The sequence below is a fragment of the Eulemur rufifrons genome, chromosome 16 (assembly GCF_041146395.1).
Source record: "Eulemur rufifrons isolate Redbay chromosome 16, OSU_ERuf_1, whole genome shotgun sequence".
In the NCBI taxonomy this organism is placed as follows: Eukaryota; Metazoa; Chordata; class Mammalia; order Primates; family Lemuridae; genus Eulemur; species Eulemur rufifrons.
The window spans coordinates 65,622,709-65,694,797 of NC_090998.1; the positions used below are offsets into that span (position 1 = coordinate 65,622,709).

General features: G+C 34.1%; 1 protein-coding gene across 1 annotated transcript; it reads right to left on the minus strand.

Annotated features, from left to right (window-relative positions):
- Positions 1–10,329: 10,329 nt before the first annotated feature.
- On the minus strand, positions 10,330–58,231 carry SLC6A15 (solute carrier family 6 member 15). Its single transcript, XM_069490405.1, has 12 exons — positions 57,968–58,231; positions 39,008–39,489; positions 35,549–35,706; positions 35,102–35,228; positions 33,942–34,123; positions 27,396–27,506; positions 22,352–22,593; positions 21,852–22,044; positions 20,124–20,316; positions 17,017–17,176; positions 13,706–13,868; positions 10,330–12,583 (listed from the first exon to the last, which is right to left on the minus strand). Exons 2-12 carry the CDS (start codon positions 39,294–39,296, stop codon positions 12,212–12,214), a joined length of 2,190 nt encoding a protein of 729 aa, XP_069346506.1. The 5' UTR covers positions 39,297–39,489; positions 57,968–58,231; the 3' UTR covers positions 10,330–12,211.
- Positions 58,232–72,089: the final 13,858 nt, after the last annotated feature.

A 72,089-nucleotide genomic window follows, 5' to 3' on the forward strand; every position in this document is an offset into this window, starting at 1 on the left:
AGGGCATGTTGAATGCATAATGGATAAAGATCATTGATTAGTAACTTTTGTGTCCCCAACACCTTATAGTGTTTTTGACACATTTAACTGCTCAGTGAATATTTGTCAATGGAATAAAATTTATCTACCCAGCTAATTATCTAAATTGTCATTAAACCAAGTGGTACTTTCTGAACTATATTATCAAATACATTATTGACTTTAGGTTTACAATTCCCATTGTTTATTTCCCAATAAATGTATGTCAAAATATAACCAAAAAGTGACTAAATGAACTTTGCCATCCTGATAAAAATCTTCTGAATAATCCTGATTAGAGATTCCCAAGTTCCTCACTTTGCTTTTCATTATATTGATATGAGGGATTTTGGAGAACTAAAGGTAAAACATTCACCTTCAACTGACTTGAATAGCAGGTGCAGAATAATAATAAATCATTAATTTGGATACCGAACTTAAAGAGTAACACCAATCCACATGCAGTAGACATTGTTTGCTGATTCTCAGTATCATCTTCTTCCTTCAAAGCCCTCCCAAAAACTGCAGGAGAAACAAGCTAAAAGCCAGATTACCCAGCTGTTGCCAATAAGGCAGTAGGAAACACTCTTGTAAATTTGGGAGGTGGGAGAAAAGGAGAATTCTGTCACAGGTGTGGGCAGGTGTGTGGGCAACAGCAGGAAAGCAATAAATGAAGGGTATTTGGGGAAGCCACAGGGATTCCTTCTGAGAATTATCCACTTCAGTGTTCTATGGTTTGAGGTCATTAGTGGAGGTTTCCTGAGGCTTTCAGGAGTCCTTCTGATAATGACCCACACTGGCACTGCAGGCAGCAGAGGTCACTGGTGACAAACTCCATGCTCTACCTTCATTTCTCAATTTCCTAAAAGTACCTTTTTCTCAGGCCTTGCAATGGTTTGGAAAGCCTCTATTTATCTATCGATATCTCTTTCCTGTATCACATTTATCTATGATTACCTATGCATGACACACCATTCTGTCCATACTTTTTTCTTATAAGTGATATGAATAAGGTGGAGGAATAAGCAAAAAGCAGAAACGATCAATATTTGTTGATTTTTATTTGAAATCAATACGAAAGTTTCCTAGTCCTAGGGATTCTTAGGGATGAGTCAGGTAAACATTTGTCAGAAAATACTGGAAAACAGTATTGTTTTAGGAGTCTAGCAGTCACATCTAAAATTATCTTTAATGCTGCAATATTGTAGTTCTATGAACCATCAGGTAGCAACTAAGGAATGGGCATTTTGAACCATTATGGAATTGTCATTAAATTACCTAAAATATGATAGAATAATAGCAGTAATCATATTGATAGCTAATAATTAACACTTGAAAATGCTTCAAGGTACAGGATGCATAATTTTTTCATAAAAGATTCCCTTTCCCTCTACACTGTGATCACACTAGCTAAACTATCCTCATCTTTTATGGACCTGCCTCACTCCTGCTTCTGTACTTCTCCCCATTCCCACCACCACAAATCCAATTTATATTCAGCGTATGAAGTATAGTTTTGAAAACAAAATTAGGACCACATGAATCACTTATTTTAAAACTTTCAGGGCTTCATTTTCTTTTATGAAAAAATCCAAATCCCTTTGGCCAGGGGAGCCCTGCAAGATAGGGCTTCTGCTTATCTCTCAAGCCTTATCTCATAATACTACACCTTTCCCCTTACTACACTGCATCTGCTCTGCCCTCTGCATCTCCTTCCCTCCTTTGCTTTAGTACCTTGGCATTGGTTGTTCTTTTTCCCTGGTAAATACTTCTTTTGTATTATGTAATAATTTCAAATTTACATAAACATTGCCAGATAGCACTAAGAACTTCCATAGACACTTTTTCCAGATTAGGATACTCTCATTCATAACCAAAGTAAAACAATCACAATCATGGAATTACTGTTAATTAAATAGTCCCTTCGTGATAGGGGCTGGCCATGGCCACCAGGAAGACCAAACATGTGATTAGAGAGTTGGGACTTTCAGCTGCTTGACCTCTGGAAAGAGAGGCTGGAGACTGAGTTCAATCAGGTAGCCAATGATACACTCAATCGATGAAACCCCAATAAAACCTTTGGACTAAAAAAAAAAAATAGTGATTAAATATTATCTAATCCATAAACTCTATTCAGATATTTCAGATCTCACAATATAGTTTAAAGGAATAGAATCCAGTCCAGGACTATATGATACATTTAATTGCCATGTCTCATTAGCCTTTTAGAATCTGAAACTATTCCTCAGGCTCTTCATGTATCTCACGTCTTTCATGACAGGTTTGAAGAGTACAGGCCAGTTACTTTGTAGTATGTTCTATATTGATTTGTGTTCTCCTCATTACATTGTATCAGAAAGTACACGATGGCTAATTGTCACATTACTGGCAGTGTTAACTTCTATCATTTGGTTAAGTTAATGCCAGGTTTCTTCACTGTAGGATTAATTAATATATGTATGTATTAATTCGTAAGTATTTTAAAATATTTTATAGAAATATATTTTGACACTCTGTAAACATCTTGTTCCTCATCACAATTTCACCCATCAATTTTTCCATCCATTTATGATTCATGCATTAATTAATTATTACTATTATGGTTGTCAAATGCTGATTTTCCAATGCCAGCATTCCTTTTACACCCATTAATCGGTATTCTACTCAAGGACAACTTGCCCTCTCTTCCATTTAATATGTAGTTATTTATCTATGTATGTCTGTATAGATTTTGGGTTTCTTTTTTATTCAAAGTTACAATTGTTACTATCATTGTTTATTTTCTTGCTCAAATTCTCCCATATGTCGTCAGTGGAAGCCCATTCAAAGCTGTTGCTGTATCCCTTTAACACATCTCCATCATTCTTTGTGCATTTTCTTACTTCCAGCCCAATAAGTTGTTAGGAGCCAATCCGGTATTTTTCCTGTCCAAGTCCTGGAGTCAGCCACTTCTTCAAGGAACCCTGGTTCCTTAAAGGATATTTATAAACCAAAGTCAGGGTCCTAGTTGTCCTCATTTCAAATGGAGCATCATTATTTATTGGCTGGTCTGCAGAGAGAGTTTAGAAAAATATATGTATATACATACATACCTATATATCTCTATTTCTAACCCACTTATCTATAATTTATTCTTAAAAATAATTATTTCACACAGCTACTTTCAATTCTAGCCTTCCCATTTCCATGTCTGTAACTCTCATTTTTTAACAGTGAGAAACCTGGCTCCCTTGGTTCTCGATTTATTTGCTTATTTCCTTGATCCTCCTATATTGTATGTACCAATCTTCTAACAGTCCTGGCAAAAGCTCAACACCTATGGAGGGGGAAAAGAAGGAAAAGGAAGAAAGAAAGAGGAAACCTCGCCATGTCTTTTAACTAGTTCAATTTCATTCTTGAAGTCTTAGCTCAAATACAACCACCCTTTAAAATCGGCCCTTTTCACACAGTAATACATAGGTCCTAAGTAAAAATATAAGAAAATTGACTACCTAGTTTTTATAATGTTTTATTTTTTTAATGTGTCAAATTTTTGGTGCATTTCTCCAGCAAACTGGTTAAGATCTCAGATTCTTTGAGATGTGATTCTGCCGCTTACTAGCACTGTGAACTTGGGGAACAGATTTTAATCCTCAGGTTTAAAATGGAGGTCATACTATGAAGATAGCTAACCCACAGAAATTGTATGAAGAACAAATGAGATCAGAACAGTGAAGTTCTTGGCATGAGCTTTATCTGGCATGTAGTAAACACTTAGTCAAAAAATGTTTGTTCTTGCTGAAATATATTTTGGGTACTATTGGTACTATTATTGTTGCTGTCAAGTTCTATTCATGTTAATATTAGCATTATCACTCTTCAGATTTATTTTCTGCAAGAATTTATGTATCCCCCAAATCATAATCATACACTGTACAGTTACTATTAAACTATATGAAGATTTTTTCTTGAGAAATGTGATTAACAGCAATGAAAAATATTGCAGATTTTTAAGCATATTTATTCAACTGATGTGAATAAATTTATTTTGTTAGCCTACGTATTAGAAAGAGGTTCTATTTATTTTCAAAGATAATTCATGGAACTTTACACACACTAATAGACACACATATGCATACACAATAATAGAAAAACTGGCTAACTCATCTTTTTAACTACTTATATTTCAATAAAAATGTTTTCAAAATAGCTTACTAATGTCCACAATTGTAATGGAATATCAGTACATTATGTCAATTTTTTTGATACTTACTTTCATTTAAGAAAACATGTTTAATGATTTTTTTATGTATATTTTATTTTTAAGAATCAGTAATGTTGGTCTTTCCGTATTTTATGAAGGTTTTATTTCTACATAGAAATGAAAATACATTTTATTTTTAAATTACATGGTAGTACAGGTATGTAAAATAAAGCTTTAAGGCAAAAAAAAAAAAAAAAATAGCCCAAGATCTTACATAAACATATACCTTCCAAAGCACCAATTGTTACTTGGACAAGCAGAAATGAAAATACTTGAAAACCTATTCATACGGAAATGTGCTACTGCCCTCTTATGGAAGATACGAGAATGACACTCTGGTTTTACTCCGTGTTTTACTCTTGGTTGAGGTGGACATATAAATAAGTTTTAAATAATATGATTAAATTCGTTATTCATTATTCTGTTCACTTATTGTTTTTCTTCTTTGTTAATTTCCTGACTACAAAATATTTTTAAATTTTTTATTTGTATAATTTTCTTTTTTCTTTAAGCCTATCTGTCAATATATAATTTTTACAAATTTCTTTGTCATATAATGTGCCCAATTTAAACCTGTCAGAATTACAGTAGTATGTTTAGTGCAAAATTGAAATATAATAGTTAAGCAATTAAGTTTGAGGGTGGGTAAAAATACTCATTTTAATGTTTAAACTACGATTGGTTAACAGAAAAACTAGGGATAGGTTGAAAATAATAGTTAACACTATTATTAACTTATACTGTATTGTCTAAAAGAGCACAGAAAGGTAAATAAACAATAAAGTGATGGCAAATGGGTGTGCTGTTTTTGCTATTGGAATGAATCTGTCGAGTTTAATCAGAAGGTAGATTTATGTACTTGTCAGGTTAAGATTTGTTTGAATATATATATTTTATTAAGAGTTGGGAAAAAAATAAAAGTGAAACAGTTTTGGATGAGAGAATACTCTCGGTGCTTTATGGATGTGAGGTATTATGACTAAGAGTTGTAAAGTAAAAACATAATAGAGGTGGAGCATGGTGGCTCACACTTGTAATCTTAGCACTTTGGGAGGCCAAAGTGGGAGGTTCATTTGAGGCCAGGAGTTTGAGACCAGCCTGAGCAAGAGTGAGACACTGTCTCTACAAAAAAAAAATAGAAAAAAATTAGCTGGGCATGGTGGCATGCACCTATAGTCCCAGCTGCTTGGGAAGATGAGGCAGGAGGATCGCTTGAGCCCAGGAAGTTGCAGTGAGCTATGATGATGCCACTGCACTCTAGCCTGGGTGACAGAGCAAGACGCTGTCCCCCCCAAAAGAAAAATAAATAGAAAATAAATTCCATATTGTGATATCAAAGTGTATGTTACATAAATAATTAGATTTACCTTTCTGAAGCTAAGTCCTAGAACCAGTTTGCCAGTAGCCTCATCTGGCTAAAGAAATGGAGAGCAGGGTTGGGCACAGTGGTGTGTGCCTGTAGTCCCAGCTACTCGGTAGGCTGTGGCAGAAGGATCACTTAAAGCCAGTGTGAGTTTTAGTATATAGTATGCTAAGATCATGCCTCTGAATAGCCACTGTACTCCAAAGTAGGCAAAATAGTGAGACTATGTCGAGAGAAAGAGGTGGGGAGAGAGAGAGAGAAAGAAAAAGGCAAAAATGAAGAGTAGACATTCTTATTTAGACTCACTGGTTGGTTGGCTAGTTAGTTGGTTATCTATGTCAACATTGCATTACTTCATATAGGAACTCAGAACAAAAGGATTGTTATGATTAAATTCCTAGTAGAAGTGTTTACAAAAAGGCTGAATTCAAATGATTCTGTTCAAAAGTGGTTCAAGAAAGTATAGAGTGAGTAAACTTTTATTTGATTTGTTTAGCAGAGATTGGGACATCCATGTTCCCTTCTTGCTCAGAAAGGCTTTCTTCATTGTTCAGTTCTTTCAGATATTGATTTAACTGATCTCCTATCTTCACATACTGATCCTTTTAATATTGACTCAAATTAAAACAAAGCTTTAGAATAAAGGTGGGAAAAAAGGCATATTTCTGACGAGAGAGAGAGAGTGAGAGAGAGAGAGTATAACAGGCATCTGAAGCTATGAATTCTGTTGACCTTGTCAATAATGTAGATAGAAGCTAGGGATAAGCAGATCAAATGAATGCCACATTGCTACCATGCTTGAAAATTTTAAGGTTTATTCTATATTTTCAGGTGAGGATATGCTGGGGTATCATGTTCTGCTTTTTTTTTTTTTTGCTTTTTACAAGCATTCCTGTAATGAACACTGAAACAATATATTTTTGCAACTAGTATAATGATATTTTCCTGAGAAAATTCTATTTTTAGAAAAATAAATGTCAATCTCTTCTAAAGAGACTTTATCCTCTGTACTATGCAATTGAATGTACTTTGAAAAGGTAATTGATGGAAAAAGAATAGCAGTTAGGATATCATCATTCATCTATGGAGCATGGCTTCTTTTATTTACATGGTACCACACATATTGCACAGGCACCACGTGGCACATTTCTTGCCATTCAAGTAAATCAGGTGTTTTGGATTTTGGTGGTGGTAGTGGTTGTGGTGGTGTGTGCTTTGATCATAGTGCTAAGAATGATTGTGGTGTGTTAAAGCAATAGTCGAATCCAAAGGGCATTGAATTTGGGACAAGATAATGTCTAAGTCCTTTTTTTCTTTTTACTGCCACATGAGAAGCATTCTTAAGACAAAGTTTTAGGTAGAAGTACATGTCATAATAACTAGAAGCTGAGTCAATTTTTGAGTCAGTTTGAGGCAAAATAACATATGGAACATTTCACTTCAGTTCCAAATTATGAAGGGAAAAATTTGCTACACTCAGTAATAGATAGCTTATGGAAAGTGTTATTTTAATATTTCTAATAGTTTCCTAGAGTTTCATGATTTTTCCCATTTTGTCAAAACTTTAAGGCTCAAAACAGTTTACAACTAAATTTATGGGGAAAAAAAATCCATGTAATTGCTATAAATGATATTGATTTTATTCATGCTTAACCAATATAGATATGAATTTATTTGGGGAGTGTTCAGGAAACACAGTGACCACAGAATAAGCTCAAAAATGGAAAAATATTTTAAATTTTGAAGGACTTTTTTTATTATTAATTCCACCTTCTCCTCACCAAAATAACCCCCCCCCCATTATCATGGTTATCATGGTTATAGCACTTTCATTTTCATTCTATTTGATAGAAGACAAATAAGATTTGTCTTAGTTAATTTTGAGTTGCTATAACAAAATACCCAAGACCGGGTACTTTATAAAGAAAAGAAGTTTATTTAGCTTACAGTTCTTCAGGCTGGGAAGTTCAAGAGGTGTGGTAGCGACATTTGCTTAGCTTCTGATGATGGCTTTTGTGATGGTCACAACATAGTGGAAAGTCAAATGGGAAGCAGACATGTACAAAGAGGGACCAAACAGGAGGAGGAACCTCCCTTTCTAACAACCCACTCTTCTGGGCCCTAATCTATTCCCTCAAAACTAATCCAATCTCATAAGAATGAGAGTGAGAACTAATCCAGTCTATGTTGAGTGAGAACTCACTACCTTGAGAACGAACCAGCACCAAACCATTCATGAGGGATCCACTCACCTGACCCAAACACCTCCCACTAGGCCCCACGTCCCTACACTGCCAAACTGGGGATCAAGTTTCAACTTGAGTTTTGATGGGGACAAACCATATCCAAAGGATTATGCAGGATTAATATTTTACTTGTCATTCTTTTCATTTTCTTAGTACCCACAATTCTTAACCAAGAATGCACTTTAGAATAACTCTGAAGTTTATAAAAAATTACTCATTTCCTGCTCCCAAACCCAGAAGGATTCTAATTCAGTAGGTTAGGAAATTTGGCTTTTAAAAGGACACAAGTGATTGAAAGCATAATTATAGTTAAGAAACACTATGACTTGATCTTGAACTTTCTAGGATCACATACTCATTTGAGGATTTGATGAAAAAAGTAACTTCCGCATAAAAAAATGCACATACACATAAACACATAGAAATGCAAATATACTTTCATGAAAATACACCCTAAGACCACTGCATTCCCTCCCTTATTATGACTCTAACAGCCAATATTGAGTACATTTTCTCCCACATTCTTTTATTTCACTCCAGAGCACTGAATTAGCCCTCCTGTCACACTCCATAGCCTCTTTCCATTTAAAGGTGGATAATTCTTGGCTACCTCACATCCAGGTGCAAGATTAGGCCAGAGTTTATAGAAGTAGTGACAAGTAATATAAAGATCAGGAGCCTCAAATTTTAGAGTATAGAGAAGAATACTCCAAATTACTTTTATTGATTAGATACTACATTGCATGGGAAAGGGGAGGTAAGGGATCTCACTGGCAAAAGGGATAAAATGAGGAAAAGATGAATAAAATTTATAGTCTATAATATTAATATATAATGGTGCCTTGGTTTAATACTAAGGTAGAATTTTAGTTAGATGATGAAAAAAAGTGTGAATAAATCAATAAATGCATGACCAGCTGAAGAATTCACTGCATAAAAAGAGGAAAAGGAAGAGAACCCTATTCATTTTGTTTTAACTTCTTTGACATAATTTCCTCATCTGCCAAGTGAAGGCATAAGAAGGGGTTTAAATTCTCTTCAAAATCAAAAATAGGATTCCTGCATTCTTTGCATTATTACTCTGTGAATAGAAAGATGGAGACCTATTTCCTAGTGCAAATACCCAAATTGTAGATTATACCAAAAGGAAGTGAAATGAGCACCTCAAGGAGATATGTGCACTCATAAGTTCATAGCAGCATTATTTACAAAAGCTGAGACATGAAAACAACCTAAGTCACCATCAACAGTTGAATGGATAAAGAAATTTTGATATATATTCACAATGGAGTATGAGTCAGTCTTAAAAAAAAAAAAAAAAGGAGGTAACACCATTTCCAACAGCATGGATAAACTTGTAGGATATTATGCTAAGTAATATAAGCCAGACACAGAAAGAAAAATACTGCATGACTTCACTTACATGTGGAATCTTAAAAAAAAAAAAAAAAAAAAAAAGGTCAAATACATAGAAATAGGAAGAACAAAAAGTTGTCAAGGGCTGGGAGGGGAGGAAATGGGGAGAAGGTAAAAAGGTACAAATTTACAGTTATGTATGATGAATAACCCTGGAGATCTAATGTAAAGCATAAGGACTACAGTTAATAATATTATATCTTATACTGAAAATTTGCTAAGAGAGTAGATTTTAGGCTCACTTACCACACAGAAAAGGAACTATAGAAGATGACGGCTTAATTTCCTTAACTGTAGGAATAATAATGTGTATATCAAAACAGTCTGTTGTACACCATAAATATATACATTTTTTTTTTTTAAAGATCACTCATGGTGAGAGAGAGGGGGGAATAATGCTATTTGACAGTGCATTATTGTGTTACATTAACGGCTGGCAGGTAAAGTATTTGCTAGAAACCTTTTAATATTGGGGTAGCTTATAAGAGAAAATATTGCTTCAACACAAGAATAAACAAATAGTTTTTGTCCTTTGTTCTATTGATATGATGTATCACATTGATTGACTTGCATATGTTGAACCATCCTTGCATCCCTGGGATGAATCCACACAAATCTTGCGTGTTCTCACTCATACATGGGAGCTAAATATTAAAAAAGCAATTGATCTCATAGAGAAAGAGAGTAGAATGATGATTACCAGAGGCTGGGAAGGGTAGCAGGGAGGAAGGATAAAGTGGGGATGGTCAGTGGGTGCAAAAATATAGTTAGATAGGATAAGAAATATTTGAAAACACAACAGAGTTACTATAATCAACAATAAATTTGGGTATACTTTCAAATAACTAAAAGAGTAGAATTGGAATTGTCCTAACACAAAGAAATGATAAACTCCTGAGGTGACGAATACCCTAATTACCCTGATTTGATTAATTCACATTGTGTGCCTGTATCAAAATGTCACATGTATCCTACAAAGATATACAACTATTATATACTCATAATAATTGAAAAGAAAAAAGTAATATTAAAAAATCAAAAATAAAACTTATATTACTTCAACTTCTGAAATAAGGAATCAGATCTATAAATCTTCGTATGAAATACTACCCACAATAAATTATTCATTAAAGTAAGATGCAGAAAATACAGAATGCTGTCATTTATGTACTATATCGTATATGCATATGGCATTTCCAGAAGGATACATAACAAACTGGTAATGGTGGTTGCCTTCAAGGATGGCAATGGGTGACAAAGAGAAATGTTGGGTGGGAAACTTACTTTAACTGAATTGTCATAATTTTTGAGTTTTGTATAATGTGCATATATTATGTATTTTAAAAATTTTTAAAGTTATATAAAACAATATACATGAATATGTAAAACAATTAAAAACTCTAATCACTAGAATTAATACTTAAATGCTATGATTCAGTCTGTTAGAATTTATCTATATCACAGCAAGAATATTTGGACAAAATAAATCAGTGGACATGGTGTATTTTTCTGCTGTGTCCATCATTATTTTAAAAATGTAACTGATTTGGTGGTAGGATAATTATAAATAAAAGACTTTTAACTAGGTAGCACCCAATAGAGTTTCTCTGCTTTATATAATTTCACATATGCAACAATTCCATTTTTTAAACAATTACAATTTTTTTCACCTCAAAGATAATAGTGACCCAGCAAGCAGCCAACATTACACATGGTTTCTTGGGAGACTATAAGTATTTTTTCCAGAATCATGAGACTACGTTAGAGCACCATTTAACCATCATACTCTATGTTTCCTTTGTCTCTAAAGTGGTGGTAGCTCTTTTAATCGCTCTCTTAATCCCATATGGAACGCGATGATTAACGATTATAAAATGACTGAAATGCAAGATAATCCAGTTCAGGTGATACAAGGAAAATCAACGTGAGAAACAAACATCATTTTTAAACTTTGTTTATTTGTAGATTAAAATGTAATGCCATACAATTTTAACAATCACTTAAAAAAGGATTTATATTTGCATAAAACAGAAGCAAAACAGAAGTATATGAAATAAAATGCCATCTTGCTTCAAGTTTTCAAATCAGTACTTAAAAGTACTAATATACATCTATATACATTACAGGTATATTATATAAATATACTATGAGTAATCTTGAAGCCACAATAAATATCAAGTAGGTTTCTAGGCACACGGCATAAGAAAAATGCAGAATCTGCATAATTCTTGAGAGTGCTAAGTGACTCACTCATAGATCATTTTCACACATATATTTTACACAAAATATACAGCCATCACTCACATGATTCTCAGTCACCTGTGAATTTTACCTTTCATCCCAGCATTAGTGCCTTCTTATTCTTTGATACTATTGCTCTATACAGCTATTACATAGGAAAATATTTTGCAGTTTTTTTCAGCTAATTGCCTAAGAAGGTATCAATACTACCAAAATAATTACAGCCTATCTACACAATATATTCATGAAAATGTGCTGAGGCACCAAATTACAGATCTGCTCATTGTAATACTGGAAGTTACCCTGAAGGCAAACTTATAAATTTTAAGGTATACCATTTTTGAATTGCCAATATTATTAAACCCAGAAATTATTAGAAACTGAGGTAATACCTGTTTTAGAAATAGAAATACTTGAAAATACACCAAAAGTACTTTTAAAAATCCTGACAAACATGGACCTCAGTCATTGTAAGCTTCGTCTGTAACCTTTTCTGCAGAAATGTAAACCAAAGAATCCAAAGGAATGCTCTAGTTGAATTGACATATACTGTTAGGATTAGAGATCACAGCCATGGAACACCTGAGATCGCCCTCTGATAAGTGAAGCCTAATGCTTCTCTTAATAGAGCCAATGTTCATTGATGAAAATGAACCAAACAAAACACGCTGGGTTTCTCCCCAGCTACAAATCAGATTCAGGCATATCTGGCATATCTGCCATCAAGTACCCTATTCCATACCGTCCATTAGGAGCAGTATCCAGAGTTGGTGATCCACTCTGTTTTCGATAAATATTTTTACCAAAATTTGGAGATGACATCTCACTCGGTATCTTTCCATGAATGAGGCTTGCATCATCTCCCTCTAAGTTTATAGGCTCTTTCAGGACCCTTCCTCTCTTATAGGTCACAGATGCTAAATTACCAGAACTATCATCTATGAGGTTGCAGCGACGAACAATGAAGACTACTGGGACAGGGAGTATTGCGAGGACCATCAGAGCAATACAGACAACCATTCCCCATGTTGGATAGCTCAGAAATTCTTCAGATGCCTGTTAAAGGCAAAAAAAAAAATAATTATTAATAATCCACTATTCTCTGCACACAAATCAAAAAAAATATTTGTCTCAGGTTTGTAAGCCAAGAGACTTGGCTGGCTTTCTGACTTGCTCTGACCAATAGAAAGCAGTGGAAGTGACATGCACCGACTTCCAAGACTAAGCGTTAAAGGCCTTGCAATTTCTTAGAATGCTGCCCTGAGTCCATGATGCTTGGAAGAAGCCAAGAATGAATGACGACCTAGAGAGAGCGAGCTCAGGTCTCCAAGCTGAATGCAACTGCTTGAGTTAGCCCAGGCAAGACCAAAAGAAGAACTGCTCAGCTCACCCAGAGAGAACCCTAAGAAATAATAAATCAATGTTGCTTTTAGTCATTAAGTTTTGGGGTAGTCTGTTATTAAGCAATAGATTAACTGTTAACTTGCGCCATATCTTTCTAAACTCTGAAAATCTTAATTTTGAAGCACATCCAGCCCCAAGAGATTTGGTAAGAGATAACAGACTAGTTTATGCCTCAGTTGTGACTTTTTTATTATTATATAGAATAATTGATCACAGAGTAAAGGTCAAATGTATCTCTGAAAAATAAGCATTGTGATTTTATAACAGCTAATATATATCTCATGATTATATTAAGTGGCTAATGCAGTTCATGAACAGAAATGAAAATAGTCATTGCTAATATAAAACAGTTAAAATACAACTTTACTTAAATATTTGCTTATTTAAAATTATGTTTACATGGTTAATACATATTTTGATTGTTACATAGTATCTGGGATACAATGTAATAAATTACATATTAACAATATCTCTGGAGTTTAGATTAATATTTTCTAGAGTCAAAGGCCCAGTAATTTATTGGTTCAACAATGTTAAAATGACTAAATCTGCTTTAATAAGGACAAGGTCAGTATTTCCCACGTGTTAAGGAAATTCACAATGTATTTAAAAAGTAATAGATGGTTAGGGTAAAAAACATCTCAGGATCCTTCCATAAAAGCAACACCATTCATTAAGCAACAAAAAATACTGTGAGGAAAACAAAAGACAAATCCTTCTAAAATGGCTTTTTGTATACCCTTTTAAATCTAACTTCTTTATTTTGTATTTTACCTTATCTTCAATCCATGCATTATAGCCAGGAGGACTTAATCCCATATTCACCACACTTGCTATTAGCAATGATAATAGCATTAAAGGAGAAATGTATTTCCACATATAGTAGTAATATCTGCTGGGAGCAAAGCCTAGCATATCTCTTAGGTCTTCCATAAACCTAAAAAAAAAAAAAAAATAGAACGAAAATATTTAATTATTCCTCAAGTTAACATTATTATACCTTAAAAATTTGCATTGGTTCAATAGCTTGACAGAAATTGAGCCATGAATACACTATGATATTTTACACTGAATCAAAAATTCACATTGAAGATGACATAAACTAAGAAAATTTATAAAGTAAAATGAAACCAGTTAAGTACTATAATTTTTATTTAATGAAAACCCTCTTAAGCCAATATTGAAAAGTCTCCTTCTCCTGATAATTTTATATTCTATGAACACATATTTGCAGTACATTAAAAATTCTTTGTCTCATTTTTAGCATAGTAATAGTTTCTTAGTATCATCAAATGTCCATAATCAGTATTTGTATTTTCTGAACTCGCTTTTCTTTTTATAGTATGGTTGTTTCAACTGAAAAAAGGTCCACATATAGTGACTAATTGATATGTCGCTCAAATCTATTTTTAATCTCTAGGTTCCTCCTCCATCTCTTTTTATGCTGCTCCAGAACATTAAAGGGGGGAAAACTAATTAAATGAGAGCATCTTCTATGTGAAAATTCTTACCTGCTTCTAAGATAAAATATGAGCTTTGGAGACCAAAAAATTTAATTTCAGATCATAGTTCTACTATCTTTTAATGAATATTTTAGTCTTTCTGAAGTTCATTTTTGGCATTTTCAAAAAAGATAACTATAATACCTACCTTGAAGGGTTATTGTTAGGATCACAAACAATGAATGCAGAGCATACTCCCTCACATGCAGTAGGAATTCAATAGATAAATTAGTAATATTTTTCCTACTGTTGTTATAATTATTATTATTTAGGAACACTAACTATTAGAAAGAAATATTCTCTAGTATGCCTATCAAAAATGATGAACTGTCTAAATGGAAATTTAAATTATGAATGTATTGATTCACAGATCAGTCCAATAACAATATCAAATTCCATCATGGTGCAGGTTAGGAGCTATGAGTAGCTTGGTAGACTTCAGAGAAACAGCTTTGAAATCAAGGTCCAGATTATAGTTGTTGCTCTACAACTAAAACATGTGTTCTCCTGTACAATAAAGGCCAATTTACCATCTGTAATATATGGGTGACGTTACTTACCACAGAGTTTTTGTTTTTTTAATATAGACTTTAATTTTTCAAGAGCAGTTTTAGGTTCACAGCAAAATTGAACTAAAGGTATGGTGATTTCCTATACAGTTCTGACCACCATACATGCACAGCCTCCTCCATTAGCAACATCTTCCACCAGAGTGATACAGTTGTTACAATTGATTAACCTACATTAACACCGCATTATCACTCAAAGTCGACAGTTTACATTAGGGTTCACTCTTGGTGTTGTACATTCTGTGGGTTTGGACAAAGGTATCATGATATCTATCCACCATTATAATATCATACAGCGTAGTTTCACTGTCTTAAAATCCTTTGTGCTCCACCCATTAATCCCTCTCCCCAACCCCTGGTAATCATTGATCTTTTTACTTTCTCCATAGTTTTGCTGTTTCTAGAATGTTATATAGTTGGAATCATACAGTATGTAGCCTTTTAGATTGGCTTCTTTCACTTAGTAATATGCATTTACATTTCCTCTATGTCGTTTCATGGCTTGATAGCTCATTTGTTTTTAGCACTGAATATTTCATTCTCTGGATTTATCACAGTTTATATATCCATTAACCTACCGAAGGCCATCTTAGTTTGCTTTCAAGTTTTGGCAATTATGAATAAAGTTGCTATAAATATCTGTGGGCAGGGGTGTGTGTATGTGTGTGTGTGTGGACATAAACTTTCAACTCCTTTGGATAAATACCAAGAAGCATGATTGTTTGATCATATGGGAAGAGTATGTTTCGTTTTATTACAAGCTGCCAAACTATCTTCTAAAGTGGCTGTACCATTTTGCATTCCCACCAGCAATAAAGGAGAGTTCCGTTTTGCACCCTCGCCAACATTTTGTGTTGTCAGTGCTCTGGATGTTGGCCAAGCTAATAAGTGTATAGTGGTGTCTCATTGTTTTAATTTGCATTTCCCTGATGACATATAATGTGGAGTATACTTGCAAGTGCTCATTTGCCATCCACAGAGTGTTTTTATAAGGCTTAAAAGTTAATGCATGTCAGACAGCTATTACTACTATTGCTATATAGTACATGACTATTAAATTTAAGTTCTCCTACCCTTCCTGGCCCGGAGCTTTTAAAAGTCATTAAAAAAAAATTCTCTGAGCTTTGTTATAAAGCTCATTTAATACTGATAATGTTCTCTATGTTGCTTAAGAAGACCCTGGTCTCACTCTATGTGTACTTATTCCTACTTTACACAGAGCTATTGCAAGCTTGATGATCTTACTGCCTTTTAGTCCCTATATATGAATTAGAAACAATGACTTTAAAAAGTATTGACAAAGCCTCCAAAGGTCTTTTTCCCCCTGATATTACTTTTCACACAATCAAGTACATAATTCAGAAATGTGGGTATATAGTGAATTTAAATAATGACTCCATGTAAATATTAATAGGAAGTTTGTGTACAGTAAATTTTATACACACACACACACACACACACGCACACACATCTCAGGGTAGGATATATCATTTCCCAAATTTTCCTGCTACATAAGGAATTATAACATACACATTTCTCTCATAAAACAATTTAGCAAAATAATTAGGAGATAGGCTTTAAAGTTAAACAGAAATGGGTATATGAATCCCAGGTTTGCTGCTGACCAGGTATGTGATGAGCAAGTCAGTCTGCATCTCTCTAAACCTGATTTTCCCCATCTGTGAAATGTAGATAACAACAATAACTCAAAAGAACCTAAGGTTCTTGGAATATAGCTAATACTCACTAGATATTGGAAGTTATTATTTCATAACCAGAATTAAACCAAAGCTGCAGAACTCTTAGACATTACAATCTACACAATTCTAATTACCCAATAGAAGAATATACTTGACTAAAATTGTTAAATGAACAAGAGCCTGCAAAGGATTTGATTTTGTAAAGAATTTTTCCCTCTATTCATTTTCCTCTTCTTCTAAATGAAATAGATATCAATAATTGGTCTTTTCAAAATAGAGATGAAAAATGAATGCATAAAAGCAAATATACTTACTTATCTATGCCATAAACAAAACATACAGCAATATTCTCCAAAATGACTACAATTAGCAGAGGCAGTGTAGCAGAATAATCGTCAAACATTGTAACAAAGTAATTTCCAGAACGCTGCACAAATATCAGGCCAATACTAAATGCCAGAAGACAACAAATAACTGGAATAAAGGAATAAATTAAAAAATTAGCACTTATTCAAAGTCAGGTCTTTAAACCTTTATTATAAATTATTATATTCACACATGTTATAACATGTCAGTTATATAAATAGGCAATACTTTTTCTGATACTATGGAACATATTTGAGGTTAAGTTACCTGGGTTTAGCCCATCTTTAATATAAATTCATTGTAAGACAGTAACTCATCTCCCTGAGTTTATTTACCAAGCACAAACAGTGAATGAAGCAAAATTGAGAGAAAAGTTTAAAAATATAAATGTCAATACCCTGCTTCTCTTATTAATAGCAAAGACACTTTTTCAGGCAGCAAATATTCATAGGTCATTGCTACTTCAAAAACATTCTATAGAAGTTGGAATCCATATGGGATATTTGAATTAATAATGAAACTAATGTGGTTTATAAGATTGTGAAACATATATATTGTTATATTTTATGGAATATGGTTATTTTTAAAGTGTAACTGAAAAAATCTGATCAGACCTAGCTACAGCACCATTCAACATTTATATATGAATATTTATCTTGCCTGAAGAGATTAGTTTGGAAAGTAATTATGACAGCGTTGAGCAATCTGATTATTCAAGCAAAATCTAAGAAGAGTCATCTAAAAGGAGTTTCCCAAGTAATATTTAAGAAACAGATGTATACATTTCTGACTAGCTACCATTAACATAAAAACTTAGAGAGGTTTTGGGAATCCATATGATATTCCCATATTTTTGGTAGTCTCTTTACTCTCTCATCTTTATTAGCAGAGAAGCTCTCAAAAGTAAAAGATGACTGCATTGTATTTTTCAACCACATTTTAACTGAATGAGTAAAACTGAAAGAAGAGTAGGTGATGGCAGTTCAGGAGAGGAGAAAACAGACATCCATGGATTCAATCATATGAAGGATCCCTAGCAGTTCAATTAAGTATGGGTTACATTAAGCCATTACCTCCATCTCTTAAGCACCATGCTAGTGCTATGAGTTACACCACACAGAAATGGTATCATATCTAAACATAGAATGTAGAAAAAGAAAAGTGACATTTACTTGGGAGTCTACTGTTTATTAAATTTAAATGCTTATCACAGTACAAAATAAATATTATCTCACTTAATTTTTATAACATCACGACTGAACAACGTATTGCTGTCTTCATTCTACAGATGAGAGAAATGACCCTGAGGAATATAAGTCTCAGGTTGGAAGTAGCAGGGCTTGGATTTGCACCTAAGTCTGACTCTATAGTCTGTGTTCACTCTCTCCTAATTACTTTGTAGTATAAGGTAAATATGAAGAAAATATATTCTAGGTGGCATAGACAGTAAGAGTTTTGTTGGAGATGCGAGACAAATAGATAATGAGTAATTCACTGATCTAAGTCTTACTGTACTATAGAAGAAAAACACACCTAACAAAGATGATGAGGTAACATTTCATTGAAGTTAAATATGACTATGACTTGAAGTATAGATATGATTCCATAAGACAGTATATTCTCCTTTGCTCTTTCCAAATAAGTCTTCCAGTAGAGGTCAGCAAATACTAACTGTACACTGTTACTTTTCCTTTAATTTTATAGCCTTTACTATGGGAGGGGATGGTTTGGACATGGGAGGCAAATATAAGAATTGCAAAGATGACTTTTTAGCATGCATGTCAGGCAGGATGTTGATAATGATAAGAAGAAGTAGAAGTTGCTTTCTGGAATAAGATAAAGAAGCTTCTCATTTTTCTTCGGCTAAGTGGAAGATATACAGGGGATCTCCAGAAAGTAAAGTATCCAGCCATTGTTAATACAACAGGAACGATTGGCTGGACACTTTCCGAACAGCCCTCATATAGCTATAAATATTTAACAAACTAGTGGAGTTAACTTGTTTTACACACACAAATGCACACATACAGACACCCTTAGCAGAGCATCTGTTGATAAAAGTATATATTTAAAAGTTATTTACACATAAATTATTACTAAATGTTTCACAGCTAAAAAAGAGCCTTGGGGAGCTTGCACATCACGGTGCAGTGATCAAGATCACCGATGTATTTTTCATCCAGTCTTATTTTACATCACTTAATAGTATTGTTCCTGTACTCTGGTCTGGCTAGCTTCCTTACTGTTTCCTTTATCTCCATTTACATGTACTTACTAAAGTTGTCTTCTGACCCCTGAGAAAACCTTACCTCTTTCCAATTCAATTTCCATCCCGTTCTCTGATGGTTGCATCATATACTTAGATGACTTAGCCTTTCCTGAAGTCTTATAACATGCAAAAACCCTAGTATGCTCTCTATCAGTATATTACATGATATAAATCATAAGCTAAATCTTAATTTTAGCACTATTATTTTTGGAGAAGAGGCGCTTTTATATCTCTTTATCTCTCTTATAATTTCTTTTGTATCCTTTATGTCTCACAAATGCTAGGGCGATGCAATACAAAACTGGTACTTTAATAATCACTTGCAGATTGTACATATTAACAATCATCCATATTGATAAATTGTTTTCTACCTAGAGACATTACTAGTAAATCACAATTGCTATTGTATATGAGAATTGGATTTAGGTGTATCATTTTCAGCTCTGCACTTTTTGGATAGAAGTATTGCATCTGAACTGCTCTATTTATAATTTATTTGACTTGTATACAAAATCATACATGAACATTTTTATAACTATTCTAGTGTCAGTAATTACTATTATTAAATTGTAAAAGAATAAATTATCATTAGTGAATAATTAAATGTAATTTAATTAAATATATCCATGGGATATAAATAGGTATATAAATAAAATAATAATAAATAGTAATAGACATTAATAAAACCCCAAACAGAACACATTCCCGTTTCCATCTCTAATCTTTCACCAAGAATAAAATGGGCTGTATCAGTTATCAGAAAAGTCAAATATGTAAAAAACTCACCAGTAAGAATTTCTTTCCTCACTTTGAAAGTGTCCACCACAGGCGTGATGATCCCTTCAATGGTTCCAAACATGCTGCCAAGGCCTAGATTTACCAGCATGAGGAAAAACATCACTGACCAGAAGGGAGATGCAGGGAAATGTGTCATCGCTTCTGTAAAGGCAATAAAAGCTAAACCAGTCCCCTGAACAGCCTGTAAAATATAAAACATAGCAACATGAATACAGAGCAATATTAAGTAATAGCTCTATATATCACTTACAAAGGGGGAAAAAAAAATCTGTGAATAAATAGCCAGGAGCTACAGGAAATAAGCATGCTGACATCAGCCTTTAACCTGATAGATTGGTCATATTCTTATTCTCAGAACCCAGATTCAATTAGATAAAGTAGATCCAAATAATAAAACTCTGTTTAGAATTATTAAATAGAGAACACAATTGTATTGTGTACTAAATATTTCACAAGGATCCTAGAATGATATATTAAATAGTACATAATATTTTTGGTTCTGTTAAAGCTTATGAATGTGAATAATTTATTATCACAGATACATTAATACAAATATATATACAACTATTTCTGGTCCATATATAAAGATAAAAAATATTTAATATTACCTTACCTCAAAGTAGCTAAATCAATTGGTATAGAGAAAATATATACTATGAATAATAAACTTGTTTTATTTAAAAGAAAAATGCTAATACCAAATAAGAGCATGTGAATAGAATAGATTATAAAAAGTCAATTTTCAATCTAAAAAAATACATCTTTATCTTTTTTACTTCTGATATTTCTACCTTCCTGCTAAAAAAAATTTGGGCTGATATGCTGATTTTCATAATTCAAGAGACACAGTGAATTTCTAGTCAAAATTGATAATAAAATGGATAAAAGACAAATATTCCAATTGGCAGAATGGAAGGGGATTACTAGCAAATATTAGCATGAGTTTATTTTTGTATAAGTATCACAAATATACAGTTTTAAAATAACAACTTATTTTTCCTAAGAAACTATACCTCTAACCAAACTTCAAGTTGATTGTGTTATAAAGATAACAGATAGACCAGAATATTAAAAGAAAAAAACTTTGAAAGGTTAAGTTAGTAATTAATAAAATTTTTTTTATAGAATTCAAAGTTTTATATTAATGATGACAATACCCATAATTTCCTGCACATGATTCTTTATCCTTATTATCAAGTATAGTTACCTGTCTTTAAGCAAATGATAAATGGTCAATTTCTTCATTATATTTTCCTTTTTGACAGTGGTAGCTAATGTATTTATTAATGTTCACCTATTTCTTATTTAATAAAATATATGACAGTGGCTAAAAAAAGGACTAGATCATGACTTTTTGAACATGACTATTAAAATGGCCATTTCAGATACTATCCATGCATCAAAGCAATAATGAGTCATAATTCAAATGCTGTATTAAATAGTATACCAAGAAAAGTATCGGACTAATCATCATTCTAAATCACTTTATTTATATTCATATTTTAAATTATTGTGGCTCAATCAATGAAATTACTTTTTAAAGTAAATCAAATCTTTATGATTTAAGAAAACACATTCTCTAAAATGAAGTATGTGAATTTTGAAACAGCATAATCTTCCTTATTTTAAAGGCCATTTTCCTAAAAGAAATCTACTGGATAATGCATATTTTAACTGAATGACAATTATTTTATTGCTCAAACATTGTTTACTAACTTTATTTAGCTCATCTTCAATTTGACAGGAATTGAGATGAAGAACAGGAAACTCTTCTTCTTTCACTTTTTGGATGATGTCATAAACTAAATGATAATCTTCTTCAGTAACAGCTGAAAGGTTGATATGATGGGGAATAATGTCCTGACTAATGTTTCCCATTTTTAAAAATTTTATGATCATTTCTGAATTTCTGAAAAATAGAACAACGTATGAATGAGCACTTAAGAGTTCTTTGGTGCATATTTTCTGTACATTTATGCCATCAAAAGCTAATGAATGTGGAAAGTTCCCAACACAAAGAAATGATAAATGTTTGAGGTGACAGATATCCCAGTTACACAGATTTGATCAGTACATATTGTATGCTTGTATTATGTTATCACATATACCCCATAAATATGTACAACTATTACGTATCCATAAAAAGTTTTAAAAATTAAAAAAATTTTAAAAAATTAAAGTAAGGGAAAAAAGCTAATGGAAATTAATATCCATACTGTGCAATGCATTTTTCATTTATGACATTTGCTTTGAATCCCAGAACTGCAAACACCACCAATGTTGCCAGGACAGAAGTGAAAAAATTGATGAAGGACACCAAGACAGCATCAAAGTGGCAGTTGTTGTCTCTTTTGTTGTAGCTTGAAAAGGCAATGACGCCACCAAATCCCAGACCTAAGGCAAAGAACACCTGAGTAGCAGCTTCTCTCCAAACCTTGGGCTCCAGCATTATTTCAAGCTGTTTGAAAATAAACACAATTGAAATCAGTTAAAAAATAAAATTTCAGAATAATTCATTTATATAGAATTAATCCTATTGTTTAAATATATTACAATGATATTTGTGTACCCAAAGTTTATTTAAATCTGAAGGATAATCCTTCTTAAACAGAAATAAACATTTTTTTAATTTCAGAAAGAAACCATATGAATAAGAAAGACTATCAGGCTTTTACATGGAGATTTTACGTACATGGAGATTTTCTACTGATACTGAAATTTTTAAATATTTTAAGACAACTCATCAAAGGACTATATGAAAGAGAAATTATTTTCAATTATTTCCCATTGTATCTTTTTTCTAAAGCAAAATAAATCAATTAGCTATAAAAGTTAAATAATTACTTCATGAATACTCTTAAGTTTTGTGCTTTCTGGTGTCAATCCAATGGTTGAAGGAGGTTACAGTTATGAACTTGGTAGAGTTGATCTATTTGTACTTTGCAGATTTGCATATGTATTATTCATTTATTCAAAAGTTCACTGAAAGCTTTTTCTTTGAAAATAGAAGGAATGTAGCTATATTATCTATAAGATAACCTTTCAGATCCAAAGTGTTAATGTACTGAATCTGTGCTGAACACATATTTCAAGTAATTGTGCTTTACTTTTTAGATAAATTTTAACTGTATATAATCAAAACTTTTAACTGAAACAATTAACATTAGTCACACCTGACACTGACTTCAATAAATAGTTAAGTTCAATTTCAGTAATAATATTTAAATTGGCATTTTATCTCTTTTCATCATTACAATTGCCTTTATTGGGAACAATGTCAAACGTGGCTAAGAACACAAGTTCCACAGAGAGTTTCGGATCTTGATTCTGCCAATTAATGTAAAAATAGTGCAACCTAGGGCAAATGATATATTCTCCTTGACTTTCAGCTTCCTCAACAGAAAGATGGAAGTAACAAGGAGTGTATTACTTACCACAGTGCCTACCATACTCTAAGTGCTCAATAATTGATGACATATATAAACTATAGTGGCAGACACACTGATAAGCACTTTATATGGTTTATCTCACTCAGTATTCACACCAACCCATGAAGTTGTTGCTACTGTTGTCTGAGTCTTAGAAAGGTTAAGTAACCTGCCTAAGGTTAGACAGTAATTCTGGAGTAGAAAGGAAATATGAATGCATATAAACTCCAAAATCCATCTTCTCTCAAATATTATTTTAGGAGGAATAAATTCTATTGTTCTATAACACTGTAGGATGACTATAGTTGAAGATAATATATTATTTCAAATAGCTACAAGGAGGACATTGAATGTTCCCATCACAAAGAAATGATAAATGTTTGAGATGATGGATATGCTAATTACCCTAATCTGATCACTGTACATTTTTTTGAGATTAGATATATAAGAGTTTTTTTTTTAATTTTTTTTTAAATTTCAATATGGTGTTTTGGTTACATGGTTTGCTTTTGTACTGCTTGAGTCAAAATTATAGGTGTGCCCATCACCCAGACAGTGTACATTGTACCCATTAGGTATGATTTCACCAATTCCCTCCTCCCCCCTCCCCCTCCCACCTGCATTATTTCCATTGAATTTTACTTCCATCTGTGCGCATGAGTGCTGATTGGTTAGTTCCATTTTAATAGTAAGCACATGTGATGTTTGTTTTTCCATTCTTGCAATACTTAGAAAGATGGTCTCCAGTTCCATCCACATTGTTGCACAAGGTATTAATTTATTGTTTATGGCTGAGTAAATACTCCATGGTGTACATATATATTTTATTAATCCACTCATGAATTGATGGGCACTTGGATTGATTATATATCTTTATGATTGAGAATGCATTTTAGTGCAAGTAGTTGTTTTTGTTTTTGTTTGTGATAAAATGACTTATTTTCCTTTGGGTAAATACCCAGTAGTGGAATTGCTGAATCAAACGTAGGTCTACTTTTAGTTCTCTGAGGACTATCCATACTATGTTCCATAGAGGTTGCATTAGTTTGCAGTCCCACCAACAGTGTGTAAGTGTTCCTTTCTCTCCACATCCATATTGGCATCTGTTGTTTTGGGACTTTTTAATAAAAGCCCTTCTCACTGGGCTTAGGTGATATCTCATTGTGGTTTTGATTTGCATTTCTCTGATAATTAATGACGTTGAGCATTTTTCATACGTTTTATTGGCCATTAGTCTATCTTCTTTTGAAAGCTTCTGTCCATGTCTTTTGCCTACTTTTTAATGGGGTTGTTTGATTTCTCTCTTGCTGATTTGCTTGCATTCTTTGTAGATTCTTATTATTAGCCCTCTATTGGATACATAGCATGTGAATATTTTCTCATGCTATGTAGGTTGTCTGTTTGCTCTGTTGCTTGTTTCCTTGGCTGTGCAGAAGCTTTTTAATTTAATCAAGTCCCATTTATTTACTTTTGTTGGTGCTGTGATTGCCCTTGGGGTCTTCATAAATTCTTTGCCTAGCCCGATATCTGGAAGAGTTTTTCCAACATTTTGTCCTAGAATTCTTATGGTTTCATATCTTAGATTTAAGTCTGTTATCCATCTTGAATTAATTTTTGTGTTGGTGAGAGATATGGATCTTGTTTCAATCTTCTACATGTGGCTATCTAATTTTCCCAGCATCATTTATTGAATAGGGATCAAATATTAGAATTTATTGCTTCAATTAATTTTAGTTATTCAAATCTATGAAATATGCTTACCAAACATAATCATGATTATCTTTATATAATTGTTATGAACAATTAACCAAGATACACATATTGTTTATTGACCATTACTACGTTACCATTCTATGACTAATGCTGATTACTAAAATACACTCAATCGTCTATCTCTACTTTACCCACTAGATGGCAGAAAAACACCTGCTTATTAAAGATATTCAGGTTACTTCTAATTTCTAAACTAAATCTCCATTAGCTGTTTCAGGAGTATCTGGGTGTTTAGGTACTTTCTCCCTTATATAAACAATGTAAATTAAAAAGTAATTTACAACTACTTTTCATTCTTATATTAGCTATCACATCCTACGGTGATGTAACAAAGCATCTTATCAACTGCCAAAGAAAAGTGGGTTAAAAAAATAACATTTTATTTTATTTTATTTTTGTAGAGACAGGGTCTCACTTCGTTGTCTCAAATTCCTGGCCTCAAGAAATCCTCCAACCGCGACCTCCCAAATTGCTGGGATTATAAGACCATGTCTGGCTTAAAAAATAACTGTTTAACAGTGATCCCCTAGGTCAGGTAAAAATGTTAATTTATGCTACAGTTTTAAATACTGGGGCCATGAAAATTATTATATCAAAGTATTTAAATTCTAAAATATTTACTTAAATTAAAATGTTTAGAATTGTGTCACAAGCAATTGCCAATTTAGAAAGAGAATATATTCCAGAAATTTACACAGAATTTTCTTGTCTTGAACTCTGAAAATATTTTTTTCAATGTTATAAATGTATTTGTGGTCATTAAGTATGGCTCATTTGAAGAAAATTTAAATTGTAACATGGCTGACATTTATAAATCTTAACTAGTTATTCACTAAGGAGAAGTTCCAGCAACTCTAAATGTTAAACAGGACTTTTGGACTAACCGAGAAAACCAGACACCAATGTCAGCATTTTTGCTACTACAGAATGAATACCAACTCAAAACCAGACACACAAAGAACACAGCTTCTTTTAGGCAGCATCAAGGCAGCTGCCAGGAGTGACAAAGAATTCCAAAGAAGCTAATCCCTTCTGCTCAAATCTCACAGCACAATGCTGGCTGCACATTCATCCTTCAGATAACTCCCAATTTGTAGTTTTGAAATTGTGTCTTTATACAGTTGTATCTTTATGTTTGCCTATGATAGTACCAGCAAACTAATAGTGAAGTGCAACTTCATTTTAGTGAATAGCAAAAAATACATACACCCCCAAATTTATTTTTGTTTCCTATTAAATCAATATAACAAGTTATAATTAAGTCCACAGTTATGATTAACCAGTTTCTTTGTGCCCAGTGTTGAGTTCAGCTCTACTAAGTTGAATGAGAGTATAAATTCTGAGCCCTCTATGAAGTCTACTAAGAATTTTCCTAAAATGTATATACATCTATAAAAGTTACAGAACTTCCCAAACTGACCACTGTAAATATTATTCCACAAGGTATAAAACCTCAAAACAAAACTAAAACAAGAAAACACTGATTTTCTCTGAGACAGTATTTTAGAATACACTAGGGTTCTTAACCTGGGTCCATGGATTTTAGGTGATCTGTGAATCTCCTGACACACTAAACAAATTAATATGTTCATTATTTTTTCTGGTAAGAACATCCGATTGTCAATTTTTCAAAGGGGTTCATGACACAAAAAAGTTAAGAACCACCAAAATACAGGGAAAAAGTAAATGAAGATTGAAAAGTTCTAAAATTTAATCAGTGTAAAAATTGGGAGTTAATTTATTATAAAAGAGGAATTTTTGAAGTTGAAATACTGATAGTCTTACTCTAAAGCCAAGATGGGATGTTTAAAAATGGGGATAGATGGATATAATTTTATAAATTAATATATAATGTATATTTTACATATATATACATATATATGCACACACATAAAAGCTCTGGTTTTTCTAATCTGGTTAACATAACTACTAAATATAACTTAAAAGTTAAATGCACATATATTAGAACAGTTAGCCCTTAAATCTAGCTGTAGAAACATTTCGACAATAAACATACTGTTTTCATCGTCATAGCCTTAAATAGAAATATGGTACATACCTTAGGGGTAAACATGTGGCGGATGCCATCAATTGAACCATTTAAAAGGAGTACTCTGATTAGGAAGCATATAAGTACCAGGTATGGGAACAGAGAACTAAAATACATGATCTGCAAAGAAAGAAAAATAAAGTAAGTGAGACACAATGACAACTATATTCTTTTTCTCAAAGTTAAGACTGTATGTGATCTGTTCTATACATTGGCGTTCATTGTTTTTATAGTATGATTAATAATACTATTAATAACTTCTAAAGCTATCTTTTAAGAATGGCTTATTAGTCTTGATTCAGTCTTATTTAAGATCCTATTGGAGATATAATGAAAAATATGAAAACTTTATTTAATCTCCATTGAAATAATCCATAGGTATGGTGTAGCTTGAATGGTGTCGATTCCTTACAGTTCATAAAACAAGCAATATTTAAGGCAAAGATAAATGGGCACTGACTCCCTAACAAATTCCTACCCTTATTGCTTTAAGTAGCAAAAAAAAGAAAAGTTCCTTTTTTCTTTTAACCAAAGTTATATTATGATTCTGTAAAACTTCCAAAATAGAGTAGTTCCTATGCAAAGTTTCCTTCAGAACCTGAACAAATAAGCATGTAAAGGCCTGCTGCTTCAGCAATTTTCAATTTTCGCCATTAAATTAAACAATTCAGAAAACATTTATCAGAGAAAAGGAACTATCCTACCCAGACATTCACTGCATCCTTGACATCTTCATATGGAGGCCTAATAGATCCCTAAAATGTTTCAGGTCCAGAGGGGAACTTCTGAATTTCCCCCAAAGTTGTTCCCATTCATCTCCATTTCAAAAAATGGCCACGCCCTCCATTCAGTTGGTAAAGTCAAACATCTAGAAGTCCTGGACTATTCATAATATTCTTTTAACTGGTTTTCTGGCTCCCACTCAGGTTAGGTCATTCCCTGCTTAAAACACTCCAGGAATTTCTAATGCTGTTGGAATAATGTGCTAACTCTTCCCTCTGGCCTGCCTGCCCACCACTCTCCCTCTTCTCAGCTCTAGGCCCTCAGGCTCTTGCTATCTAGTGAGACTACTGGGCTCAGCCAGCCTAAGGGGCAGAGCAGGGCTGCAGCCTCCTTCAGAAACGCCTCTCCCTCACGTGCACATGACTTGCTCCGCCTTCTTATTTCAGTCTCACCTGCATTTTCCTTCTGAGGTCCTCCCTGATCACTCAAATATAAGGCTGTGCCTTTTTCTGTTCTATCTGTCCCATCTGCCCATGAACCCTCAATGATATTATTACCTTGTTTTGTTTTTTTGACAGTACTTGGCACTGCTGGAATTTTTTTATATATGTGTTTCCCCATTTATTTCATTGTCCTCTACTGGAATGTAAGCTCTGTGAGGGCAAGGGCTTTTTCTCTCCTGTTCACTACCATATCCTTCACACTTAACACCATTGCTGGCACATAGTAGCCATATAATATGTATCTGTAGAAGGAAGGAATGGAAGGAGGATGGGAAAAATAGAGGAAAAACTGCCATAGCAGAGGATGGCTTAGGGCTGGTAAGAGGTATTGAATGCAATAATAACTACAAACAACATAAACATAATACAACTATTTATACTTTCTCTATAGTTTTACCCACTTAAGAATCATATTTAAACATGTGAAACACTCTAAGGAAAAAGTTAATGTTATGGCTAAAACCTTAGTATACTTAAAAAAATCAGTATTTTAAAAATCAATTATACTTTAATTTAATTAGTTGTAACACACTTTTTCCAACCATTTCAAATTGCTTTAATTATTTGATTACATCTTTCACTCATAATTCTTGATTTTTTTAAAAAAAATCAGGATGCTTTCAGATGGAGTACCTTTTTTTAATTCTCTCTGCCTACTTTTAACATTCATTAAATATGTCAGGTGCCTTGATCCCACTTTCATTAAAGTTACCCTCTTTATGACTCTTCTTTACAAATATTGAGGCCAGCCAGAAGCATGTATTCACTTTTGCACTAGCTTATCTTGTTTTTTTTTAACAGAACTCAAATTTGCTGCCTTATAAGTGATTTAAATGACCTCCATTAATCTTACTTACATTAAAAGCAAAAATGAAGGTTACACATTAAAATAATCTGGATAAATTGATTAAGATATATCATTTTTATTTTACATTTATATTTTCCCTATACTTTTATTTATTTTATTTTTTTATTTTAAATATAGCTTCAAATTGAACACTAAGAGAAGAAAAGATTCTTTTTGGATTGTTATTTCTCTAGGCTAAACAACTCTAACTATCCTTAATATGTCCCTCTTCCCCATGTCTCAAAAACCAACTGATCACCAAACCCAGTTGATTGTACCAAAGAAACCTTACATCTGTCCTATTGTTTCCATCCTCAATTACATGTTGCCTTTCACTATGAAAATAGTTTCCTGCTCATCTTGCCTCCAGATTCTGTCAGCTTTCCTCTGCATCCCAGAAATTCATCATCCACACTACTGCCAGAGTGATCTTTCTAAAGATCTGGTGGTACCACTGAACTACTAAAAGCTCCTCAAATGTTCCACACTGTTTGCTAGGTAACAGCCCAACCTTTTTATCACTGTCCTTTGATACCTACAATTAACTTATATTTTGTGCTTCATATCCTACCAGCTGTGCAAATGCTATGTAAAAGTCACACAGGAGTACTCAGCAATCGTTGAGCTTTGCACCTGTTGTTTTCTCTGCTTACAACATTCTCTCTCTGAAATTTCTGGCGAACTCCTCCTCAACCATCAAACCCTAGCCAAAAAGTTCTCTCTTCTGTGAAGCCTTCTTCCAAATCCAGGCTAATTTCGATCGCTGCCTCTATGCTATCATGTACTTCATTATATGCCTCTATTACTGCACTTGATATGTTGTAATTATCTGCCTTACCCATTAGATTATGGCTTCCATGAGGACAAAGACTGTGGCCTATTAATATGTGCATATCCACCAGTGCCTGACATATAGTAGATACTCAGAAATATTGTATAATAAGAGAGGATTTGTAGGAATTTGTTTCCTTCCTGTACATATTTCCTAAAAATGTTTATTCTGCAGTATTTTTAAAATCATATACCAATTATATGATCAGGCTTATTTCAGTTTTCATTTATTCAACAAATATTTGACTTTGGAACATTTCAATTATATAACAGAGAGAAAAATAACAGTCAAGATTTTAACCACTTAAGTGGTATAAGAAGTTCACACCTCAATTTTACTTTTCTTTGCACAGGGAAAAGGACAATATATTTAATTATTAAATCCTACTATTTAAAAAGATGTATCTTAAAAGTCACCACTTTACAGATATATCTGTGTCATTTTGAAATACAAACTCTTTGCATTTATTCATATGGCTGTAATCTTACACCCTAATAGTTACATAACATTATTAAAAATGGGTGAATTTCAACCTAACTGGCCATATGTACCCCAAATACTTTCCCCTTACCACACTTTGTTTTATGCCATGCTACCTGCAATTATTTTATGAGTTTGTTTATTATTTGCTGCCTTTCCCATTGGAATAGAAACTCCATGAGGACTAGCATGTTATCTACCTTGTTTATTGCTTTATGTCCAGAACTAAATGTTTACTACAAGCATACACTCAGAAAGAGTCACTATTTTTGAGTATTTCATAGCCTAGTTTTAGCTCTACCTGTCATTCATCAGTTGTTTAATTCTGGCCAATTATTTATTTTTCCTAAGTTTGTCAATTTTATAGAAAAATGGGGATGAAACATGCAAATCATCTGGCTGCTATAAAGATTAGACAAGCTAATGTATGCAAAATACTTAGCATAGAAGTAACAATAGCAAAATAGTATTAGTAGAAAATATTACCTTAGAATTAGAAGAAAGCTTAGAGCGTCTCATTTCTATCCTTCATCTGTAAGCAGGCATTCCCCCCAAGAGATGGCTGTAACAAGGGGTCATGCCAGCTGTTTGACCACCTCCAATGATGCTGAGTTCTCTACCACTGAGGCAATTAATTTCATTGTTCCCAGTTTGATTCCTGAAAGGTATCCTGTTCTTTGAAGATTTACTGCCACCCCACCACCCACCCTGATACCCAGTATTTGATATAGCTCCGTTTTCTGTGGGTACACAGAACAGCCTTATTCTCCTTTTGATTCAACTATTTGAAGATTGTGATCACAGGACTGAGATTTCTCTTCTTCATAATAAAGCAGGAAATAAAAGTTTTTAGTAAAATCCATTTTGTAGATGTGGTCTAACTGAGGTGTGTCTACCTAGTTCAAAGGACCATGATACTTATCATACTCTCTTTTAATGCATGCAGTTTCCAACTAGCAGTTTTGGGTGGAGGGTTTACATGCGATTGAGTGTGTGTGTTGAGCAAGGCACATCACAAATTGACTCATATTCTTCTTTTAGCTGCTAAATCCCTTAAATTTTTTTTACAAACAATAGCCTTAATTCATCATATTTCTCTATCTTGTAACTTGTCTGTTTATCTGTTTATGTGGAGGCATTTTTGTTTGGTAGGCAAACGTAGAGGTTTACATTTATTCTTCATAAATTTCCTCTTATTATATCTAATGCCTTATTTCAGACTGAGGGATTGTGATAATTTATACTTCCATATTTTTGTTCAGTTTACTTACTGATACCTTTCTCTTCCTCTGCATCTATTAATTTCTTTCTTCAAATTCTGCCCAAATGCCACTGTCTTCCTAAATCATTCTCATTGAAATAATAAATTGTATGTACAAGTTGTATTACATTTTGCTAGTTATATTACATGACATGAGAAAACCCCAAAATGTTGTAATAAGAAAAGGATGAATAATTCCTTAAGTGATGATAAGACAGACTAAGAAAAAACAAGACATGGTAGTAAGAGAACAAGAGTACAAGAAGTGTTTGAATTTCTCTGGCTGAGCACAGGTGGTTCTCTTTCTACCAAAAGACATTATCTTAGAAATAACATAAATGTGGTTAGGTCTGGTTTAAGAATCTATTCTTTTACAGAATCTGTCTGTAATGTGGCTCAGAGATAGTTTAAGACATGCTCAATTGAACCAATTCACTGAAGTTATTTAGTCATGCAATACAGTAATATTTGCCAAGGATTTGAAGATATTCAGATGTGTTATTATCATATTCACTTCTTCAAAAGTAAAAATGATAAAGAAGTTCCACTAGGAAGGTAAATGTAAAATCAGCTATAATTTACAAGTTTAAAAGTCATCAAAAAGTCTTCATTAAATTTGAAGTAACAGGAAGCAAAGGTGAATTAGACAGACTTCTGCCCTAAAAGATTCACTCTTTGATGGGAATAAATATGACAGTTAGAGACATTATAGCATTGCAGTACAAGAACATGGGCTCTACATTTAGACAGGCTGCAGTACTAGGATTTACTGGCCATGAAGCTTTGGGTGAGTTAGCTAATTTCTCAAACGTGTTCTTTCATCTGTAAAATGGGCCCGAAAGTGTCAATTACTTCTTAGAGTTGTTTTTAGAATTAAATCAGATAAAAGATGTAAAGTACTTACAATAGTGCCCAGAGAAGAATAAATTTGTAATAAATATTGGCTTCTATTGTTCTTGGTCTAGCCATTGTCAGAATCATCTTTATCATTTATTATTATTAATATTACTACTACTGCTATTCCCACTCCTGCTAGCATATAATGGTGAGTGGTAATAAGTTAGCCTGAAAAGATATATGATCAGAGAGCTATGCTTTGGAAAGAAAAATAGTAGAGATGGACTCTTAGGGGACAGAGAAAAGAGCTGACAATAACTTCTGCGATGATCCAGCAAACAGATGTAGAGAGCTTTAAAATAGTGGCAGTGATAATGAAAAAACAATGCAATATGAAAGTAAAATAATGAATAGCAATTACTTTCCTAATGCATCTTTTAAAAAACAAATCCAGGTACCCAGAATTCACTAAATATCTTCTTCAACAATAGCCTTTCTAATTTTCAATTTGCCCAGCAGGGATGATCCTTAGTCTTTTACATTACTCTGAATTCCTTGTTGGGATTATCATAACTACATAATGATTTTAAGAGCTTTAAGAAACACTCCACACTGTGCTATTTTAAAATTCTTTATGCAACTATTCCTTAGAATACCTACAGCAGAGAGAAATGAATGGTATAAAACAAACAAAATGAATAAATTCTTCATTCTACCACTTTCCCCAACTTCCATAATTGGAGCTAAAATCAGAGAACTAGAATATTAGAGTTAACTGAATAAACAGCAAAAAGAAACGAATTTTAAGTGTCAGCAGAAATTTTAAAGATCTTGTTGAAATAAGGAAAGATTATAAATGACATTAGATCTCACTGTAAAGCATTTAATCTTTATTTATGACCTTTTCTTAAACACATTTTTTAAAGCATCGCTTTTTACCAATCTTTAATTAACTACCTAGAATGAAGTGTTACATGCAGTTTGCCCACAGAAATTTGTAACAGAACTTGAGGGGGGTGTGGTACCCAGGAATGGTGATTAGCAAAATGGAAAGGGGCTCTAACATACTAACTTTTCCAGAAGACTGAATGCCTTTGATCATAGCCAAGCAAACCATGACCCAGGCAGCCAGCAAGCAGATGGTCATCTTCCAGTTTAAGCCTCCACTTTCAGAAATGGAACTGGAAATATTCAGTGCATCTCTGTACCAGTAATAGGTGGTGGCAGAACTTTTTTCACATTCTGGCTCTACAACTGTAGAAAGAAAGGTAACACACAATCATTTCAGACTATAAAGAGTAATGAGATAACTCTTAACATTTCCTAGAAAACTACTACCATTCTATAGCAGCATTTAAAATCACAATGAAGAATACAAAAGCTCAACTGTACAAAAATTTGAAAAACCAGCAAACATGTATCCTCTTTGATATTTTTTATCATGCATTTCTGGGGTAAGAATATGTGAGTAATTAAAACAAATTCATGTTTATCACTCTTCCCACCCCAGGAATTATCTGACTAACTCCTTGGGGTAGCATTGTCAAATATGCTAGCTGCTGGCTTGTCTAAAGTGACATGTGCTACAAATGTAAAATTCAAACTGGGTTTCAGATTTAGTACAAGAAAAATAATGTAAATTACTATATTAATAATTTTTATAATAATTGTTAAAATAATATTTTGATATATTCGAATAAGTAAAATATTTCACATCTTTTTTTTACTTTTCTTAAACATGTCTACTAGAAAAATTTAAACTACACATGTGAGTTGCATTCTATGTTTGCTGGACATTGCTACTACAGGAAACTTTTTATTTACATCATAGGATTTTTAAAATATGATGAGAAAATTATAAAGCAACAGAACCAAAGACATAAAAGCAATTATTTTAATTTAAATTCTTCTCTCTGCCCCCTTTTTGTTGGCTTTAATGAAACCTGCATCAATCAGGGTGTACAAAATAAAAGATTGTCAAAGTTAATAACTGAAGCCTCGCAATATTTTACCCTAATATCATAAGGCACAATAAAGTAACTTGGAAAGAGCTAGAAAACTTAGATGGTCTATCTCTCAGAGTCTGCCAATCCTAAAAGTGAGGAAAGTCTATTATGATGATAATTTTGAATGATTTTTACATATCATTTAAAAAAATCTTGAAAGCTTGTGCCTTTACTACTCTTATGATCTTTAAATACAAAAAAACACACTACATTGTACATGTCTTACAAGTATATGAGGCATTTTTCACCAGAGGACACTGATCCCAAGGTAGAGGTTGCTGAAAAGACTGAGAAAAATAAAACAAGCTCCAGCCAATGATGACGTTGTAGTAGAGAGCCACAAAAAAACACACCTGCAAAATAAAATAATGGGATGCCATTAAAATTCTCAGGCTTAATCATTTAAAACAATGAGATGAAATGCATAAAACTCCATTTAACATTTCTAAAATCTTCCTTATTTCGTTATTTTATTTAAACACATCTTGTCTAAAAGTTAGTATCTCTTATAGGCCATAGAACATCTATTAACAAGATTATGCTATATCAATATTTATAGCTTGTTTTGTTAAAGTTGTATAGAAACATACACTCAGAGGTTTTATTTAAATGTGAATCATATCATTTCAAACCTTGTAAAGATTACAAGCATACACCCCACCAGGGAACTTACTACACAACTTGCAAATCCAATCCCGCCCAGTTTAGGGCTTATGTAATTCCATACACCAATGCTGCCTCGCCGAATTCTTTGACCCACAGAAAGTTCCAGGAAAAAAAGGGGAATACCTATTACCAGAAGTAGTATTAAATATGGTAAAAGATATGCACCTACAGAAACAAGAACAAATAAAATATATTATATTTTCAATAGTTACAGTAGAGAGTACATTAATTAAAAGATAATTAAAAGATAATATTTTAGTTTCTATACAGTATAATTACAGAGAACTTTAAAGAAAATGCAATTTCAATACTTTAAACTTTATAGATTTTGAAACTTGAATTTGACTGCTACAAAGAATTTCTGATAAATATTACAAAAGTAAGAATATAAATAGTTTTAGTTTAATTTTAGTGAAAGGTTAAAACAGCTTGAGTTTCAATAAAACAATTGATTCTTTAAAATTAGCTGTTTTCTGGAGTAGGTTTCACAACTTCTAGAAATCTTGTTCACATAATGGTTATGAAGTCATTTACTAAATTTTATCCCAATTCATTGAAATCACACATTTGAAATCTGATAAATTAGAATTAATGAGATTTTATGGTATTGACACTGACTTTTTTTTCCCCCTAAATAAAATAACATCATGGAAAGAGAAATGGCTGCATATATTGAAAAAGAAAATAAAGCAAAATAACTTCTACCAGAGACAAATGTCATTTTTTCCCATAAATCCTACATATAAGAAGTACACTTCATGAATCAATTAATCATTTACTTTCCCAAATTCCGAGAAAAGGTGGTGAGAGTGATTGAGAAATTAAAATATTTAATGTCTACTGTAAAAATATATGTGCTATTATCCTTGTAATAGTTTCCATATGTAAAAAAATAACTATTTTTTAGCTAAATCACAAAGAAAGACATAAGACTATTGATTTAAAAATGAACCTGAATAGCTTGATGATGTTAATATTCGATTCTGTTAATTGAATAAAAAAGATAAATGTTAAAGCTGTATTCATTTCTACATACGAATACATGCAAATTATTACTAAATAACCTCTGCGCCTGGCATCTTACATTCAGATTTCTAATCTGGAGTTTTGTCCAACTAGATACCATTATATGCAGCAGTTAAATAATGGATGGTACTAATTCTCTTTTTTTATAAGAGGCCATTTATTATCTTTTTCCTACTTTAAAAGTAAGAATAGATTTGGGAAGGTATTCAAATTGTTTTGGTAGTTATTCAGCTGCAGTAATAAATAGTGCTATATTTTTTCAAATTATTTATCTCAGTATCTGTATATCTCTGTAATAATGACTGTATACAAGAATTTCCCCTTACAGAGTGGTTGATACATAATCTCTACCTTCCCATGGCTGATTTTCAGTCTTCCACACTTAGTTGATTCTACAAAAGGGTATGTAATGTGAAGCGTTGATGCATGAGCTTATAAAAGAAAAGTCTTGAAATTGTAATTCTAAAATGATTAGTAACATTCAGGAACTTCTGACCTGAAAGTGTTTCCCAAAGGACTGAAAGTGAATTTTAACACCTGCATCAAATCTTAGATTATGAATAGGTTGTTTATATGCATGTTAATTACTAAGAATAAAGAGAGAGAGAGACAGTATTAAGACTGGACTCATTGGGGATCTTTTTTCAGTTATGTATGCATGACACACTATTGGATACTTAGCCCTTTCTTCTAACTCAAATCACTCTAACATTAGTCCATATATTAAAAATAGTCACAGCTAAAATATAATCGAGCATTTACTATTTGTCAGGCACCTATCTAAGCACATTACATGTAGTTATTTATTTATCCCTTACAAGGATCCAGTGAAATAAGTACAATTATTAACCCTACTTTCCAGTTGTGGAAACTAAGCCTGAAGAAGTGAGGTAACTTGTGAAAGGTCACATGGCCAGTGGGAAAAGAGCCAGCCTTCAAACAGTCAAACTGACTTCAAAACCTGACCCGGTAGCCCGTATACTATAGCACTTACTAAGTTTAACTACTGTGCTTTAACTGTAATATCTTTAGACAAATCAACTTATATTGACTCTATTTTCTTTCCATTATTTATTAATAGAAATTGCTTCAATTTTTTTGCTAATAACCGAATTACTAAATATAAAATCTTTTAGAGCTCTCCACCGAGACCGAAATTGTACTAAATGAAAGTCACCCTGACTTTTCAGTCAAGGCAGCCTTCTTCCTGAACAGTATGGCCAATAAGGCGTACAGAGTGACAGATCTCAAAATTAGAATTTATCTTCTGCCAGTCTTGGCAAATGGAATGATTTGTGACAAATAAAAAAGCAGGGTAGTGCATAGTTGTGTTTAGTCCATTTGATAAATAATTCATATATGATGTTACTGACTAGCTGAGGAGCTTGTCGATAGAGCGATGGGTAGTGCATCACCAACTTCATGTATCGATCCTTCCCTCTCAGACATATTTGTCAAACAGGCTACTTTTTTCAAACCTCTTGTTTCGTGCCTGGTTGAATTAACTAAAAGATATCTTAAATATATTTTGTCACCATAACACCTTAGCTTTTCATCTGTTAGTAGAAAATATTTTTCTACTCTTTGTGTGCTGAAAAGCACAATTTATGGAATGTTTAGTTCTAAGCCACATATTTTAATAGCTTTAATGTACACAGATAATAAAATTTCAGCCTAAATGTTAGTCAATTAAATATTCAGTTTGATTTTGGTGTACTATGGAACTAGTATTGTACATGAACAATTTCTTTGTATAGATTTCTTCCCAGATTTTTAGGATAATTTTTGCTATATAAGCTTGGCAATTATATGCACAAATACAAAAAGCAAGAATAACGATGCAGATATTTTTGTTTAAAATTAAGGATGCTAAATTTTTAAAAGTTTTCTTTGATACTGAACATTGTCCCCAAATACTATGGTATTTGAAAATGATAATAATTCATTTGAAAACCATAATAATTCATAAAAAATCATAATTATTACATGTCATTTTTTCTTTTTTGGAAAAATGAGGCAACTTAAAATTGAGTTAATAAGTCATGGAGAGAAAATTCTGTCTTCCTTCACCAATATTGTCTTATATCAGAAGCTTTAGGTTATTCTTTAAATGGAATAACTGACAGGCACAAAGGATACAACATTTGTTAGAAAAGTTCCAGTCATTAATTGAGAGATGTTTATAACAACTATAGAAAGAATTTGAGAATGTGTTACTCTTAAGCAATCCCTTAGTATTCCTAGCAAGCCAATCTGCTCCTATGGAAACCTAATCTGAAAACAGAGCTGGGCTCACTTCCCACAAATGAGTCTCCCTAGCTATACAATGGAATTCATAGTTTCAAAATTAATGAGACTGCAGCAACAATAGGAGCTATTTGAGAAAACCAATTACAATTTACTATAGCAATTTATCACTTAAAAAAACCAAACAACTTACCACCCCCATTCTTCTGGCATAGGTATGGGAATCGCCACACATTCCCTAAACCTACAGAAAATCCAACTTGGGCCAGGATGTATTGTAGTTTACTGTTCCAAGCTGGTCTTTCATCTTCAATTTCAGATCCTTCTTCAATATCTGTATCTTTCTCTTCTTGGACATTAACAATTAGTTCACTCTTTTTAAAAGCATCATCAGCTGAGTCTTCATTGGAAAGAAGATCTTTGACAGACTCAATAACCTCATCGTCTAATTCTCTTTTTACCACCTTGCTATTCTTAGGCATTGGAAAGTACGGGAAGTATTATTTTTAAAAACTCTTTTTTAGCAACTGTTAGTTCTTTTTTTTTTTTTTTTTAAGAAAAAAAAATGTTACTTGGTATGAAGGAAGGCCAAGGATGATACCAAATAAATCCTTGATTCAAGGTGATAAAGTCTTATAGGATCCTGGGTCTGTATGTCCAGTATTTTGTAGGTACCTGTAAAATTGGAAGTTGAAATGTGATAATATTTATGAAGAAAAATATTTAAAATACTAAATCACCCTTTCTTGTTCATTTTTATGATGAACAAGGGTCTCTTTCTAGACAGCATAAAACATATGATTGCCTTTGGTCTTTCAGAGCTTAGTATTTTCAGAAGTGTAAGAATTGTAAAGCACATATAAGTTTCACACAAATTTTCTTTTAGCTAACTTCCTCCTTCTTGCAAAACTCTCAGCTATACCCCAATGCATAATGTATATTTTTTTCATTAGTAATTAAAACTTTGTGGCCCCTTTTCTTAATTCTTTTTTCCCCTGATTAAAGTAGATCTTTTCTTATACATCCCTTATTTTGTTCCTTATAGAATTATATACACAACTGCTTGCCAACCCTGTAAATTTGTCTTAAATAACCTCTTCTGCTCATGTATTTATCAATTCACTGATTTGGTTAACTGTGATGGGATCTTAAGAGATACAATCATTAATAAAACACACACTGTATGCTTTTAAGATGATTATATCTACTACAGAGAAAGGTACATCTCAAATAACTTTACTACATTGAAGAATTTAAATGATCCAACATCATTACAATGGGAAATATCAGAAATGTTGGATAAAATTAGAATTGGGCAGAAATGTAGTGAGGCCACACCACATACAAGGAACATTATAAATGTGGCAGGAAATGGGAAAAAAAAAATCATTATACACATGAGAACCTGCTTTTAAGCAACTCAAGAAAAACACTGCCATCACTCTGAGATTTTCCTCTCTTTTTATTTGTATGTTATATCTCATATTCTTTTCCCTATTCAGACACAGACCAAGTTAAGTGTACAAGGCATGTCTATGGAACAAAGACATTGTCTACTTTAAAAAGTGACTAAACATATGAGTGCTTTTCTTCAAAGCTGGATTGGGAAGCTTTAGAAATTTTAACCTAAGCATTCTGCAATTTATTGCTGTAAAAAATGGAATTTCTTGATAGAACTGGTATTAGATTTACATTAAACAACAAAGAAAACAACTGTCATACTTCAATCTATAATCTTAATGAGCAAGACAGTGCTGGGTAACACAATGAAAAAAAAACTTATCCACATAACTAATTAATTTATTACCTTTAGGTTTGGATGATGTTTAGTTGTTTGCAAAATTAAAATATATACCCTAAGAGCAAACATTTACTTATGCAGGATTTTTAACATAACAGTTAAGAGTAAACTGTGAAAGAAAATCTGGAAAAGAGCCATTCCCAAATTTTGAGTAATAGACATACCTCTAGAGTAAGTGAAAAACTTCTCATAGTGACTATTTTAAAGAAGCCAAGAAGGTTTTGATATGAAAATAGTTCATAAGGTTTGAAATTGTGTGTGTTTAATTTGCATTATTTTCTTTTAGAGCTCAGTAAATATTAGTGGAATAAATGCAATCATTGAAAAACTGAAATAAGCCAATTTTGTAATAATTTTTGCTGGAAGAAAACAACCCAACATATAAGAAATTGTGTTTGTGAGATGTGAATTATCCAGATTAAAGGTCTACATTTATTGAATAATCTAAATATAAAAGGCATTGGCATAGTAACAAATGATACATAGATAAGAACATGTTTGTGTCCTAGCTCTACTATTTATTAACTGTGTTACTGCTGGTAGTTAAATCTCTCTTTACCTCAGTTTCCACAATAAACATTGGTCTCTTATTCCTCTTGCTTTTTTCCATGTAAATAGCAAGGTAGGAATATATCCAAGTTTAGAGATACTATTACAGTAAAAACACTCACCATTTTATAAAGAAAGTTTTTTAAAAATGGTGTTACTCACAAATCTCCATCAAATTATCACATTATCTTCTATACCTTCTATATCAAATGTATAGAAGAAATTCTCGTATTTCTTCTATACATTTTTGCCCTTTCAGAAAAAAATACACAAAAACCTCAAAAGGAAAAATAACACCTTTGGATACTACCACAAGTTTTTTACATATCAAATGAATAATCATCATTACTTTACATAAGATTTGCATAAGATATAAATTTACATAAGATATCCTTTGGCAACATTTACACTTAAAAATTCTGATCAGACTACCTGAAGGTCATATTTTCTATTTTAAAAAATCAGTACCTAATGTAAACAATTTCAATGCAACATTATATTATAAATAAATATACATAAATACATCCACTCATATCATATAATAACCCTAGGCAATCTATAAAATTTAAATAAATATACTAAAAAGAGACTTTAAATATATTTTTGCATGAATTTAGAACTCCTTTACTAATATGAGCAAAAAAAAACGTGATGGAACATTAATGTTGTAAGTAAAATAATTTAAGCTCATTTTGCTTACTGCCCTCTCCTACTTCCTGATCTTGTCTGGGGTAGTTTTCAGGAGATATGGGGAAGGAATGTAAATAAACACTGAAATTTTCACAATAACTTGTAAGTCAAGGGGGAAAATGTCATTGCCTGGAGAATAACTTTATCTTACACTCATATTCTCAACGTTTAAACTTGTCTGTCAGATGAACGATGGAAAGAAGTTTACAAGTATAATATTCTATAACTAAACATACAGTTTTTGTTTTTGTTTGTCTTTTTGCCTCAAGACCCTGCACCCACTGATCAGAGTTATTGTTTCTTGTACACAGCTTCATATAGCCAAAAGTAAAGATATATTAATATATTGAGTTTCTGGTGATATTTGTAAAAACTTAGTATAGAGACAACAATTTGGAAGCCAAATCAATTTCAAATTTTCAAAAACTGCCTTTTTTGAAGGACAAAACTTTCATGAATTCCAAAAACTTGCCGAAATAGCTTAGTCCATAAGTGTAGGTCATAAACATTAACTAAAAAGAGAATAAGAAGAAAGGTTGACTATTGCCAAGAGTGTATCGCAATTGCTAATCTGTGAATAGAATAAGAAATGAAGCAGGAATGTCCAAGAAGGAAGTGAGGCAGAGGGTGATAAAGTATCAGTACTCAATCGGCCACATTCATAGTGATAGAATCAGCATCAAGAAACTGCAAAGCCTCTGCCAAGCCAGCACCATTCATTTTTGTGACAGAGAGGTCTACTGGACCAAGCCATCACCCACTGTACTTCATCTGCAACTAGGAGTTTCATTAGCTGTCCTCATTATTATCTGGTAAGGGCCTCCTATCTACAACTGCACAACAGAGCATGTGTCAACAAAATATTGTCCAGGGGCTAAATGCAGTCCACTTTCTGTACTCTGCAAACAAAACTTTATTGGGACATATCCATGTTCATATATTTACAAATCATCTATGGCTGATTTTGTGCTACAACTACAGAGTTTCTCTTACAGACTGAAAAGCCCATAATATATACTCTTTACTGAAAACGTTTACCAACCTCTCTTTTGGAGAATAAATTCACATTGAAGTTGTGAAATTCCCCAGCTTACTCCATCTATTCTCCATTTGTATGGCACTACTTTCTTTATTAAAAAAAGAAAATGCAGAGATAGAACTATCTCCATTCAAAGATGAGTCGTTACAAAGAATGAAAAAGTTTTGCATAGAAACAGGGAGATAGAGCACTAGTAGTGGAAGGAGACAAAACATAACCAAAAGACATGTGTAGAATATAAAATATACACCAGGAAACAGAGTGCTCCTGAGTTACAAAGAGATCACTTATTAAAAAAACAAATCTCATAGACGTGAAATAAAAGATTAATTGGAAGAAAAAGTTAGGTGGATGAATACAAGTTAAGAAATGGGGGAATTCATCATAGGAATGAAAGTCATATTAGAAACAACTAAAACTAGAATAAACACTACTAAAACTACATCCAGTGACATGGAGGGACAGGCTTAAAGAAACTTCACAAAAAAGAAATTAAAAAAAACAAATGTTTAGAAGTAATTTAAAGAAAAAGCTAAAGGAAACTGAAATCAAATGATGGTGATCCAACAAAGTTATAGTTGGCATACCCAAACAAGAGAAAACAATTAATAAAACACAAAATTCTAAAAAATAGAATAACAAATGTTTTGCTTAAAGTCTCATTTTTTCAGATTATAACAACAATGCAGAAAAGTAAACACTGAGAAATAACTAAAATAAAGTATTCCTAGATATTTCAAGCAGAAATAGACAGGGAAAATAACAAGACTTCTCAGAATATTCAGTAACTTCTATAAAAATTAAGAGAAAAATATATGATCTCTAATTTTTATATGCAATTAATTAATATTCCAGTTATAAAGGCCACAAGCAAGTATTCCTATTCAAAAGAGAACTGATGAACCCTATGAGATAAAGGAGTGGAGAATGGAGGGAGGGACTATATGATCATGAAATTTAGCCTACCAATGGAGAAAATAAGACCTCAGTAAGAGAAAAGCCATGTTAAGGAATAAAAGTGAACATTAATTTAAACAAGGAGATAAGGTTTATAATCTGTAGAAATTACTTTGAGGGGAAAATATAAATTAAAATTTAAAAATAACTAGCAAAATCAGGAATTGAAATGGGTGAAATAGAAATACATACAAGTGTGAAAATTTCCACATTGTTCATGGAAAAAGTAAGAGATGCTATCTAAATATGAAACTCTACAATGGGATCTTCTAGGAATGAATATGTCTTGATGTAAAGAGACATACATTAGTACCAAACATTTATATCTGAATTTTAGAGACAGACTGTCCTGAGTTCAAATCCTAACTCCTATCAGTGTGGTTTTATGACCTTTGCCAAGGTAATTAACTGTGCTTCAGTTTCTTCATTTATAAAATGAAGACAATAATATGCTTATCTAATAATAGAGTATTTGGATAAATGCCAGCACACTGAGAGAACTCTATAAATTCTCTTTTATTACTATGATTATCGTCACTCTTACTGTTGTATTATATTGCAAGTAGTTTATTGTATATTATTCTATTAAGAAGAATGTTAAGTCCATGTTACATGTTTTAGTTTTTTCTTTGACACAACTCTTTTTGTATCCATTATCTTATTGCTGCGCAACAAATCACTTTAAAACCTAGTGGCTTAAAAAACACTTTTATTTCGTCATGTTTCTTTGGGTCAGCAGTGTGAGCTAGGTTTAGATGCCCAGTTATTCTGCTGCTCATGATTTGGGTCACTCCTGCACTGCAGTTATCCGTCCACTCAATGAGGATGTATTGTCTTAAATATGATCTAGCTCACATTCTGGTAAAAGGCAGGGTATCAGCCAGGGCACTTTGGTTCTCCTACATGTAGTCTCTCCAAAATGCTAGCTCCACCTTTTTCACATTGTAAACTCAGTCTATAGATTTCCAAACTGGAGCCAAAAGAAGGTAAGCCCGGTGCACTAGTGCTATTAAAGACTCTGTTTGTGTCACATTTGCTAATGTTGCACTGGCCAAAGCAAGTCTCAAAGCCAAGTTCCCATTGATTCAAGAGTAGAGAGATAAACCCTACTTCTTGATGGAAGGAGCAACAGAGTCATATTGCAAAGGATGTAAGTAGAGGGAAGAGAAAAATATTTTCAACTTCTTTACAAATAATTTTCCACATTTGCCCGGTTAGTTTCCCCCTCCCTGGAGTTTCAATCTTGAGGAAAGGAACAAAGAGATCAAAAGTTGGCATTTCATCCAATTCCATGAAAAGTATTATGCCCAGGCAACTACTACCGTAGTCATGGATCCTGGTTCCTGGTTTCAGAACTATTTTCATTCTTGCCCTTTTCCATCTCATTGCCAAGCACCTCATTGTTTCTTTGAGTGCCTGTGAGTCTGCTGATGTTAGTTTTCTTTTGCCTAGCATCAGTTTCTACAGCTTACAAACAAAGAACTCTAAGTAATACACCAATTATAAATGAAAAACCATTGTTATCTTTTCATTCATCTATCTCTGTGTATAAACATTAATACACAAAAAATGTTGGCAACTTTTATTTAAATTTGGACTTATATTTACATTCTTTGCATTCTCCCATTTTTGTGTTGCTTTAGCTATCTTCATGTATTTTTTCAAAATAAACCTATTTTGAAACTATTGAAATTAGATTCAAAACTTTTTAAAATCAACATACTAAATTTCTAACTCGGTGGTCTTCAACATCAACCATTTTATGTGTTCTTTTTCAAGATTGTTTCACTTATTCTAGGCTCTTTTCTTTGCACATAAATTTTGAAATCAGCTTCACAATTTTCCACAAAACTACAAAAACCAGCCTGCTCTGGGGTTTGAAATGAGATTGCATCAATTTTATGGATCTATTAATATTTGGGGAGCACCGACATCTAAAAACTGAATTTTCCAATCTATGTAGTTGGTATAGCTTTTCTTTTATTTATGTCTTCTTTAGTTTCTTTCAACCATGTTTCAAAGATTTCAGTGTACTAGTCTTGCACATCTTTTGTTAAATTTATCTTCCTAATTAGTTTGTTTTTTAATATGATTTAATTTTCTTAGTTTCAGGTTGCAGTTGTATTTTGCAGATTTGTGGAATAAAACTGATTTTTTATCACAGACTTTCCTACAATGATACTAAATTAAGCATTGTATTTTCTTAAAGATCCTTTAGAATTTCCACTTACACAATCATGCCATCAGTAAATAAAGGTAATTTAACTTGTACTTTTTAAATTATTTACATTTAATTTCCTTCTCTTGGCTTATTTTTCTGGCTAGAACATCTACTAAAATGTTGAATAGAAATGCTAAGAGCAAATATCCTCATTTATGTCCTAGTGTTGCTAGGAAAGTAGTCAATATTTCAGCTAAGGGCAAAGTTAGTAATAAATTGTTTTTTCATAGATATCAATTTAGTGAAGTTACTTTTTATTTTTAGTTCAGCAAGGTTTTTATTGTGAATTATGACTGTGTTGAATTTTGACACATAATTTTCTGCCTTTATTAAGATAATCATATAACTTCTTAGTCTGTTGATATAGCATATTAATTAATTTTGTATCTTAAACCAATGTTTCATTTATGCGATAAACCTCACTAAGTCATAATGTATTACATTTTTATATATCACTGAAATAAATCTGCTAATATTTTGTTATGGACTTTTTGCAACTACAGTCATGTGAATGTGGGTCTGCAATGTTTTTTCCTGTATTTTGTTTCTCTGGTTTGGGTGGTTTCATAAAAAAACTTTTGAAATGATTTCCCTTTTATTTTCTCGGGAAATATGTGTAAGATTAGTTTTATTTCTTCTTTAAATATTTGGCAGCACTCACCAATAAAGCCATCTGGGCCTGGAGTTTTCTTTCTGAATATATTTTTAATTAAAAATTCAATTTCTTTCATTGATATACAGCTACTTAGATTTCCTTTTTATTGTTATGTTGGTTTTGGTAAGCTGTCTTTTTTGAGGAATTTTTCTATTTCATCATGAAGGTGTCAAATTTATTAGCACAAAATGTTTCATTAATATTCCACATTTTTTAAATATACATAGGATTTGTAGTCATATCCCATTTTTTATTGCTGATTTTGTTTTGACCAGTCTTGCTAATATTTTCACTATAAAATTAACAATAGTTTCTGCAATTTTTGTTCCATCTTTCAAAACATTTTAGTTCCCAAACTATTGTTACAATCTGTTTTGAAATGACATTATAGTAAATTTTAATTAACATTTCCAGTGAAAATATGCAAAGACCTGAAATAGCAGGCAGGTTCTTGCATCTTAGAAATGAGGAATGACTCAAACACACTTGCCTGCACTGTCTAAGTTTTGCCACTTGCCATAAGCTTGATATTCTGTAATAAAGCACTAAAATACCAGTAAATTATCTCCATGACTTTGGTAACTCAAACTTTACTGAAGAAAAAAATTTTTTTTTAAATATGAACTGTTCTAAACATTGAATCTTAAATTTATTGTGGATTCAAACAAAATATATATTTCTAATTTCTAATATAGGATAGAAAGTAAGGAATATCTGAATAAAATCAAAATATAGCAACACTCAAGAAAAACAAGCATGACGTGTTGATTAGTTTATCGTTATGGAATAATTGCAAAAGGAAAAAGACAAGGGAATTGGTGAAAAACTAAAATAATCTTGACAAATAATACAAAATATTTTCAACAGTATAGAATTCAACCCAAAAATTTCTTTTTCAAATTGTATCTCTCTTTGCATAAACTTTTTGCACTGAGCAAAAAGATAACAAAAATCACAGAGCCAATCAAAAGGGAGGGAAATTTTTACAAATGACAATACAAAGTCATAATTTATACTTCATTAAATCTATATTTTGCCCAAAAAGGTGGACTATAACACACCTATCAGAATGGCTAAAATTTTTATAAAAAGTAATAACACCAAATACCAGTGAGGATGTGAAGAAACTAAATCAATCATACAGTGCCCATGGAAATGTGAAAGAGTATAGCCACCCTGAAAAAAAAAAGTTGGCAGTTACTTTTGTTACTAAACCAAACTGGGTCCAGTTGCCTGCATGTTAATGGAAAGCCAAACACCAAAGCACCAGGTTTTTATTGAGAGAAATGTTATTGCAAGGCAGCCAAGCAAGGAGACAGGAGTCTGACTCAAATGTCTCCCTGAGCTAAGGGTTGGGACAGGTTTTATAGTCAGAGGATAATGAGGCGTGATCTGATTGGATCTTGCAATGAGATAATGCCAGGAGGTATAATCTGACTGGATCATGCCATGCTGTGACATTAGGGCTCGACCTGGTTGCATCATGGATTATGCCATGTGATGTCACCTTTTTAATTCAGTCTCCATTCCTTGGTCCAAGCACTGAGATTCTGCCTGTAGTTGAATGCTTGTTTCATCTGGGCATGCTCAGTTTATATAACTTGCAATGTGGGGGTCCATGACAACTGAAAAACAACTCCTGGAGAGTTTTCAAGATGGTTGACTAGAAGCATCTGGTGTTCGTCTCTTCTTCAGAGAGAAATCAGGATAATTATCAAATACCCATATTTTGAACAGATCACTGAAGGAAAAAAAACACTTGAAAGTAACAGAGAAGTGAGGAGGAGACACCAGGGGTGGAGGCAGAACCTGGACTTCCAGTGCAGGGCTGCTGAGAGCCTTGAGCAGCCCCTGGACCCAAACCCAGGGAAGGGGCAAGCAGCAGACCTTCAGGGCTTTGCACTCGTGCCTTGGATCTTTGCATTTTGTGCTACAGGAAAACTTCTCAACCTCCACAGGCCTACAGAGAGTCATAGGGAATTGCTGAGATATCCCACTGAGGCACTGCTTGAGCTCATGTGGAGCTGCACAGGCTCTGGAATCCTGGGCACCTGCACCCAGAGCAAAATGGGGAGCCTTTATCCCTGTGCTTTAAATCCTGCCCTGAGGATGTTCCTGCCTCATGCTGGGCCAGGGATGGAGGGGAGAACCTTGGGTGATCTCCCATGCCTCAAGGTCAAGTTTTGCCACTGCATCTATAAGCCACTGTTGGACCAAGAAAGGTTCAGTCTGAGCTCACTGCTCCTGCAGAGTGAGACATACCCTCCCCACCCCATGGCTGATCCACAGGGCAACAATGGTTGGCCTGCTCAAGTGTTCTGTGGCAGCCTGGGACCAGTCTGCATCAACCTGTCTTGGTCAGAACTTGAACTCAAGGGACCTGAGGACTTTTCCTCTGGTCCAATCCCATGTTCTCAGGACTCTGTGGCATTGTTAAGGGACATGGAGGAGAGATGTGAGAACCATCTCAAGTGAGGAGTGAGCCTGTGTGGGCAGAACTGAGAGGAGAGTGTGGTGTGGACCCTGTGCTGCAGCCCATGCACAGAGAACCGCTCCCCCAACAGGAAAGCTTAGAAAGCCATGCTTTCAGTCTTGGGATCCTTGGTGGGGAGGATCATAATCTGCAGAGACACTGCTGTGTGAGTGTCATTGCCTTTTGACTCTCCTGGCCAGATTGGGCTGCGATAGGTAGCCAGATGTCAGAGGGAGATTCATCAGGCCAAGGGAGTGAGGAACAAGTGAAACTCACTTCCATCTGCTGGACTGTGAATTCCAGACTGCCCCTCCTCCACAAGCAGGTTCTTTGGCATGATGGGGCTTCTTTAGCACCTCTCTGGAGGCTTTCCCCAGTGGCCCAGGAGCCAAAACCTGACTCCTGATGAGATAGCACTTGCACCCACCTTTGGGGAGCCTAAACACAGGCCTTCCTCACCCAGCCCCTCCTAGCCTCACCCACCCATTCCTGTTGGCAGTCCCCTTGGAGTTCAAAGGCACCATCCATTGCCTGAGTGCTTCTCCTGATTGATTAGGGCCAGACATAAGTCCCACAAACACCTCTGTAGCTGGCTCTCTCCTGCAAGTGCCACCTACTGGTAGGAAGGTCAACTTGCACAGTCCATTACAGCATTCCTTAGCTGACTCTTACCTGCAAGCACCACCTACTGGCCTGGAGATTAAACTGGACATCCCAATATAATTCACACTGTTAGAAGTCCACGCAGCTGCAGAAAATGACAAGATTTTAGAGACCTCCATTTCCTTTTCTCAACAGGAAGCTGGGAATCTGCCCATATGCATAGTACATCACTGCTACAGCCTACAAATAACTAGCAAATGAGACAGTAAGGCTATTTATAACCAAGGTATTCATTTAGAACTTTAAGCCCTTCTAAAAGTACCCACAAACAAAGCCAAAGATCCATAGTTAGCATATGCTACAGTTACACCCTTATGAGGGGGGGAAAAGTTCCATCTAAACAAAAGTAAAATCAAAAACAAGAATTGGCAGCCTATCTAGATAAGAAGGAATCAGTGCAAGAACTCTGGCAATATGAAAAAACAGAGTAAGAAAACAGAGACCAGCAAGGCACTGCAACCAAAAGGAAAAATTTGAAATGTCAGATAACAAATGCAAAATATGGATTGCAAGTAAACTCAATGAGATCCAAGAGAAAGTTGACAATCAACACAAAGAAACCAAAAACAATAATCAGGGCATGAATGAAAAATTCAATTCACTTAAGAGACAGATATTTTAAAACTACAACAACAGAACTTCTGGAAATGAAAGACTCATTTAGGGAATTGCAGAATACAGTGGAAAGTTTCAACAACAGACTAGAACAAGAAGAGAAAGAATTTCAGAGCTTGAAGACAAGGATTTTGAATTAACCCAGTCAGTCAAAAACAGAGAGAAAAAAAAGTAAAGAAATTAACAAAGTCTTTGAAAAATATAAGATTATCTAAAATGTCCAAACATAAGAATTATAGGTATCTCTGAGGGAGAAGAAAAAGCAAAAAGTATGGAAAACCTATTTGAGGGAATAATGGAGGAAAACTTCCCTAGTCATGCTGGAGATTTACACATCCAGATTCAAGAAGGTCATCAAACTCCTGGAAGATTCATTGCAAATAAGATATCACCAAAGCACACAGTCAACAGACTGTTCAAAGTCAAAGTGAAGGAGAAAATCCTACAAGCTGCGAGACAAAAGCATCAAGTAACTTAACCAAGGAAAAGCCATCAGAGTAACAACAGAATTCTCAGCAGAAACCATACAAGCCAGAGGGATTGGAGTCCTATTTTTAGTATTCTTAAACAGAACAACTGTCAGCCAAAAATTTTGTATCCTGCAAATCTAAGCTTCATAAATGAAGGAGAAATAAATTCTTTCCCAGACAAGCAAACATTTAGGGAATTTGTCACCACTAGACCTGCCCTACAAGAAATGCTCAGAATTGCTCTAAGCATTGAATACTCTCCAGTGTAAAAACACTCAAAAGTAAAAATTTACTGCTCTTATAAAACAGTAACACAAGGGAGAATACAAAGCCACTAGGTAACAATCAGCAGGATGACTAGAATGGCATCTCACATATGAATATTAGCATTGAATGTAAATGGTCTAAATGCCCATTAGAAGATATAGATTAGTGGAATAGATGAAAAACCACAACCCAAATATCTGCTGTCTCCAAGAAACCCATTTAACTGGTAAAGGTTCTCATAGATTCAAGGTAAAGGCATGGGGAAAAATATTCTACAAAAATGGAAACCAAAAGCAAGCAGGAGTAGCTATTCTTATATCATATAAAACAGACTTTAAATCAACAACAGAATAAAACAAAAAAAAAGACAAAGACAGTCATTATGCAATGATAAAGAGACCAATTCAGCCACTGTTGAAAGATTGAATGCCTTTCCTCTAGAATCAGGAAAAAAATAAGTATGTATACTTTCATACTCTTATTCAAAATACTATTAAATAAAGATCTAACAAGTGGAAAAAGGCAAGAAAAGAGGACAGTAATCCTTTAGTATCCTTGGGATTTTGGTTCAAGGACCTCCCCTGAATATCAAAATCCTCAGATTCTCAAGTCCCACAGTCAGCCCTGAGGAATGTTTGGCTACAAAAAGTTGTATTCATGGGTTTTTCATCCCACAAATATTATATTTTCCACCTGCATTTGGTTGCATCCATAGATGCTGAAACTGTGGATATGGAAGGTCTGACTGTATAAGGCATATAGATCAAAAAGGAAGAAATAAAACTTTTCACATTTGCAGACATTCTGATGTTGAAAATCCTAAGGAATGTACAAAAATACCTCCTAGAATAAGTGATTCAACAAAATCACAGGATAGGATGCAAGATAAACATATACAAATCATTTGTATTTCTGTGTTAGCAATAAGCAAGTGGACACAAATTAAAAATACAATAGCATTATCATATCCAAAAAAATGAAATACATGACAATGTAACAAAACATGGACAGTATTGATCTTGCTGAAAACTATAGAGTGCTGGTAAAAGAAATGAAATATTTAAATGTATGGACAGACATACCACATTCATGGATTACAAGATCAACATAGTAAGTATGTCATTTCCCCTTAATTAATATATGGGTTTAATGCAAATCCTATCAAAATCCAAGGAAAATTTTTGTATAAACAATATTATTCTAAAATGCATATGAACAGGCAAAAAACTAGAATAGCTACAACAATTTTAAAACATGAGATTGAAGTGGGAGGAATGATTTTACCCAATTTCAAGACTTATATAGCTACAGTAATGAAGACTATATGGGGTTGACAGGAAGATAGACACATAAATCAATGGAACAGAAGATACTGCCCAGAAAGAAGTGTACACACATATGTCCAACTGATTTTTTATAAAGGTACAAAAGCAATTTTGATGAAGAAAGATAGCCCTTTTGGCAAATGGTTCTGAAAACAATTGGACATCCCTAAGCAAAAATATAGCCTCTACTAAAGCCTCACACCTTATACAAAAAAATAACTCAGAGGGATCACAGACTTACATGTAAAACATAAAACTATAAATCTTTTAGAAAAAATCATCAGAGAAATCTTTGAGATCTAGGTCTAAGCAAAGAGTTTTTAGACATGACAAAAGCAAGACTCATCAAAGCAAAAAATTATTTTTGCTCAAAATTAAAAACTTTTGCTCTGTGAAAGAACCTAGTAAGAGGATGAAAAAACAAGCTAAAGACTGGGAGAAAATATTCGAAGGCCACAAAGCACTAGTATATAGGATACATAAAGAACTCTTAAAACTCAACTATTAAAAATAAAATTAGAAAATGTGTTAAGAACATAAAGAGACATTTCATTGAATATTACTTATGAATGGCAAATAAGCATATAAAAATGAGGTTTAATATTATTAGCTTTCAGGGAAATAAAACCACAATTCTATGTTGCTACATACCATCAGAATGGTTAAAATACCGTGACAACCAAATTATGACAAGAATACAGAGAAAATGAATCATTTATTCATTGCTGGTGAGAACATAAAATTGTACAACCACTTTGAAAAAGACTTTGGCAGTTTCTTAAAAAACTAAACATGCAACTGCCATATAACCAAGTAACTGCACTCCTGGGTATTTATCCCAGATAAATGAAAACTTATGTTCCATAAAAACCTATACAGGAGTATCCATATGGCTTTGCGGATATAAATAACCCAGATGTAATTCAATAGATGAATGGATAAACAAACTCCAGCACATCCACACCATAGAGTACAACTCAGAAAAATATAGGCCGGGCGCGGTGGCTCACGCCTGTAATCCTAGCACTCTGGGAGGCCGAGGTGGGCGGATCCTTTGAGCTCAGGAGTTCGAGACCAGCCTGAGCAAGAGCAAGACCCCATCTCTACTAAAAATAGAAAGAAATTATATGGACAGCTAAAAATATATATAGAAAAAATTAGCCGGGCATGGTGGTGCATGCCTGTAGTCCCAACTACTCGGGAGGCTGAGACAGGAGGATCCCTTGAGCTCAGGAGTTTGAGGTTGCTGTGAGCTGATGCCACGGCACTCACTCTAGCCTGGGCAACAAAGTGAGACTCTGTCTCAAAAAAAAAAAAAAAAAAAAAAATACATAAACTACTAATTGATATACACAAGTTAGATGAATCTACAGAAAATTATGCAGAGTAAAAAAGACAATTCTGAAAGGTCAAATACCGTATGATTCCATTTACATAACATTCTTGAAATGACTAAATAATAAACATGGAGAACAGGCTAGAGGTGACCAGGAGTTAAGGAGATCCTGGGAGCAGGAGTGAAGTGGTTGTGGTTATAAAAGGGCAACACAGGGAATTCTTTTGTAATGGAAGTGTTCTGTAACTTGACTGTATTAATATCAATATTCTGATTAGGATACTGTAGTATAGTTATTGCAAGATGTTACGTTTGTAGAAAATTTTGTCAACAGCTCACAAGAACTCTCTGTGTTATTTCTTAACATCTATATATGATTCTACAACCATCTCAAAATTAAGCTTAAAAAAACATCATAAAACTGCATTTTTATGCTGACATAACTGGCCAAATTTAGTGAATCCACTAAACTACTTCTCTAATATAATTTTATTACTAAAAACATTGAAAGAGGAAACTTTCCTGTAAATACGTAAACAACAAAAATCATGGAGTCAAAATACCCATTAACTTTTGTACCTTACTAATTTGACAGAATCTGATGCATGACTACTACTGTACTAAGAGTGCTTATTTGCTGTTTTTGTCACTTTAGACTATTTTAAATGTATATTTTGAATAAATAATACAATAATGTGGTTTTAAAGGACACAGAGTAAAAAAATACCTTCCTACCCCTTCTTTCAGCATATACAGTACCATCTCTAGCTCGCTGTAAGTAAACAAAGTCTTCCAAAGATATTTTATGTACGTTCAAGCTAATAGATATATACTGTATATATATATTCAAGTTTATGTGTTTTCTCTCCACCCCTAACCTGCCTCTTTTTACACAACTATTTCTAAATGCATAATTCTACATCTCAGTTTTTCACTCAAAATTTTTTCAGTAACTTTTTATCTCAATGCAATAGCTTAATTTTTTAAAATAACTGTATGTTATACCTTGGTGTAAGTGCACTATATATTTAGATCTGATTCCAATAATTTGCTACTATAACATTCCAACAAAGTACTTTGTATATCTGGCATTTCCATATCTGTAGAGTAAATCGCTGGAAGTGGAATTGCTTGATCAAAGGGTATGTGCTTTCATAATTTTGATAAATATTGCCAAATGTCCCTTTATAAAAATTGTGTCAGTCTGCACTACTACAAGCAATATGGATTGCCTGTTTCCTTCTGCCCTCTTCAATACAATGAGTGTTCTCTTTAATCTTTGCCAATCTGCTGGGTGAAAAAGCTCCCAGAGTAAACATTGTATTTAAAGATAATAATAAATTAATCTTACGTGAAAAGATACCTTAGCACGTTAATTATAAGGAAATAATGTGACCTTTAAGGCTGAAAACAGTTCTATCTTATATCAAGAGATAGCGTGCATTTAAAATTATCCTGTATCCCAGTTCATCCTTAGAGTTTCTTATTCACAGAGAAAAAGATGATAATTATTGGTTAAAGTTAATATTTAAGCAGAAAAATATATCAAAGTATTTATTAAAGACTACCAGAAGAGAGTACTATAAACAAATTGGAAATAAATCTAAAAATTGCTGCCATGTAACCTTGAATGTTTTTCATGTATCAGACTATGTCTGTGGACTTTCGTTAATAATGCCATCTGCTCAGAAACCATTTCAAAATCTACTCTGCATATGAATATATTAATATATCCAATCATGTATATGGATATAGTAATAAAGAATTAACATATTTTCCCCAAGAAGTTGAGAGAGAATTAAGAAGTGAAAGCAAAGTTTATGTGAGATTTTGATAACCACCAAGGTCTCCTTCAGGTCTGCCATTCGAAGTCAATGGTTCTTTTAATTGCCTGGATGAAAACCCCAGAGTTGAAAGGAATGTAAATTTCTTACTTATTCACATACAAATTTTATGACAGGAGAAGCATATTGTCTAACATGCACACAGCACAATTTGAACTGTGATCATTAGGTAAAGTAATGATTATAAATATGGACTTTAGGTTTTACTAACTATTCCGGCTTATTTTAAATGTTTCAGTAATTGACAAGTAAGGCATCTCCTCTTGATTATTGGTATCTCAAATAGCTAAGTTAATCATTTTTTAATTCTTTACTATTACTAATTGGGTGACAGAGTACTTATCTCCTAAAATAGAAACATACATAAATACCTTTCTTAGTTCCATTAAAATACTACATCTTGAGTTAGATTGGAATTATGAAATAATTTTGAATCAAGTATATAATGTGCAATCAGAAAAAGGAAAGCTTATCAACAAACAGTAAAATATTACTCTTTCAAAATTCTAATTTCTGTCTGAGAAAAGAACACATTGAAAGTTTTACTTGGTAAAAAATGGTCAATGAATTTAACTATAAATTCAATTTGTTGGGATATTTTACTCCAACAAATGTGCATGGAAGAGCCAACACATAAAAATAAAATCGTCTGATTCTATGGTCAAATACCTCGAATTTAATAGGAGAGAAATACACTGTTCAAAGAAAATTCAGTCCATCATCAAATCAAGTATTATGTACAAGTTAAGTCGAGTACTGGGCGCCTAAGACATAAGTAGGTCTGTATTTCAGGACTGTTCTTGCAGAAACGAGGCTGGGTGGGGTGAAGAGCTTCGTGGGGCAGCGTCTGCAGAGAATAATTCCCCAAAGCAAATATTTTGTTCCCAGTATCCCGGAAAAGCAAGCGGGCATTGACAGGTATAAAATCGCTAATACAGAATGGGCGATGAGGAGCCCAATTCTGTAATGGGCGATGAGAAGCACATAAAGCAAACCCTTCATTCATCCCATACTGCTTAGAGTACTTAACCGCCAAAATGGTGCAGACTAAGATCGGGTCTACCTTTAAGACCTGGAGGGGAAAACGGCCCGACCAGAAGAAACGGTCGCAGTCTCATTTGCATAAGCACCCAAACACTGCTGACGTCACCGCGCCCGAGTCCGGACCCCGCCCCGTCTTACTCCAGCCCTTCCCCGCCAGGAGGAGGATGGAAAGGGAAAGCGAGACACTGGGGAGCTCGAACCTGGGGCTTCGTTCTCCTGGAACGCACGGCAAACGCCGCTTCTTGACTCAAAGGAAAAGAACTCTCGCCCCTGAGGCCTCTGCCACTGGGTGGGTCAGGCGTACTCCGGGACGCCTCGGGCGTTTTGATTCATTCATATGCATAATATGGCCGGTGCGCAGATTAAGACTGGAAAGCCTTTCTCTATACTCAAAACCGTCTTCTGTCCGGCCACACAGACCAGCCAAGTGAATGAAAGGTAGAAACGACCTAAGTTTCCAATTGCTTCCCATCCTCTCCTTAAAATCCCAGCATCACCCTCACCGTTACACTCTCGTATTCCAGGATGGGCAGAAACACGCAAACTGATTTCTCCAGCAGCCACGTGCCTTGTGTGCCGCGAAAGGCCCACTTTCGGACCATTTATTACAGGATGCCTCAAGCGAAAGGGAATTGTGGTCACGTGAAAACACTGCCTTCCGTAGTCTCCTTCTGCAGTTGCAAAAGCAACCAGAAGCGAATGAGGAATGAGGCTCGCTGCTCTCCCCGCCCTACCGCCCACCTGCACGAGGTTCGGCTTCCAATCACCTCGAAAGCGCCTGTTTCCACCCTGACCCTCCCAACTTTCCTCTCGGACTTCCCGGTGTCGGACCCCACCCTACAACCTCGACTTGACTTGGAAATGAGTAGGTCTCTGGGGATGCCATGGGCAATTTCCAACGACGGGAAGCAAGGAAGGATGGCGGCACGTTTCGACCCATGTGCTTCCTCCTAGATGTACAGCCTCTCGTCCCCCCTTCGCCGATTGTGCATGGATGCAGAACCCTGAGACTAGAGGGTCGCTCGCCGAGCCCAGATTCTCCCTCCTAGGGCTTTTGAGCCATCCTCCCTCCATCCGCCCCAGGACGGAGCACGGGATCCATCCATCAATTCGTTCCCAGTCCGGGTCCCCGGGATCCTAGGTGGCTAATGGCGAGCCCCACCTCACCCCCAGCCATGCCCTTAGCATAGGAGCATGTCATTACCGTTAGTGTGTCTTGACCCAGAGCCTCTTGCTGCTTCCACGTCCTGGCTGCAGCAGTCACGAAAGGGTCCAGGTGGCTATGACCGAGTCCCCAAAGGAGGTATCTGGAGAGAAGCAGCTGCTTGCCAAGGGCGGGCCCTGGGGCTGGGTTTAGGAGGTCGCTGCCCTGCAGGCTGGCAAGGAGAGACTAGTGAGCGCCTGTGTGTCTGCCAGGGGAACAGCACGGGATGCAGGCGCGCGGGTGCGTGTGTGCGCGCGCATGTGTGAGTGTGTATGAGTGAGGGTGTGACGGAGGCGCCCACGTGCCTGGCCCGCCCGTGTTGCGGCCGCCGACAAGCTGCGAGGGAGGAGAGGTTGTGGGCGGCGGCGGGGCGCGGGGGAGGGAGCAGGGTGCGCAGGCTGGTCACCGCACCTCCCCGCCCCACTACCCCTTGACGCAGAGGCCACTGCGGCTGCCCCGCCGCGTCCTCCCAGCGCCCGGGGCTGGGCCAGGGGAATGCTGGATGGACCTGGGGAAGCCCGCTCCAAAGCAAAACAAAATAAATTGCCCCTGCCATGCGATCTTCCCCCTACCCACTCAATGGGAAGGATGGGCACCAGTTGCCGGCCGAGCCTTTGTCTCAGAGAGAATAACAATAGGCATGGTCCTACCTCGCATCCTCGGGTATTCTCCAAGAGTCAGTAACGGGACTAGAAGTGGGTGACTCAAACAACCCTTTTCCCTAGCTTTTTCTCCCAAGCCAGCCATTTACATCTCTTGCAAAAGAAAAGCCTTTGGGCTTTGGCTTCTTCAGGCGGTGGCCTGATAGCGCTCGGTGATTCTGACCAGGTTATGAAAGGCGGTTTTAAGGAGCTGGTCCTCACCCACCCTCTGTGGCTCTCTCAGCATCCCACTCTTCTCCAAGGGGTCGCATTAGGAGATGAAGCCTGACTGACTTCTGACAATTAAGGCATGCGCATAATTAAGCCACGTGGAGAATTCCTAAAATATACATCGCTAAACACAAAAGCTTAGCCTCCTTTTGAAAATGGCTGAATCCTCCCCTAAACAGGACATATACTCTAGAAATTAAATTTCCTGTCCTTGAAACTTTCAAAATTTGAAAGAAATGCGAAATGATCCTAGAACATATTATAACAAAAAGGTTCAGTATCGTGAAGTACATTTTTCACTTCCAAATGATTACTTAATATTACTATTTGAAAAATACAAGCACTTTGAGGCCTTCCAACAATCCCTTAGATTTTGACAGTTTGTATCCAATTAAGATTGAATTAAATAATGAGGCCATTGCAGACAGGTTTCACATGCAGTGAAAAATCTCCTGGAAAGAAATCACAAGACCTAAATTTCAGGTCAGAACATTGCTACTAATCCTTAGCTTTTAAAGCAGCCAAGAAAGATTTTTTTTTTTTCCTCAGCCTCTCTTCCAATCCCACCTTTAAAAAATTAAAAGTTGAAAACAAAATTAAAAGTGGAAAAAACAAATTAGGATGCCCCCCCCCCACAGGTAAATAAATGCTCTTTGATAGATGTACCACAGGGAAAAATAAAAACAGTTACAATAAACCTCTTACAAAATATCGTACATAATTTGCTTTGTACTTCACTTTTTGGTGATAGGCAAATATTTGTTGACATATATCATTTTGTATATATAGAAACTGCAATACAGCACATATATTACCGATAATTTAAGAACATAAGTAAAGCTATGTATTTCCTCCACAGGATTAGACTTATCTGTGGGAAACAAAGTTACCTGTACACGTGCAGGAATAGTGTTCAGTAGTACCAAGAAGTTTTAATACTAAAAGTGTTTCCCCTTTACACTTCTTCACTAATATCTGACCCCTATCTCAAATGCATTAGCACAGCTACAATTCACAAATTATCTGTAGAGTGATGCCCTTAATAATGACTGATACTAACTTATATCTTGATGCCGATGGAGAGAAGTAGGTGAAAGCAACCATTTTATTAAGCTTCCCACTAAGTTCCTGGGGTTTTGTAACATCTTATTTAATCTTCTCAGCTAATTAATGAGGTGATTTTTTTTCCTAATTTAGAGATTAGAGAGAGGTGATTCTCAGGAAAAAAAATTGTAAAAAAAAATCACACAGCTAGTTCAATGACAGAATGGAGAATTAAACTCAGATCTGCTGGCCTGAGTTCATGGGTTTTCATAATATCTTGTAAGCCTTTAATGAATGTATAGATTTTTAACAGGAGGACAGGGTAGAATCTCAATACAAGGGTTGGGCAACTTTGAAAACAATAAGTGGAGTGGGACTAGAAAAACTCCAAAAAGAGAGGCTGGGAACTGCAGTCACAAGTGAAATGTATTCATTTTTAAATTTAAACAACAGAGTCTTCAAAGATTTAAATTCCAACTGCTAATATCTTTTAGGCTAGTGATTATAGAGCACTTTCTCGGTCAAAATGTGGAAAAATGACCACATGGTATTGGTATGGGAGGAGGAGGCAGCACACAGAAGGGAAAAAACAGAACTTGGAAGAATATTTCAGCCCACAAGTTAAGGGAGATTAGTCTTTCTGGCCACACTATATGTATTAATATTAGCAAGTATTGATTTGATGTTAATAATGTATATTTTCAATGTGCAGAATAATTTATATATTTTATATTTCTTAATCCTTACACCAACCCTATAATATAAGTCTAGTTTATTACCAAAGATTGCAGAAGAAAAAACTGAGATTTTGGTTGTCCAAGATCACACAATCAGGAGGCATCTGTTAGATATTGTTTTTAAAAAAAATTGCTCCCATTTAAATCATTTTTTGAATTTGATCTCAACTTTTAAGTAATTACTATCACATTTATCATTTGAAAAAAATCTGTTAAAAGAGATGAAGGAGAGAAGTGAGTATTCTCTTGGACCGGAGGTTATGATGAATCTGATTTCTTAAAACAATCTCTTAGAATAACAATATTTTGTAAAACTCCAAAAGATGTAGTATCAGAGTTCAGAAAAATAATTCAAATATTTACCATAAATATTTGAGATTTTAAAACCACAATACTAAAGGAAAACATTGAAATCAATGCACATCATGGAGATTATGACATTAATTCATTTTCTTATTGCTATATATTCAGTACAATATATAGTGGGGATTCTTTTTTGCATTATAATTGAAGTTTTATTATAGTGTGCTCCATACCACATGTTATTTGCAATTTGGTCTCAAAATATTTATGAAACTAAAACCTGCACAATCCTAAAATATCTATTGAAATGTTCTGTTCTGTATCCTACTGATAAAGGGCTTAGAGGTAGATGCAGGACAAATAACTAATTTCTTATTTCTCTATGGGTAGAGAATGGGTTAACTGAATTGACAATATCAAAGCAATCAAATGAGTTTTTTAACTAATTGGCCAAAATAGTAACGCATTCAAGACAATGTAGGAAATGATTGAATTTTGCTAATGTGTCTTCACTTTGTAGATAAAGCCTAAATGGTTCTGGCAAGTAAAAATACTAACACAAGTCATCATTTTGTTGACACAGAAATACATCCCCTGCCTCTGAGTGAGTACTGATCATAGTCATTAAATTTCTAAGTTACTCTTTAATTACAAATTTATCTTATATAATATGAGATTACATTTCTAAAACATTTTACATATGCCAGGTACTATGCCCAGCATTAATCTATGTAGCCAATTAGATATTCAAAACCAAAATGTTTTATGGTATTTGCTTTGCATGTACTATATGAGCTGCCTTTTCTTTCCTTCACTGTGAAATCTCATTGATATATACAGATTCTATAGGCTCCATGATTTTTTATATATTTCTAAAATTATTATTTTAATACAAAAGTGATACCTGCTCATTGAATACATTTCTTTTTTATTTCCCCAGTTAGAATGATTTTTATTTATTTTTTTTTTAAATGCCACAATATATTTATACATTCTACAGTTAATGGACACTCGAATTGGTTCCAGTTTTGCACTATTATGAATAAAGATGCAATAAACATTCTTTAAAAAACCATATGGGAATTTGTTTTCTTATTTGTTGTATGTACATACATAATATCCTTGATTTTGCCTCTTGGCTCACAAGCCTACAATATTTGCTCGAAACTTTTTTTTTTTTACCCTAAATTTTTTATTTTCCTTTTTTTTTTTTTTTTATTTCATCTTGTTATGGGGGATACAGAATTGCAGGTTACATATGTTGCTCCTGTACCGCCTTTCCCCCCAAGTCAGAGCTCCAGGCGTGTCTATTCCCCAGGTCGTGCGCATTGCACCCATCATGTAGGTATATATCCCTCCCTTCCCCACCCCCCCTTCCCGAGTCAGCACCTTCAAGTGTTACCACTCCCCAAACAGTGCGCAATGCACTCATCGTGTAGGCATACCCCCATCCCCTCCCTCACCCCCCACCTCAGTCTGATATCCGATTGGTGTCGTTCCCAGATTTGTATTTAGGTGATGATCAGGGAAACCAATTTTCTGGTGAGTACATGTGATGCTTGTTTTTCCATTCTTGGGATACTTCACTTAATATAATGGGTTCCAACTCTCTCCAGGAGAACCATAGAGATGTCGTATCTTCATCATTTCTTATAGCTGAGTAATATTCCATGGTATACATGTACCACAGCTTACTAATGCAATCATGTATTGATGGGCATTTGGGTTGTTTCCACATCTTTGCTATTGTGAATTGTGCTGCTATAAACATTCGGGTACATGTGTCTTTGTTAAAGAATGACCTTTTTTCCTTTGGGTATATGCCCAGTAATGGGATTGCTGGGTCAAATGGCAGGTCTACTTGAATCTGTTTAAGATACCTCCATAATGCTTTCCACAGGGGTTGCACTAGTTTGCAGTCCCACCAGCAGTGTATGAGTGTTCCTATCTCTCCACACCCACGTGAGAATGGCCTTTATGAATACATTTCAAACTATGAACTTGTACGTGGTTAAAAATTAAAGCCCCTATGTTCCTGTTCCCCTGCCTTTAGGGAGGGTCAAGGGAAGGAGAGTGGAGTTCAATTTTAAATAGAATGGTCAGGGTGGGTCTCACTGATATTTTCTTGCAGCAAGGACTTCAAGGACTTGCAGGAGTTAGCCTTGGGGATATTTGGAGACAGGGGTGAGTTCCATGGAAAGGCCAATGAAAAGGGTCTTTTCAGACAGTAAAAAGTTCTTAGGGTCAGTGAAAAAGCCCTACAGGAAGAGTTTACCTGGCATGTTTGAAGAAGAGTGAGGAGACCCAAATATATCAAATGTTAGTCTCTCTTCATAGAGATGAACTTATGGTTTTTAATGTTTAATTTTATAAAATTTATATTCATAGATTTTTTTTCTGTTATTGAACCATGCTTGCATTCCTGAAATAAAGCCTACTTGATTTTGAGATACTACTCTTCTTTATATAAGTTGATGAATCAACTTTTTCATATTTTATTTAAAGAGTTTTTTATCTCTATACATAAATGAAATTGATATGTGATTTCTTTTATGTTCTCCTTAGAGAGTCTGTTTATCAAGGTTGTTCTAGCATCATAAAGTGAGATACATAGCTTATATTCTTATTCTAATCTCTCAAATACCATTTCATGAGGTAGAGATTCTTTATTACTCACCTGGGAAATCAAGGAAAGTAGGAGGGGGGTAACATAGAGATATTTTATTATCAATTTAGTTTTTCTATTGATCTATAAGTTAACTAGTTCCTCTTGAGTACATGAGTAAATTTTGGTGATTCATTTCTTTTAAATGGTTCATTTCACCTAACTTTTAAGTATTTTAATAAATCTATTCATACTAGTATCTTACCAGTTTTAAATACTAGATTATATTTGTAGATATGTGCACTCTTCCATGATGTTGTTTATTTCAACCTCCTCTCCATCTCTTTTTTAATCAGTTGAATGCTAAACACTTATCTATTACTCTTTTCAAAGAAAAATTATTGATAATATTGGTGATGTATATTTTGCTTTTTTAATTTTCTTTTTATTTTCATATTTCTTCTACTTCCTTTGAGGTTGCATATTATCTTTTTCTAGCTTTTGTATTTGAATAACTACATTATACATTAATTTCTACATTGCCTCAAGGTTATGATTTACTTCATAAGTATAGCTTTAGCTTCAAACTGAACATTTTGGTTATATATCACTTTCATTAAGTGCTTCTTTAAAATAATTTCAATTCTTACTTGCATAATTTATAAGCATATATTAAACGTTTTTACCATTGATTATTTATATTGACAATTTAGTTAAATAACTTAATCTTTATGATATCAATTCTTTTGGAATTGTTGAAATGCTGTTTGTGGCCTAGTACTTGTTCCATTTTTTTTTTTTTAATCATCTATGTTATCTTCAAGAGAGTGTATATGTTTCATTTGTTGGATTCAGTTTATTAATTGTGGATTTTAAATATTCAAATATGCAGTATAGACTTTTAATGAAGCTCTATATGATTTCATAATTCTACTCTCATTAGATTTTTAAAAAATAAAATATGGGCTTTTTTGGTTTTGTTTATTTGTTTTGTTTTGTCTTGATTTCTGTACCTCCCTGGGAAAACTTTGTCTGTGCTGGGTCATGTTTCTATACCTGAACCAACTAAGATGGCTTCAGAAGTGGGGTTCATAGTTCCATAATGATCATAAGGAGCAGAGACAGTTGAAATCTAGATCGGATATCTACAAGGTTCAAATATTGCATTTGTAGCCCCTATTGCTTACGTTCAGTCCCCCAACTCATACCTCAGTTACACTTCTCGGACTCAGTTTTGTCACTGTTCTTTAGTCTCCTTCCTAATATTTTATAGACTGTTGAAATCTCATTTACCACTGTCAGGGAAATCACTAAAACCTTTCAATGTAAGCAGATTTTAGAATCAATTCCAAACTCCTTTCCTTAAGATCTGTTCTCCTATAGAACCATTCTAGTATGAACATTTTTATTAATCTTGGTCTGGTCAGCAAAGCAGAGCCACTATAATTGTCACGGGAATAAGATATTTAATATAGAAAACAGAACTTTAAAAATTTTGAAGAAATTGGGATAGGGGAGTAAAGGTCTGGAACACCACAGCTAAAGAATCAAGCATTCATAACAATTTCAGCTTCAAGCAATGTAGCAGGTGGAGATTCCTAAGCTCACAGGGAAGTCCAAGAAGCCACTGCATCTGGTTGTGTGACCTTCTGGGAATGGCGGCTTCCACTTCACTTCTATTTTCCAAAGTACATGCATGTTCCTCTTATTGACAAGCCGTAGGAACCTCCATGTAGTGCCCACTACACGAGGAGGAAGTAATGGTAATATGAAATTTACAACAGCCAACCCAACAAAGTATCTCTGTCCATAAGCAAGATTTTTTTCATGAGCTTCTTTCTCTCCCTCCCTTTTTTTTTTTTTTCAGTGATATTTTTGTTAGATGTTGTTTTTATGGCTATGATGATTTTTACAAAATGAACCAGGAATATTTTATGTTTTACTAAATTGTCGAATAGCATGGATATATCTTCTTGGAAGTATCTCTTCTTTGAAAGATTGAAATAAATTAGCTTGTAAAACCATCTGGGCCTACTAGTCCTTGGGAGGTAATTCTTTCACATTTTTTTCCAAGATTTCCTAAAAAACAAATCTGCCTATTTAGTTTTTCTTCTTTTCTGTAGCTGTTTTGGAATTTTTTTTTTTTCAGAAATCATTATCTCAAGCAAATTTAAAACATAGATTTGTGCATAATATTATTTTATACTTTAAAAATCAGTTTCCCCTCTAAGCTTGTATTTTAGTGAGCTCTGGCTGCTATAACAAATTACCATAGGCTGGGTTACTTAAACAATGAACATTTACTTCTCATAGTTCTGGGGTCTGGGAGTCCAAGAGCAAGGTGCTGGCAGATCCAGTATCTGGTGGGGGCCTGCTTCCTTGTCTTTTTGGTGCATCCTTATATGGCAGAGATCAAACAGAGAGAAAACAAGCTCTAGAGTCTCTTTTCATAAGGACACTAATCCCATTCATAAGGGCTTCACCTTCCTGATCTAATTACCTAGTTATGGGTAGGAGCTTTTATTAGTCAGCCTTGCTGCACATCTAAATACCCAAGAATCTCTGTTACTTACAACACAATGAGAATGTATTTCTCACCCACATTACACTCCTATGATTGTAGTTCACTTAGCTCTACTTGTTTGGGCTCCACTCTGCTCCATGTGTCTTCTCATTCAGGGACCTTGCCTGAAGGGGCAAATTTTCTGCAGGAAACACCTATTCTCTTAGGAATAGATAAGAAGAGAAGAACAAGAGGCCTAACGAAACCATGCAATTACAGAGAGAGCTGCTGTTTATATGTGGTATGTGTCATACCTTCCACTTTTCATTGTCCAAACCAAGTCAAACTCAGATGTGGCTGTTCTTGATCTGGAAACATGATGGGGGGAGGGGGAGGAAGATAACCTATTCTTCAACATCCCTCCCCTCAACCTCCATAACACAAATCCTATATATAATGGCAGAATAGGGACAAGATATAAGTGCAGACATTTAGAGTAGCAAATGGCTCAAAGCAATTCTGAAATTTCACTGAACTAACTCTGTCAAGTGTTCCTACACTGATCAAGGAAATGTTATTAATACTTAGAGGTTATGGTTCTGCTCCCTGAAAGTAGCATCTTGTCTTTTGTTCTCCATGGCATCTGCGTTCCCCACTCTTTAATTAATGTCTCCTTTTTTATGATCATCTTTGGCCATATCTGAAATGGAGGCTTTTGTGCCTAAAATAATCTGTCTTTTTAACTAGACAGGTGACACTTCTAGAAATATAACTCTGAAAATATTTTTAAAAATGTATTTGCTTCCAGTAAGCTCTATGTATTAATAGTATTAACAGCCGCACTCACCATTCTTTTAAGACATGACTTTTTCTTTTGACTTAATTATAATTACTTTGAGCTGCTTATCAGATGTCTGTGGGATCATGTCTTTGATCTCTTTTCCAGAGAAATTATGTTCAACTGAAAGGATGGAGGATAGACAAATAATTAAATTCAAGTTTAAAACAACAGGTGTGATGGTCATGTCCTCGCTTTGTTCACTAAAGTTGCTCAAAACTTTTTTTTTCCTTTTGCCAGTTGGAGAAGAGAAGGAGCTATATCTCCAAATACTGCAAGTTTTGGAATTTCCAAACTATCTCTTTTCCCATTTGATCTTTCTTGAAAATGAGCCGATTCTTCCTTGAACTCAATTTTTCTTGGAAAGCACCTTATCGATGCAACTAATACCAAAAAACTCATAACATTCTATTTATAAATTCTTTTCCCAGAGCCACAGGTTCATTAGATACATTATCTGTCTTTTTAAAGTATTAGATGTGACAGATTTGCCAAATATTTCATGATTGCATAGTCTGTTGGCATTTTTCCAGTCTCTAATAACTGTTCACTATCAATTTACTACCTGATTCCAAGCCAATGCCACATGCATTACTTTTTTTTTGTTGTTATTTGTTTATTTGTTTTGAGTTATGTCAGAACCCTCTTCTTGTGTCAATTTCCCTGTCTGTCAGCTTTATGTCATAGCAAACATACATAATGTGGCTTATTTTGGAACCAAGGCTAAGGGACCATGTCCTCCGTAGTATATGCCTATTTGTCAAGGCAAAGAGGAAGGGCAAGAATATAAGCCAAACCACACAACCATGTTTAAAACTATTAAGGCATGGAGAATGTTTTACTTTGTGAAAGACCCAGCTCTTGAACTTGTTTAAATATTTTATTGATTATCTGTTTCCTAATTTACTAAATTTGGCTTTAACTCTGTTATATCCTTCTCTCCTTCTCCTACCTTTATTGATTTCATTTGGTTTTCTATTTATGACTCCTTAAATTAAAGCTCAATTAATTTTCCTTTCCTTTTTTTCTTTTTTGTTGTTAATAATGAAAGAATCTCACCAGTTCCAAAGTGGTGCTATACTCACACTCTTTCCTAGTGTTGCAGCCTCAATGTCGGAAGCTCTCCTCAAATGCCCTTTCAGCTTTCTGAAAGTTGACTTAGGGCTTAAAGTCCAGCTGCTTTCAAATTTATACAGTTCCATGGCATTAAAAAAAAAAAAAAGTAAACGACTGACATCTCTGCCCCATCGTACATTGGGGATTTTACCCCTTGCTCTACAAGTCAGAGTGTACTTAAGATGTTTAAAAAAAGTATTCTCCATTATTTTGAAGTGATGCAACTTTAGAAGGAGAAGAAGAATCCTCTTTGTGTGTTCCTTTGGTATATCTAGTTAAAAATCCTCACTTTTTTTTTTTTTTGGCATCTTTCTTTAGATTTCAGGTCATATTCAGAAATTTCTTCTTTAAAATTCCCTTTGATCATTGCCGTGGGGATCCAAGGAGTTGTTAATTGCCTGTGTTTACATTATCATCTTACCCCAAAATCCTCCCTTGAATTACACATATATAGAGCATTATAGATTTGAACAATGTGTTAATACACTGATGTTGTTGGGAGGCAGAGTTTTTAACTAGTGGAGAAGGGTGATAAAAATATGCAATGAGGGACGGCATAAAAGAAGTCAAAAAATGTAAAGAAGAACCCCCTAATATTGGAGAGAAATTGTAGGTATCATTCAAAAGGACATTCAAAAGGAAACAGAAGATAGCTTGAAAGACTTTCACTTTGCTAAACATGGGGAATTTTGATCTTGGAAATTAATGACAAAAGTAATATGGTATAACTCAATAAATAGAGTAAGATTACATGAGGCCATGCTCACAATAAATAAAGTGATAATTATGGGAGAAGAACAAGCTCTTTCTGATTATAAAATACCAACCAATAAATGTGAATGGAATGAGGGCCTTAGAAAAAATATACCATTTTGCAGCCAAGAGCGTAATAATTGATTTCAATAAGAATAATCTACTTCTAAAATTAATTTTTTATTATACTTATTATAAAAAATTTCATACAGAAAAGTTCGAGGAATTTTCTAGTAAACACTGATATACCCACCATTTAGATTCTACCATTAACATTTCACTACATGTGCTTTATCATGTCTTGTGACATAATAAGAAATACATATTTGGTCTCTGACCCCAGGTTCTGACACAAAGCTCCTAAATTCCTTAGAATTTCCTGGGTGACAAGAGCATGTTTTGTTCTAATGAGAATTAGCCTATGGATAGCTTCAGGTGGGAGACTGGTCAGCAGAAATACCAAGCCATGATTAGATGCTTGGACCTTTCAGCCCTACCCTCTATTCTCTGGGAAGGAGAAGGAGGCTAGAGGATAAGTTAATAATCAATCATTTCTATGTGATGAAACCCTTATAAAAATTCCCAAAATATGGAGTTCGGGAGCTGCCAGATTGTGAATGCATCCATGTGCCTTGAGGGTGGTGCACCCCAGCTCCATGAGTACAGAAGCTTTTGTGCTCTGGACCCTTCTAACCCTTGCCCTATGTACCTCTTCATCTGGCTATTTGTTTGTATCTTTTATATTATCCTTTACAACAAACCAGTGAACACAAATAAAGTATTTCCCTAAGTTTTGTGAGCTATTATAGCAAATTATCAAACATGAGAAGAGGATTGTAAGGAGTCCCAATTTGTAGCCAAATCTGACAGAGATATGTTTACCCTGGGCACCTAATACTTGTGACTGGTATCTGAAGTGGGGGAAAGGCTGGAGGACTGAGCCCTTAACCTGTGGGGCCTGCACCATCTCCTAGTAGTTAGTGTAAGAATTGAATTAATTGTAAGATATGGAGTTGGTATCCATAGAAAATTGGAAAATCGCTTGGTATAAAGAACCCACACCTTTGGCATCAAGAGTATTGTGTATAAACAGTTTTCTTTGTACATGTATCTATCTCTCCATTAATCTATCTGTCAATCCATGATATTTTATTGAAGAATTTCTAAATAAATGTTATACATCAGTGCATTTCCTCTCTAAGCACATGTTCCTTGTAATTCAATTTATGTTTGTAGTTCTTTTTTATTTTGAGGTAAAATTTATATAAAACAAAATGACCAAATCTTAAGTATATGATTTGATGAGTTTTGACACAACTGTGTAACCCAACTACCTGTCTAGATATAAAAGATTGTCATCATTTCAGAATATTTTCCCCTGCGTCTTTACAGGTAATATTATACCTACCTACACCACTCCCCTGAGGCAACCACTTTTCTGATTGTTTTTCCAACATACATCATTTTTCATTTCTGTAAAACTTTCAATGAAATCAGAGTGGTGCTCCTTTATTAAGGCTACTTTCATGGAGCATAATACCTTTTTGATTCATCCATGTTTTTAAATTTATTTCCTTTTTATTACTGAGTAGAATTCTTTTCTATGAATACAAATATGCGATGATTATCCATACTCTTTTGAATAGGATATTTTCAGTTTTGACTTTTATGAATACATTTGCTACAAATATTCTTGCATACTTATTTTTATATCTTCTCATTTTGGGGGGGAGGGAGTAAATTCCTAGGAGTAAAATTCTTGTGCCATACAATAGATGTATGTTCAGTTTTATAAGAAACTGGTATAACTTTTTTTCAAATGGGTCTGGCTTTAAAGTTTATGCTCTTAATTACTATGCTATAGAGTTGAAATGGGCCTCACAGAAAAAGCAGGATTTTTCCAAATAGAAAATGTAGATAAAGATATTTCAGATCAAGGGACTAATACAAAAAAAAAAAGCATAGACTTGTGAGTGTGTATTTTTACCCATGAGAGGAAAATGAGGTATTCTTTTGAATATAGTGAGAGATGAGATTACAAAGGTAATTAAATCATGTCCTGGAGATTTGATTGATCACAGTGCTAAAGATTTGGGGATTAATGCCATAAAAAAGAGCAATTATGGGAGTTTTGAAAAGAAGGAGTAACCATTCATTCATTCATTTATTCATTCTCTGTAGAATGCTAAGCTTATATAAGTACTATAGTTGTCCCTCCAGTGGTTTAAGAAGTGCTAAAGATCTTAGCACAACCTCAGAAAAGGAAAGAATATCTCTGAAAAACACGGAAAAGGACAATTCTAAAAAATTTTGTGGTTAATTAGATTTCATGTCCTGAAAGAGAGTAAGGGCTTACTATTAGCAAACGTCTTAACAGTTGGGAAGTTAATATTGCCGTTAACCAGAACAGGGAGCTTAAAATATAGTCAAGTTAGAGCTAGGAAGCTAGAAGCAGAAAGTGTTTGTGAAGAGACACCTGTTAGGAAACCTGGTAGTTCTACTAAAACACCAAGTACCCTATAAAAGAGGTTCTAACTGTAACACAGTCTTTGCTCCAGATTTTACATAGAAAAAACTTGTTTAAACTACTCGGTAAGAAACACAGGGCTATTTTAATTCTAAGTTGATATATCATACTCCAATTACAGTTATAAGATTCTGTCAAACAATTTTTTTTAGAATAGTTTTATTTGCTGTAGGAAATACAGTCAAAAAATCATATTTCTTTTGAAAATAATAGTCATTGATTTTAAAATTGACTTAAGGGCTTTTAAAGTTTATTAATGCATAAGTATTAGTGCCTTTTGGACTTAGGCCAAATTAATTTACAGAAGTTAGAGATAAAGGGGGATATAATAACATAACTTTCAAGGAAAGCAGTGTTCAATCATATTTAATTATATGCTACTTTAATGCTCTGCCTATAAAGGATCCGGGGATATGGGGAAAACATGAGAATTCAGACTGAGTCAGAAGAGAATCTATAATCTCATAAAAGCTCTACCAAAAATTTTTCTTTTCCATTATTTCCACATGCCCTAACCCAAAGTCTGATTGTCATATTGTAATCTCTTGATTATTCACACATGATTATCTTATGAATAATACTTGAATATTATATTTTCCACCCACCCAGGTAAGGAGATTTTTATGTTAAATTAAATTCTGCTTTTTTCATAATTTGGATTCTTCCTTTAGTTGATAATGCTGGGACCACCATTTTATGGTCCCTCTTCACTTAGCTGCACAGCTCTGTCAGTTTCTGATTAGGATAGTTATGACAAAAGTCATGATTAGGAATACTGTAGTATGGTAGGATTAAATAAGAGGGAATGGAGAGATTCAGTTAGA

What these genes read in the sequence shown, in the direction of transcription:
- SLC6A15 (XM_069490405.1), bottom strand. Translation starts at nt 39,296, where the DNA reads ATGCCTAAGAATAGCAAGGTGGTAAAAAGAGAATTAGACGATGAGGTT. An exon ending in AATGAAAAATGCATTGCACA is followed by an intron (nt 22,045 to 22,351) that starts GTATGGATATTA and finishes TCTATTTTTCAG; the next exon opens with AAATTCAGAAATGATCATAA. An exon ending in TTTGTTTATGGCATAGATAA is followed by an intron (nt 13,869 to 17,016) that starts GTAAGTATATTT and finishes TTTTTTTTTTAG; the next exon opens with GTTTATGGAAGACCTAAGAG.